The 62,751-nt window shown below is 48.1% G+C and overlaps 2 protein-coding genes across 2 annotated transcripts; one reads left to right on the top strand and one right to left on the bottom strand.

Moving 5' to 3' along the window:
* Positions 1-17,832: 17,832 nt before the first annotated feature.
* On the top strand, positions 17,833-19,400 carry LOC123040929 (uncharacterized). Its single transcript, XM_044463646.1, has 5 exons — positions 17,833-18,260; positions 18,373-18,459; positions 18,559-18,669; positions 18,773-18,973; positions 19,081-19,400. Exons 1-5 carry the CDS (start codon positions 17,970-17,972, stop codon positions 19,216-19,218), a joined length of 828 nt encoding a protein of 275 aa, XP_044319581.1. The 5' UTR covers positions 17,833-17,969; the 3' UTR covers positions 19,219-19,400.
* A 6,359-nt stretch (positions 19,401-25,759) lies between these two features.
* LOC123044096 (glucan endo-1,3-beta-glucosidase 4) lies at positions 25,760-28,886 on the bottom strand. The gene is made up of 5 exons (XM_044466737.1): positions 28,586-28,886; positions 27,216-27,340; positions 26,427-26,723; positions 26,288-26,315; positions 25,760-26,204 (listed from the first exon to the last, which is right to left on the bottom strand). Exons 2-5 carry the CDS (start codon positions 27,289-27,291, stop codon positions 26,069-26,071), a joined length of 537 nt encoding a protein of 178 aa, XP_044322672.1. The 5' UTR covers positions 27,292-27,340; positions 28,586-28,886; the 3' UTR covers positions 25,760-26,068.
* Between the last annotated feature and the right edge of the window lie 33,865 nt (positions 28,887-62,751).

Raw genomic sequence — 62,751 nt, 5'->3', positions numbered from 1 at the left:
TTGTTTAGACGGTATAGTTTATGTTATGCTTCACCTCTTGCCATGTTTAACAACAGTTAATATTGTTGGGTAGCTTAAACGAGAGATAACTAAATAATTGATGTGGTGTTCCGTCAACATGCACCTCGTTGCATATTGAGCTCCACTTAACTTGTAGTATTGTTTGTTGCACTTTGCCATGCCATGCCTCATTAAACCGGACATGCATCATACTTGTTTGCGCATCATGCCATGTTTATGTGATGTTTGTTTACTATGTTGTTTGTTTCTTTCCGGGTTGCTTCTCTCGTTAGCTTCGGTTTCGTTCCGGAGTTGTGAGGATTCGTTCGTCTACGACCGATTGTCTTCTTCTTGGACTCGTTCTTCTTCCTTGCGGGATTTCAGGCAAGATGATCATACCCTCGAAATCACTACTATCTTTGCTATGCTAGTTTGCTCGCTCTTGCCATGCCAATGCTGCGATGCCTACCATTTGCTTGTCAGCCTCCCAAATTGCCATGTCAAACCTCTAACCCACCATGTCCTAGCAAACCGTTGATTGGCTATGTTACCGCTTTGCTCAGCCCCTCTTATAGCATTGTTAGTTGCAGGTGAAGATTGAAGTTTGTTCCTTGTTGGAACATGGAGATGTTGTTCCTTGTTGGAACATGTTTACTTGTTGGGATATCACAATATATCTTATTTAATTAATGCATCTATATACTTGGTAAAGGGTGGAAGGCTCGGCCTTATGCCTGGTGTTTTGTTCCACTCTTGCCGCCCTAGTTTCCGTCATATCGGTGTTATGTTCCCGGATTTTGCGTCCCTTACGCGGTTGGGCTATAATGGGAACCCCTTGACAGTTCGCCTTAAGTAAAGCTCTTCTAGCAATGCCCAACCTTGGTTTTACCATTTGCCACCTAGCCTTTTCTCTCCCTTGGGTTCTGCAGACTCAAGGGTCATCTTATTTACCCCCCCCCCGGGCCAGTGCTCCTCTGAGTGTTGGTCCGAACTGGGCAGCCTGCGGGGCCACCTCGGGGAAACTTGAGGGTTGATTTTACTCGTAGCTTGACCTATCTGAGTGTGCCCTGAGAAAGAGATATGTGCAGCTCCTATCGGGATTTGTCGGCACATTCGGGCGGTGTTGCTGGTTTAGTTTTACCCTGTCGAAATGTCTTGTTGTACCGGGATACCGAGTCTGATCGGAGTGTCTCGGGTGGAGGTCTATTCCTTCGTTGACCGTGAGAGCTTGTCATGGGCTAAGTTGGGACACCCCTGCAGGGTATTATCTTTCGAAAGCCGTGCCCGCGGTTATGGGCAGATGGGAATTTGTTAACGTCCGGTTGTAGAAAACCCGAAGTTGACCTTAATTAAAATACATCAACCGCGTGTGTAACCGTGATGGTCTCTTCTCGGCGGAGTCCGGGAAGTGAACACGGTGTTGGAGGTATGCTTGACGTAGGTTGCTATAGGATCACTTCTTGATCATACTTTTATCGACCGTGCTTTGCCTTCTCTTCTCGCTCTCATTTGCGTATGTTAGCCACCATATATGCTAGTCGCTTGCTGCAGCTCCACCTCATTACTCCATCCTTCCTATAAGCTTAAATAGTCTTGATCTCGCGGGTGCGAGATTGCTGAGTCCCCGTGGCTCACAGATACTTCCAAAAACCAGTTTGCAGGTGCCTATGTTACCATGCAGATGACGCAACCAAGCTCAAGGAGGAGCTCGATGAAGATCTTGCCCTTTGTGTTGTTTCGTTCTAGTTGATCAGTAGTGGAGCCCAGTTGGGGTCGATCGGGGACCTTTGTCGCATTTGGGGTTCTTTCTTTTATTTTGGTTCCGTAGTCGGACCTTGATTGTATCTGGATGATGTAATGCTTTATTCATGTAATTGTGTGAAGTGGCGATTGTAAGCCAACTATGTATCTCTTTCCCTTATGTATTACATGGGTTGTGTGAAGATTACCTCACTTGCGACATTGCTTTCAATGCGGTTATGCCTCTAAGTCGTGCTTCGACACGTGGGAGATATAGCCGCATCGAGGGCGTTACACGGCACCTTCGAGTTCAGCACACGTTCAGCCCGATGACGTCCCTCGAACTCCGATCCAGCCGAGCTTTGAGGGGGAGTTCCGTCAGCACGACGGCGTGGTGACGATGATGATGTTCTACCGACGCAGGGCTTCGCCTAAGCACCGCCACGCTATTATCGAGGTGGATTATGGTGGAGGGGGGCACCGCACACGGCTAAGAGATCCAAGGGATCAATTGTTGTGTATATGGGGTGCCCCCCCTCCGTATATAAAGGGGGGAGGAGGAGAGGGCCGGCCAAGGGGAGGAGGCGCGCCCAAGGGGGGCAATCCTACTCCAAGTAGGATTCCCCCCTCTTTCCTAGTCCAAGTAGGAGAGGGGAAGGAAGGGAAGGAGAAGGAGAAGGAAGGAGAGGGAGGAAAAGGAGGAAAGGGGGGCCGGCCCCTTGTCCAATTCGGTTTGGGCTAGGGGGGCCGCGCGCCCTGCCTCCTCTCTTCCACCACTTGGCTCATGAGGCCCATTGCTTCTTCCTCGTATTCCCGTAACTCCCCGGTACCCCCGAAAATACCCGAATCACTCGGAACCTTTCCGATGTCCGAATATAGTCGTCCAATATATCGATCTATACGTCTCGACCATTTCGAGACTCCTCGTCATGTCCCCGATCTCATCCGGGACTCCTAACTACCTTCGGTACATCAAATCACATAAACTCATAATATAATCGTCATCGAACTTTAAGCGTGCGGACCCTACGGGTTTGAGAACTATGTAGACATGACCGAGACACGTCTCCGGTCAATAACCAATAGCGGAACCTGGATGCTCATATTGGCTCCCGCATATTCTATAAAGATCTTTATCGGTCAAACCGCATAACAACATACGTTGTTCCCTTTGTCATCGGTATGTTACTTGCCCGAGATTCGATCGTCGGTATCTCAATACCTAGTTCAATCTCGTTACCGGCAAGTCTCTTTACTCGTTCCGTAATACATCATCCCACAACTAACTCATTAGTTGCAATGCTTGCAAGGCTTAAGTGATGTGCATTACCGAGAGGGCCAGAGATACCTCTCCGTCAATCGGAGTGACAAATCCTAATGTCGAAATACGTCAACTAAACATGTACCTTCGGAGACACCTGTAGAGCTCCTTTATAATCACCCAATTACGTTGTGATGTTTGGTAGCACACAAAGTGTTCCTCCGGTAAACGGGAGTTGCATAATCTCATAGTCATAGGAACATGTATAAGTCATGAAGAAAGCAATAGCAACATACTAAACGATCAAGTGCTAAGCTAACGGAATGGGTCAAGTCAATCACATCATTCTCTAATGATGTGATCACGTTAATCAAATGACAACTTATGTCTATGGCTAGAAAACTTAACCATCTTTGATTCAACGAGCTAGTCAAGTAGAGGCATACTAGTGACATTATGTTTGTCTATGTATTCACACATGCACTAAGTTTCCGGTTAATATAATTCTAGCATGAATAATAAATATTTATCATGAAATAAGAAAATAAATAATAACTTTATTATTGCCTCTAGGGCATATTTCCTTCAATATCATCATCTCATCTCTCTCTCTCTCATCTCATCTCTCTCTCTCATCTCTCTCTCTCTATCTCTCTCTCTCTCTCTCTCTCTCTCTCTCTCTCCCTCCCCCATCTCCCTCTTCCAGCCGCACGTACGACGTGCTCTCAAGCGTCCCTCCCACTTTTGAGTTTCCCCCTCCTCCTAAGCAACATCGCTTCATGCGGGTCTCCTTCCTTGAGGCCTCTTCGTCTAAGCACCCATGGAGCCGTAATGGTGAATCAATCGGACATGCTTTAATAGGCTAGAGCCCGCCCTCCAGCGATGCAAAAGAAAATTTTAGTAGTTAATAGTACATGTTCCTAGTAGTATTCTAGCAAATATTAACCTTGTTTGCACAAAAGAGCTGGGAGTTAGCATCATTAACTTTGAGCCTGCCCTTATTTTTCTTACAAGATTCGCCACTGGTGAGCCGAATACATTGCCGATGATCCCATGTCTGAAAGAGGAGTCATTGCAGCAACGTCACCGTTAACGGTGTGCTTGCATCAATCGATGTTGGGTGTTGGTGACCTCGTCGAGAGAAAAACAGAAAGGCGAGGTAGAGTGGATAAGGATGACACCTTGGTGTCCATGTGGGGAGATATTTTAAGAGATGGGCGGTGGTTTTGTGGGGATCAGACGCAAGGGTGGAGCACAAATCAAGGCGCAATGAAACAGTTGCATAGATGATGAACAGAATGCTTCGACCAGCCACCCGATGACGATAAGCCTTTTCGCTCTTTTTGGCTGGGAAAACCTGGCAATCTCACTAGCTAAGTTGGGGGTCAACAAGGAATTCTCTAATTGTGTGTAGATATTGACATACTGATCATTGCTTTTTTAGGGAATGGTGTACTAATCATTGGTTGCTACAAGAACTCTACGATTTTTACCAGCTAAAATTTACCTCACCAATTGATTTAGTCATGACAGATCGCTTCTTTAGTTTGTTTGGTGGATCATTGCTAATTGTTTATTTTTCTTATTATCATTGGCCAAATTATGAGTAAATGAAAGGAAAATGATCCAATCCAACCAATCGGTTGAAGACACGCCTTCTCACATGTGAAAAGGGCCTCATATGATCCGCACGTACGACCGTGCTCTCAAGCGTCCCTCCCACTTCTGAGTTTCCCCCTCCTCCTAAGCAACATAGCTTTATGCGGGTCTCCTTCCTTGAGGCCTCTTCGTCTAAGCACCCATGGTGAGCGGGTGCATCGTCGATGATCCCGTGTCTGCAAGAGGTGTGGTGTCTCCATTGCTGACAGTTGGAGGTTAGTACTTTTGATGCGTTGCAACACGTACTTAGTTTGTTGCGTGCACAATATTGTCCTATTGTAATGCTTCTGGGGTGTATGCTTCAAGGTGATTTTTCTCACATTGCAAATGTGTTGTTGCATGTGTTGTTCACATAGGTTACATATATTGCGTTTTTCAGGTTGCGAGTATTGCAACATATATTCAACATTTGTGCCGCAACAAATGGGGTTTCGTTGCATATATATTTCTTCCGCATGAGTGCTTCAAAATGCTACAACACTTTTATCCTATTTTACATGCACTAAAGATGTTGCATGCACTAGAAAAGTGTTGCACGTGGAAGTTTGAAGCAGCGATAGCCAAAGGTCCTAAATTAATCTTCGTCTTGAAGTGGTTTTGACGGCTAGGGAAGTGATGAATCCGAAGGTCAGAGTGGTGGCTGATTTTCCCCATGTTTCACTTGACTAGCATCTAGCATTAGCCCAAGCATAATATTGGTGGGGTCTTTCCCAATTCTATATATCCGCCACCCAGGGTCTCATGCACGTCGCCGCCTTGGACCCCTCTTCTCTCCAGTCCAGCGGCTCCGTCGACGGTCAGAGGAGTGGGGACACCTCTTGTTTCGTTTTGGTTCCCTGGTGGCATCGGTAAGTTGGTGGATGCAATGACATGTCAGATTAGGTCTCTTCGGCCTCTCACTACCTCTACGACATCTAATCCATCATCAACAAAGGGTATGTGAGGGTAGATGTTGCCATATCCTTCTCTCTAAAAAAAAAGATGTTGCCATATCTGTTGGTTCTCTTCGAACCTTGGTAGCCGGTGTGTAAGTCAAGTGTGGCAACTGGCTAGGTCTTGGTGTGGCAACCTCGAGTTCTTCTTTCGACTTGTTTTGAGGCATGGACCGATTTCCCTAAACATGTTCTTTTAGCGGTTACTAGATCTTGTTTTCCAGCGTTGTTGCGATTGCAATCTTGAAAGCCGGGTACGTTCCATTGCAATTTTCAAGCTCGGACGACGACGCACAATCAAATGAAGAAGACTACCAATACGGTTTTTGAAGTAATTTTACGTTTTACTCGTCGTTTTGCATCTTTCCATTACACTGACTACAATTATTTTCTTTATAATTAAGATGTCTTTTGGTGGTCTTTATAGAAAGAAGTTCTAGAATATCGGCCCATAACTTGGTTAGCTATATGGCCAGCTATGCATGAGCTCAAAGAAACATTGTAAAGCCCTGGAGATACAAAGCCATGATAGGGATACCACGATGGAAGCAAAAGGTCGACCAAACCGAGCCGAGAATAGCACAAAAGCGGTTGTCGATGCTGATCCTGGGCGGCCCTATTGCACCCCATCTACGATCACAGCCTCGCCAGGAGCATGGCTACGTGAGATACCGGACGTCCACGCAACATGCTAGGCATTCATTCGTGCTTGCGAGGGCGTGAGCGTGATGTCTCTCCGGATGGAAAAGCGATTGCCATTTTCGCGCAAGGGATGGGATGCTCGTGCTTTGGGTAATACTACGAAGGTCCAATGGCATGCACGGTCTCTTCACTTCTGTTTCAATGTCTTGAATCTTGATAGAATAACTGCAAACACGAATCCCTTCACTTTTGCGTGTGTGGGGAATAAAGGTCAGGCAAAATATGCCAGTGAGCACGAGTGGAATGCATATGCCCAGCGTTTTGAAGAAACATGTGCACACTTTGAGTTTTTCCTTTTTGTGAACCACAAATGCTTGCAAATGTTTGATGCTTTATTAATTTATGAAGCCGAGCTCATGTGATCATTTTGTCTACAAAAACCACAGACTCGTACTTCATGTATGTATGTGGTCAAGCAAACTTTTGCTATACTCATTTGTGAATCAGCGAGAAAAATGCGATTATTTTGTACAAACAACAAACATGCATCTTGCCTTTATACCACACATGGGCGAGGTTGGGGAGCCCCGGCTCCATGTCTAGTGTTGTTAGGTCTACGCTTCGTGTTTCGGGCGACGAGGCTCGGACGGGATTTTTTGTCCAAAAAGACCCCCTGCCGAGATGAATTGCCAAAAAAGACTACCTCTGGATCAATTTGACAAAAAGGACCCCCTCAGCGGTGGCGGCAGGCGCGGCAGGCGACACGTGGCACCTGCCGCCACGCCAGGAGGCGGCGGGCCCAGCCGCCACCACCGGAGGCGGCCACCCAGCTAGAACGGATTTCCTGCAGTGCACCGCGCCGCGACGTAACGGGCGAGGCCAGGTGGGCCCTGCCGCCACCGGGCGAGGCGGCCTCTCGTGCCCATGCCGCGCCCAGGCCGACAGGCCAGCTGCACGCGCGACGAGACAGTGGGCCCGGCCGCCACCGGGTGAGGCGGCCGCGCTGCATTCGGCCCGACAGCCGGTCCTGTTGCAGATTATTCCTGGCGCTGATTCCGACGAAAACTTCCCTCATTCCCACGCGCGTAATGACGACGAATTTCACGCTGTTGCAAACTGGGCTGATTCCCACCCGCGGAGGACGACGAATTTCACGGGCGGGAACTGTTGTGCCGACACTACAGGGATGCTTCTCCTTTATATAGTATGCGTATGCTCCGTGCGCAAGCACACTCTGCCCTCCTCTTCTACTCTCTGTGTGCAAGAACAGAGAGAAAGCAAAACTCATTACATATTTCATTCGTGATTTAGGGTGATTTAGAGTTGGATTTTGAATATGCTGAAGTTGAAGAAAAGATAGGCGAAGGTAAGATCTATCCATTCTTGTTGGTTTGGTTCACATGCATGCAGTTTGTACTATTTTTGTTTAGTTCATAACTACGTGTTCTCTGTTGTGGTAGGTATTATTTCATCAATTTTTGGAGTCATTTAGTGCTTCAGGAGTAGGATTTGTGTAGCGAAGTGAACTACGAAGTTGAAGATCAAGGTATGAGCTTTGCAATACATTTATTTATTTGTGCATGCAAGGTGGTAATTAGTTCGTCCTTTAGCTCGTTATTAGCTATGTGATGATAGTGCTTAGAGGTTAGAAATAATTTCAGACGAGAGATGTAGCATTTAAACTATTTTTTGAAATAGTAGGTTGAAGATGTTGCATCAATGTTAGGTGCGTCCATTAGTATTGACATGCGGGAAATCTTAATACGGTAATTAAGAAAAAATTGTACTATAATTGTTTATTGCATGCGATATGTTATTTCATGTGGTATGTTATTTTATATGGTATGTTTATTAATAAGTCTATAGTTAGGAAACCGTAGGTCTACTTTGTTAATCGCAATAATCTAAATTTTATATGTTAAGATTAGGTGCTAATGTACTTAATGATGTATGTAATTAGGTAAAATAATTCATCTTAGTAGCAAACAAGGAGGAGAAGACGTGATTGAAGAAATTGTGTTTCCATTTTTGCTGTCCCATTTTGAGGTGATGAACACATACATGGAAGTGCTATTTTCATACTTTTGTTAGCAGAAAGAAAAATCCGTGTGTAATATTGTTGTTAATGTGATAATAGGTTGACGAGGTTCATATAGTACTGGCGACGGATATTTATTGGAACTATTTTGACGCTTAATTGCATTCGCAAGCACATTCATATTGGAGCTAAGGTGAAATATAAAAATGCACCAGTCAAGAACAATTTTTCCCACCTATATCTCCCGCCATACTATCCCGCTCCACTATTTTGCTTATGTTAGGCCGGAATGAATTTTTTTTTAATATTTTGGCTGATGAATACTGTGCAACCATTGCCCGTCTTAGACATTGAAAAAAATATATTTTCAGGCAACACTTTCCCCTCAATATTTCCCCGCAAACGCTTTTCCTCCATATGTTCCGCCACCCGTTTCCCGCCAATCCCTTCCCGCCATATCTTCCCGCCACTCGTTTCCCGCCATATGTTCCCGCCAACCCTTTCCCGCCATACTGCACTCGTTCTTTCCCGCCATTTTCTCCTCTCTACCTATAAAACCCCCTTCAGACGGAGGTGGATAAGCATTCGAGTGTAGTGTAGTCGAGATGTCCCATTATCCTTTCGATCGTAGTTTTCACACTGGGATGAGCAGGACTCTTCTGAGGCTAGCTACCGATTTCAGGATGGACAATAGGATAGTTCCATGGGACGAACTCATCGGTAGTGACATCATAATGAATGAGTTGGCTCACCAATTACGTAGGTCTGGGTGGCCTGAAAGGACCTATGAGAAGGTACGTAAAGAACTTCTTAGGTTGCGTGCAAGGTGGAAGAATGTAGTGGAGTCTAAGAGTGAAACTTTCAGAAGGACTGCAGAAAATCATCCATTTTTATGGACTGAGGAGAGCGAGGATGAAGATGATATCTTCATGCCGCCGCTTCCGGGTGCTGCATCATCAAAGTGCAAGAGTTCTGCATTGTCTAAGGGCAAGAGTACTGCATCCTCGAAGAGCAAGAGTTCTGCATCGTCCAAGGGTAAGAGTTCTACATCCTCGAAGGGCAAGAGTTCTGCATCGATGGAGGATGACGATGATGCCTTCATGTAGTTTTATTACAATTCTACCGTTTAATTCGGATGTACTTGCATTATTAGTTTGTACTCTCTTATTGTAGGGCATTATGTTCTATCTTAATTTTATTTTGTAGTTGTTGCACGATGTTCGATATTAGTGGAGGGAAAGAAAATGCCACTACTTTATTCTTAAACTATATTTTTTTCCATTACAACACGGCACAACTGAAAATAAGATACATTGTAGGAATAAACCTACATTTAACTCCTGAAATAAAGCTACATTAAAGTGCAGAAATAAAGATACAAATGATTGCGAAATTTAAAATACTACCACAGGAATCTACTGAGTCCAGCGTGGATATTTTCCTTTTCCATCGCCAGCTTCTTCTGCTGCCTTGGCCTCACGAGCCCTTTCTTTCTTTCTCTGCCTCTCAGCCTCACGAGCCTCCTTTCGCTGTCGTTCCTGCTCCTCCATGCGACGAGCCTCTTCCCTGTTTTTCTTTCCCATTTCCTGAAAAAAACGGTGTTGCTCCGCATAGTATTCTTTTGACTCTCTCTCTCTTGCTCTGCTTTCTCCTCAGCTTCCGCCTTCTCACGTCGCTCTTCCGCAAATAAACTATTCCACGCACGGCGACTTCTTTCACGAATCTCAGTCACTGCCCAAGCCGGCTTCTCCGTGTCAATCCAACGATAGTACATGCACAGAGGCGGAGGAGACTACAACAAGAAACAAGAATGTTACTAAAGAATCAATGAAAATATCAATAATATCTATTCGTGATGGTTAAAGCATACCGGAGGCTTGTCGTACTCTGAAATAGCTATGGGTGGATCCTCCTCATAATTGGCGCACATGAAAAACTTCATGCCCAACCAATCTGAAAAATCCGTAATCTCTTTCACCTTGCAAAGATCGCCACACCAACACCGCAGGACTGCCACCCCCGGAGGCAAACTTGCATTCTTCATTTTCCTCGGCCTAATGCTTTGATCCGAGCAAGGCAAACTCATACCGACTGAAAAAATGTGTTACACACTTTGCGCACTGCCGATTTCGAGGATGGCTGGACGAGAGCCTCGGTGTCTCCTTTTATAAGCTCAGACGATAAATGATGGCGAGAAAATTAAGCGGGGATATTTACGATCCCTGTAGTGTCGGCACAACAGCTTCCCGTAGCCTTGGATTCCCAGTGCCATCGCATCCGCTGAGGCAAAAGAAGCAAAGGCAGGATTGATTCCCGGGCGAAAGAACCAAAAGCGTCCATATTCCCGCGCGTCGGAGTCACAGCCGTCTGCGCCTCGAACGCCTCGAAATCAGCGCCGTCCGCGACTGTCGCGCGTGCAGCAGCACAGGACAGGCCGCCTCGGCTGGTGGCGGCGTGGCCCACCTGCTGGGCCCGCGCACAGCAGGCCTTGTCGGCCGGGTAGCGACAGCGGCAGCGGTGGCCGCCTCACCCGGTGGCGGCCGGGCCCACCTGGCGCGGCCCGTTCCGTCCCGGCACGCTGGCCTGTGCTGCCCTGTGCACATACCGTAATACACCGGGCTGCCGCCTCCTGTTGTGGCGGCCGGGCCCGCCGCCTCATGGCGTGGCGGCAGGTGACACGTGTCGCCTGCCGCGCCTGCCGCCACTTGTGAGGGGGTCTCTTTTGTCAATTTCGTCCGCAAGGGGTCTCTTTTGTCAATTTCAGTGGGCAGAGGGTCTCTTTCGACAAAAAATCGCTCGGACGGTGCCAACTTCGCCACCGTGAATAAGGTTTTCCGGGTCACCGTCCCGACGGCATTTAACGATGGTGTTGAAGAGCCACCGATTTGTGTCGTGACAAGGTCTTCAAGCGGTGGTGAAGATCTCACTACGGGTCTTATTTCTTCGGCTTCGTCTCCGTCGCACCGGTGATTTGTTTAGCGCCGGCGCGCGGAGCCAGAAGTGGTTGTATGGTCGTGTCCGAGTGATGGTACACTAGGTGGTTCTGTAGTGGAAGATGGCTAACATTTCTGGATCCCCTCGGCGGCGGTGCGACCTGTGGGCTTCAGAGTCGCGATCCAGTAGGGGTGAAGACGTGGAGTGCATCTCCGGCCGATGACCCACAACGACATGCACAGTGCCTTGAGCGGCATCGCGGCTCTTTTCACGCAGTTGCTTCTGTGGCCTTCTATTGGATCTTGGCTTGTCGGTGGCATATTCTTCTTCCCTCAGGTGGCCCCTCCGGCGACGATGATGGCTGAAGTTTTGTGCCGTTGTGACTTTCTGTTGGTGCTTGCAGGGACCCAAAAACCACACTGGTAAAGTTGCATGTCTCTTTCCAGAGCATCCGACCGAATTCTCCGATTCTGCACCCAGACAATTAGTATGTTATCACAGTCGAAGGATTCCATCTGCTGCATGCGCCTGGATTAGACCTTTTCTTTGGCTTTTGTGGACTCGGTCCATGCAGATCTCAACCTCTGCTTTCCGGCTCTCTCCCTTTTTTTTCGTTTTTTCATCTTCTTTCCCATTTGCGTCGCTGTGAGTGTGAAGGGCAATGACAGTGATATCGACATTACTTTTAGGAAGGACGTCAGATGTTTATATTGACTTGACTCATGTTTTGTTCTAGCGTGATCGACATGGTAAGTCTGCAGCACCACCCAGCGACAACTTCTCTATTTCATTTTTTTCCCATAGATGAACTTCTCTCTTGTGTATAATCTTTTCTCCCTCTTGTGTATTAATCTAAATTGAGTCCCTATCAAAATTACATCTGCGTAAAGTACTGCGACTCGTACTCCGGATGAGCATTAGGCCAGGGGTCAAGTGTTAAAAAATCAAACTAGATGGTGGCGGGTGAGACGGCCTAGCGATAAGGACACGGACTAGGTGACGAGGTGAATGAATGGCAAGCTAGGCTTCCGATTATGATTTAACCAAATGTTGCGAGTGACCCGGTTTCCATCCAAAGGAAGCGGAGAATGGCGAGCAAATTCTGCCCATTGACCCGTGTCATCCATCAAGATAGGTCTCACCTGCTAATCCATGAGACCTGGTCTCATAAAATTCTTTTCCGCAGTGGTTATAGCTGACCGCGCATTAACGCGTGCCGGCATCACCGGGATCTCCTCCGCCCCCTCCCTTCCCTCAAAATTCAAAAGATAAAGCCGGAGGGAGAATCTGGAGTTGGTTCCTTTCCTTCCGCCTCGTCGTAACACCACACCCTAAGCCAAAAGTCACGCGGCAGATCCAGCCCGCCGCAATGCCAGCGCCACCGTCGGGATCTCCTCCTCCTCCACCAACCTCGGAGTCGGCGGCCGCGACGGACAAAGCCGAACCGGATGAAGATCAGGACGACTATGTTGGGATCGAACCCGCCGCCGCCCTCAGGGGCCTCTACGCGATGATGATCTCGTGGTGCGACCAATTCGTCCCCAATCAGGAGCCATGGGATCACGACAGCCCCGTTCCTCCCTTGCTGATGATCCACTTCCCCCGCCTCTTCGAGCGTGCGTGGGGATCCGATCGCCTCTACCCTCAAGCTCTTCTGGACGACTGGTGCCCGTACCGCGCGTACCTCCAGAAGTTCTGCGGCCGCAATGCCGCTCTTCTCCGTCCCGGCCCCGACGCCTACTGGCGGTGCATGGAGCAGGAGATCAGCCTGAAGTCCCAGTGGCTGTCCCGGCGGTCCATCGTCTCCCCCGACGAGGTCAGGCTGAGCGACGACATCCACAGGTGCGCCTTGAACCTCATCCTTTCCGACGGCGGCGGTGAAGGTTCTTCCATCGCCATGATCGCCGCCGCGTGTGCCGCCAAGGAAACCGAACTGATCATCGAGAGGCTGGGCTGCGATCCCCGTCTTCTGGACCCGGAGGAATCCCCCCACGAGAGCACGCGGGTCCGGAAGCTCGCCTTGAGCTGCATGCAAGGTCCTCATCAGGATTGTTCTGATGCTGATCTTTTGGTTCGGAAGGCTGCCCTGCTGGGCATCACGATTGAAGCTGGCTTGATGGCTCAGGACCTGAGGGACAAGTATTATGACTGCAACAAGTCCTACACGAACAGATTGATCCGGGACTTTGCCCTGGAAGTTGTGACTCGAAAATTCGATGGATGTACTATTGCTCCTTCTGCTCATGATGATTTTAGGTACAGTTTCGTCGCTAAACTTGAGGAAGATGCCGAGGAAAAGCGTCGCAGGGACGACCTTGTAGGCTCTGATGATCCAGCTTCCGAGAAGGCATCTGGGGTTTGATGAAGATTCTGACACTTGGGAAAGGACATGATGCACCGTGTGCCTCCACACGGGGAGATGAAAGCTGAGAAATGGATGATGCCATGAAGGAGCATGGATGGATCGTGATTTTCATTTATGCTCCCTTCCGATCGAGTGGTGTACTGTACTGCATGAAGCGGACATGCTTTTCAAACTATCTGTTGGATCTATATTTTACTGTGTGAAACATACCTTTACCATTCTAGCTTATGTTTTTGGGCAATAAAAAACCGATTTTGCTATTTCCCAGCTACCTGATTTTTTTTCATCAATCACCTTCTTCCTTCCTTTCTTCTGGCACACTGGACCTCGCAGGAGAAGAAGAAACCTCATCAGAGAAGAACTAGCCTCATTATAGGGGAAAGCTGTAGCCTATCTTAGAAGTAACCCACAACCCCATTATCTATTTTAGGGGCGAGGGTAAGGGTTGCATGGAATCGCTGGAGGTTTTCATCGGTGGTGCCGGGCTTAGAGGAACGGCTGGGATGGTGGCCGGCAACGTCGATGGGGTGAGGTTCAGGGGAGGGCGGAGCCGCGAGGCAGTGCGCGGTAGCGCTCGCCGGCGCGAGTGGTGGAGGCCGACGGTTTAGGGTGTGGCAGACTGTGGGCGTCATGAGGAGGAAGAAGGAATGGAGAAGATGAACAATACGTAATCTATTTTGGGTTGTTGGATGAAGATCTGATGGTCCATATAAGAAGTGACTGATGCAACCTTTTTTTTCACGTACATGATAAATAGGGCTCCAAAAAACGCTTTACACAACCCCATTACTCATGTAGAACGAAAGATGAGAAATTTTTCGCAGTTGTCATACTAACAACTAGTATGAAATGAGCGTACAAAAAGGTATTATAATATAGTTGTTGTAATGGGTCGCAATCACCATAATTTATAAGGGCATGTACAATGGTTGATAAGATAGTCTAAGTCTTGCATGTAAATTAGAGATGACAAAAAAAAATGTCTACAATGGGTCATTTCTTAGCCTTATCTTCAATAATTAGTTGTTCCTAAAAACATGGTGAGACAAATTGTGCTAAAGAGATCATCTCTTGTCTTCTCTTAAATAAGAGAAGACAAGCCTTATCTTACGATTTCTCTCTCCTCCACCTCATCATTTATCCTACGTGACACTCTTAAGATAGAACCATTGTACATGTCCTAAAGCTCGCTCCAAAAAAGAGATTAGCCTTCAAATATGGATGATGGGAAGGCTCGTTTGTAGCATGCTCAATTGTCAACCCGTGTGGGAGAAAAGTTTCATCTTCTGTCTCCTCGCGCCACGATCGGGTTTCTGCCGCACCACCGGCACCAAGAATCACCGGTGAGGAGGAGACATGGCCGCTAACTGCTCGGTCATTAACCGTCAGTATATTTCCTCTCATACACGAGGCAGCCCGTCGATTGCCGTCACACAATATCATCTGACGCCGAGCCGCATGCCTCTCTATGCAATATAAGCCCGGGGGTGAGGCATCCCCATCACCCTAACCTTAGCCATCTCCTCCTCCTAGCCATCGTCGCCTTCTCGTCCTCACCTAGCTGTCGTTGATTCTTCCAAAATCTTGAGAATATGACATCCCTCGGATTCTGTCAGAATCTTGAACTCATATCCTATAACTTAAAAGATTCATCATCAATATCTTATTTATTTTGACATGCAGACTATCCACATCATCAAGTAGGTCCATCATGTAAAAATGCTTTTCGAGCAACTCTTCATGTGCGTGCTCCCACTAATTGTTCATGCGCATGCAGTCTACCACAAATAACCATTAACTAATTTTATTTTGTGCATTCTCAAGCAGGCACGTCACCCTAGATTTATTTTGTTATTTGTATATATCTTAACATCATCCGATCCACTCCGGACGTACAAAACGAGTCCCCGTCCAACTATTTGGTTAGACCTCATGTGTTGTTATTTGTGTTCTTCTGATTCTGAATACCAAAACGACTGTCTTTTCACATTCTCTTTCTCTTGCGCTTTCTGTCCATGTCTCTTTTACTCCCCACAGGTCAGAGAATCGTGTTAGATGCCTTCATTCCCTCGAACCTCCAGTGTTCCGAGCAACCCTTTGATCTCAGTTTGATTTCATTGTGTACAGAGAGGTAGCTCATCAAGTTTTTCTTTCAAAGAATACACTATTCTCATGCAACCTTTTAATCCCAATTTTATTTCACTTCATACATACAGGTAGTTAATCAGACTTTTTTTTATGACCAAACTATACTTCACCTAATGGGGAAATATGCATGGTTGCGCACGAGACAAGACAAACAAAAAGAATTATAGCTACCTAGGTGTATTGTGGTGAATGAGCTACCTGGGTAAGTGACCTTTATTTTAATAGAAAATCAAACTAAGAGTGAACACGCATTTTATTTTCTATGTAAGCTATTTTTTCTAATGAATGCACATATGTAGTTTATATTGTTGTTTTATGTTTAGCCAAGGGTTGAGATGTCTCCATTGTCTCGACGCAACATTGTTTTCATCTCATATTGCCTCGCTGATATATTTTCAAGGTAATAAATTAAAAGAACAAAAATCACACCTATTTTTCGTTTTCATCAAATTTGCTATAAATGCTTACTCTAGCCAATATTTCTTTCAAGGAAAATTCTTTACATCTACTTATACTAGGTTTCATATACTTTCTCATGTTTTTAAACATCAAATTATTTATTAAAAGTTCCGGCAGCAAGGCGCAGGGTATCATCTAGCTTTTTTAACAACCCTACCTAGTTTGGGTCTAAATAGCTATGATTATCAAAATATGTTTTCAAAATTATAGGAGAATCTAAGAGAAAGTCTGATTCTCAAGATTTCAAGAGAAACCGGCCAAAAGATTTGGGTCTATAACTATCTTCAGATCAATCTGATCAAGAGTCTCATCTATACCTCCCCTGTCCCACGATCCATCTTGGTCCTACTTTTTAACCATTAGGCATGACCCTTGCCAGCTAGCACCACTATGTTGTCATCATCGACACACGGACACTAACAAGATGGAAGAGCAAGCACAACTGTAAATCTGTCTCACGAAATAATTAACTAGCCAAGGCCATCTATATCCATGATTTTTCCTATATTAGCAAAATAAAAGCGAAAGTCTACCGATCATCCAAACAAGTGCTAAAACTTAATAACCAGGCTTAATAATGGATGCGAACTAAGAGCAACTCCAACAAATTCCATATATTTGTATCCTCGCAAAAAAAACTTCCATATACTTTTATAAAAAAACTAAGACTACAATATCTAACCAACGTTTGCTGGGAGGGATTGGTATTTGCGAACATTTTGGATGACAAGTTTAGTTATATGGAGTTGGCAATTTATTCAGAAACACATCACAATTTCTGAAAAAAAGAGAAATTTTACGGCAAAAAAGATAGGATTTGCCATCTCCTACCAGGTAAAGTTGCCAAAAAAACGTTGACTTGCTAGTTCTTCCCAGATGACATTCACCAGTTATCATTACCAAAAAAAAACTGTCGTTTACAGGGAGTTCAGGCAAAAATAGCTCTCCAATGGCTTTCGCAGACTCGTTTTCTATGTTTTTTGTATAATTTGTGCCAACTCCCCTCATGTTTACGGAAAGATGTCCCTTTCTGTATAATTTGGCAGACAAAAAACCGTCTGAACTTTCACGAGATGAGACCCTTGCACCGCCGCCATGTTGGGCCACCCCCACCACGCCACCGCCACACCGCCCCACGCCACACCACCCCAGCATGCCGCCACCACGCCGCCCCGCACCTTGCCGACCACTGTCGTACATGTCATTGACTTGCAGGTCCTAGGCCATTAGCTAGGTTTGTTTAATGAAAAAAGAAGAAGATGTTCACGAGAAATGAGAAAAATAGTCATTGGACAATCTTTCCTAAATATTTTTTTAGTGGTGGCGTGTCCATCAACTAAGAATCATCTACAACGACTTTAATGATCTCAAGATCTGCCGACTCAATCTTTCGGAGGTATTCATAGCGATAGAAACTAGGTGCGTGTGTATATGAATGCTCACGTTTGTATTGTGTTTCTAAAAAGAACTTAGAAATTGTAGACTGCATTTTTGAAAAAGATTCAAACCAAACACCTAGCAAAAACGTCCGAATGGAGAAAAAGTTTCCGTGCATACGGGTCTCCACGCTTGCTCCCAAAGCGACCCATGCACCACTGACCAGAACCGGATAGCCTCGGCCTCGGTGCCGCGGCGCGAATCCAAGGCCCGCCTCCGTAACCAGAGACCTGACAAGTGACACGCCGCGCAGCCCGCCGAGCAGCCACCGCTTGTCCCTAGTCCCCCTACCCCGTCACACGGGGAAAAGGAGTGGTCTCCGTTTGCCGCGTGCCCACCTCAGCAGCATTGGGCATGGGCATGGGCACGGCACTCCGGCCGGCCATGGCCGCCGCTGCCCCCAACACAGCCCACCGGCCGCGGCCGCTGCCTGCCGCGAATCGCAGCACCAGTCGCCCAACCGCCTCCACGCCGCCCGTGAGAACGCTGGTCTGCTCCGCTCCCCCGCAGTCGAGGCCGCCGCGGCGCGCCGTCACGACCACGGCCCGGGCAGCGGGGGCCGGGGCGCCGTCGTCCGCCTCGCCGGACGCCGTCACCTACTCCTCCAGCATCGACACCGACATGCCCCTCTACGAGCCCCCGGGGGTAAGCGCTGACATCGATCGATCTCCGCATTGGGGGTTTGGAATTCGATGAAATCGCGGGTCGAATTGATTGATTGATTCATCGCGCGTGCGCGGACGGGCTGTGCCTGCAGGTGTCGTTCGACGAGTACCTCCAGGACCGCCCCCGCGTGTTCCGCGCCATGTTCCCCGACGAGAGCCGGAGCCAGCAGCTCAGCGATGTAACTGAAATTACTGAATCTTCTATCTTCCCCCCGCAGGGAAGTGGGGGGAGGACGACGGTGGCGTTGCGGCTGATCGATCGATTATTTCTTGCGTAGGAGGAGTGGAGGATCCAGATGCTGCCGCTGGAGTTCCTCCTCATCACCGTGCGCCCCGTCGTCGTGATGCAGCTGCGCAACCGCGGCGCCGGCGGGCTCGACCTACGAATCGTGCGTCTACAGCCCTCCCTGCTCACGTATGCTGCCAATTTTGTCTCTATCCGCACGGCTGCAAGTTTACAATGTGCTGCTCTCGTCTGGGCTGTGAATGCAGACCGAGTGGGAGCTGAGGGGGCTGGACAGCGGCTACACGCCGGCGAGCTTCGACCTGGGCGTGCGGGGGTCGCTGTACGCGGACAGGGGCCAGCGGCGCGGCAGCCGGCTGAGGGGCCACCTCGAGATCTCCATCACCGTCGCCCTCCCGCCGCCCCTGCGGATCGTGCCGGAGGCCGTCCTCCGGGGCGTCGCCGAGTCGGTAAGCATCGAGCGCCAAGTCGTGGTGCTGCTGACATTGCTGTGTTGTGCCTAACAAAATCTCTGTTCTCGCCGAGAAATGTGGAACTGAAAGCTTGGAGCGTGCAGGTCCTGTCGACGCTTGCCGAGAGGATGAAGCGGGACGTGGACGTCGGCCTCGTCGCCGACTTCCGGAGGTTCCGGCTGGAGAAGGCGGCGTCCAAAGCGGCGGGAGCGGCGGTGGCGAGAGCAGACAGAAAAGCGTGAAAGGCTTGAGTTTTCTTCCTTCTGACCGTAGTTGGGGATTCGTTCCAAGGATTGTTTTTACAAGATCCTGTGATGTTGCGTGCGATACATACATATGCATTCCCGTGTATAGAGAATTTGATTCGAAATACCTGTAGACCCTTTTTCTGGTATCAAAAAACCTTGAAACCAAAGTTCATGATCCTTTATAGATGTATGACTTTCCCGGGCCGATGTGGACTAACATGACCCAAGCACGAATCACACCTAACGTCGCGCTTGGCATGGGGGTATTTTTATACACCTGTATTTATTTTACAGGTGTATAATACCGGCCACACTTGATTTTGAGCCGGAAAGAAAACCGACGATAGGTGTATTCCGTGGCGAAACGCCAATCCAAGCAGGGCCTAAGAATGTTGATGCCTGAAGGAGCAGCTTCATTGGTTCGCCCCGTTGAAATCGATGTTGTGGTAAGTAACGGCGAAATCGATGTCGTACTAAGTAACGGCGAAATCGACCCTACACCTTACCTAACAACCTGACGGTGGAGGGATGCATGGTGGTTATATGCTTCTTACTGTTATCTCCATGACGGCACAATCTCGCCTATGTCGACGACGAGGTGGAAGAGACGAAGGGGACGAGCAGCTCACGAAGGGGAGGACCACGTCTTGGTGCCGGAGATCTTGGTCTGCACCATTGGTAAGTCGGTGCTGCTGCCGATGCCGAGAACTATGGCTTGAGTTGTCTTCCGCTAGAGGTGAGCGAGTAAAAGGGGGTGTGGCTGCAGATTTCGTGCCATCCGACGCCTGCAAATTTCCATATCCCACCATCTCCATGCCTGCACACCCGCGTACCCCCCCCTAACAAGCCAGGACATGGAATGCTTTTTTTTTTGAAACGGAGGCAAAAGATTTGCCTCATCCATTAATTAAGCAGAAGAGAGTTGTCTGTTAATTAACGGAAAACCGGACTAAAACCGCCACAAACCGCCGAGCGGCACACATAAAAGATACTCCACACACACATCAACAAGGAGGGCCCCATCAAGATACACTCAGACGTCATCGTCATCACTTCTTCCCAAGAGGCGTCATCGCCCTCCCTAAACTCCGAGCAAGCGACTCCGACTTCGCCGAAGACGAACCTCGACCCCGCTGAGGGAGTCATGGACTAAGGGGTCCTCGGGCGTCTGGGCTATGTGATATGGACCGGACTAATGGGTCGTGAAGATAAGAGATTAAAAACCTTTCCCCGTGTTCGGATGGAACTCTCCTTTGCGTGGATGGCAAGCTTGGCGTTCAGATCATGCACCTTCCTTTCTCTGTAAACCGACTCTGTACAACCCTAGATCCCTCCGGTGTCTATATAAACCGAAGGGTTTAGTCCGTAGAGCAATAACAATCATACAGGCTAGACATCTGGGGTTTAGCCATTACGATCTCGAGATAGATCAACTCTTGTAACCCCTATACTCATCAAAGTCAATCAAGCAGGAAATAGGGTATTACCTCCATTAAGAGGGCCCGAACCTGGGTAAACATCGTGTCCCTGCCTCCTGTTACCTTCGATCCTTATACGCATAGTTCAGGACCCCATACCCGAAATCTGACTCGACCTTGTTTCGTTTGTTTCTACTTGTTTTGTTTGTTTTGGCCTTGGTCTTTGCAATGACCCTTCTCGTTCTTCTCGTGTGTTTTGTGTTGTGTGTCATAGATGGTGGCTCTAATGTCCATCGCTCGAATCCCAGCCGCGACACGAGCTCCAAGCGGCTTCGCAATCAACAAGCACCTGAGGGCTCCAATGCCCCTCAACGCAATGTCAAGAAGACCGCAACAAGTTCAAGGAGCCAACCGTTGGCATGGACGAGATGCCTCAAGCCGAGTTCATCATTCGAAGGAGGATTAACCCCTATGTGAACCCTCATGAGAATGTCAGAGGGAATGAGTTGTTCTGGACCAAGCAGCAGAATCTCATCTACATCAATGTGATCAAGTCCAAGCACAACATCTATGTTCCAATGCAGTGGATTGATATGAATCATCTGAGAAAGGACCGGGCATACTTTGGTGAGGCGTTGGACTTGGTGGAGCAGTTTGGCATTGAAGACTTTATCACGTTCCACATGGACTTTGACCCGGAGATCGTGTCTGAGTTCTTTGCTTCCGTCCACTTCCACACGGATGAGGGGCGGACTATGACTTGGATGACCAATGGGAAGAGGATGTCTGCTAAGTGGAAGGAATTCATGGAGATGTTGCATGTTCGTGATGAGGGGCTCAATGTGCCCGTTGGTATCCGCCCTCACGGCAACCCAGAGTCCGCCAACAAGAACAAGCTTCAACTGTTCCTTGTGGAGAAGAAGTTAGCCAATGGCACGCAGTCTTGGGTACTCAACCCTTTCCTTGACGTCATGCATCAAATCTTCCGCAACACTCTCTTTCCGCGCATTGGTGGCAAGGATAAGGTGCATGCTTATCTCGTGGATATGATGCTGCTTTGTGAGGAGGCACATCGTCAAGTTACCCAACCTCTGGACATCTCCCATATCATGTGGGTTGAGCTCCGGTTTGCAGTCTACAATCACAAAGTTCCCATCTATGGTCCATACCTGCACTTCTTGATCTCGAAGACTTGGGAGAAGCACTTTCCAGATGAAGACTTTTCTGCTCCAAACTGGGTTCGCCACGAGCCTATCAAGCTGCGTCAGAAGAACAAGTGGGCCAATACCACTACCCGGGCTAAGGCAGAGGCTACTAGGATGAATGTTGATGAGGACGAGATTGAGGAGGAGGCTGAGGACAGTTCTGCGGGGTACGCTCCTCCATCTGCGGAGCCCTCTTGGGCTAAGAAGCTAAAGGCAAAGATGAAGGCTCTGTTCTGCATGCAGGCCAAGGGGTAGTACAAGACAAATGTTTCTTAGAAGGAGAGTCGCCAGCGCGATAAGAGGGTCTTGAGGACGTTTAGCGAGATCGTGGAGAGCGGGTCAGAGAAGAACATCACTCCTGAGGCTGACTGGATGACGAAGAAGGGCTATCAGTGGACCGAGCAGAGGAGGAGTCCATTCCCGCTGCTGAGACCGATGAGGAGATTGTTGGGTTATCTCTACAGAGGAAGCTACCACTTGTGTTGTAGGTGTCCTCTCTGCCTTTTTGGTGTCTCGATGCCAAAGGGGGAGAGAGTGTAGGATTTGCGAGTCGTGTCTCTTTGTTTTCATTTCATTGGACCTTCGTTCGTGTTGCTTTGCTTTGTTGGTTTGCGTTTGTGTTCGTGTGAGTCCCCGAGACTATCATATGGTGTGAGACATATGCACTCAAGCTTATCTTATCGTATATTATGCTTAGTAGTTTGTGAGCTTATGTGATCTTGTGCCCTTTTCCTTTATGCTCATATACATTACCTTGCCTTCATGCTTAGTGTCAGTTATATTGTTGCAAGGAATGCCTTGTCTATAAAATATAGGGGGAGTGTTGATCCCAGTATGTGTGTCGTGCAGTCCAAAACATATCTATAGAGTGCACACATATACGGGGAGCCTGTCTATATTTTATAGATGTTGGGGTTGCTTATGTTCAGTTTTATATCCTTATGTGCAAATCCCGTATTGTCATCAATCCACCAAAAAGGGGGAGATTGTAAGGGCATATTTCTCCCTATGTTGTTTTGATGATTGATGACAATGCATTTGCGTACTAATCGTGTGCATTGAGCATTTCAGATATCTCATGTCTAGGCACAAGACGATTCAGTGCCCCTCGAAGCCTAGAGAAGACGACATTTCTCTACGTTTTTTTTGGTGGATTTGAGTCGTAGCAAAGCCATACTATTAAGAGGGGGTCCGCTTCGGAAAGGTTAGGGTGGAATCAACATGTACACGTTTGTCCCTGTGCACCACCTTTCCTTTGCTTCTTTGGAGCACCGACCGTTTATTCGTGTCTCTACAAAATGAAGGACTCCAAGTGCTATTGTGCTGCGGCATGCGGTAGTACTACTCAAGGGAGTAGTAGTACCACAGTGGCCCACGGTAGTACCGGCCAGGGAAGTGGTAGTACTGTGCTGTGCGGTAGTACCTCTCCTCAGGCGCGGTAGTACCGTGGCCTCTAGCCCAGCACAGTGACATGCGCGGAAGTAGGGATGGAAGTAATTTTTTACATCCGCACTCTATGCGGTAGTATCGCTCCTTGTGTGCGGTAGCACCGTGCCGGATTTTTGCATGGATCAAAACACAATGGAAGTAGCCACAGATGTAATTTTATTAGTCCGTGCCTTCCCAGCCTAGTCGAACCATGCCTGGCGGTAGTACTGCAAGGACGTGCGGTAGTACCGCTCGTTGCTTTAACGCAACATGGCCTCGTCTGGTCTCTGCCGCGGGAGCGGTAGTACCGCAAGTCGGTGCGGTAGTACCGCATGTCGCGGGCTGAGCTAGTGGGTAACGGTTGGATCTTTCCTCTCTCTATATAAGGGGGGTCTTCTTACCCAAGTTGACCACCTCTTCCCTCCCAAGCTCCATTGTTGCTCAAAGCTTCAATTTCACCCGATTTCTCTCCCTAGCCAATCAAACTTGTTGATTCTCTAGGGATTGGTTGAGAAGGCCCCGATTTACACTTCCACCAAGAGAAATTTGATTCCCCTACTAATCTCTCACGGATCTTGTTACTCCTGGGTGTTTGAGCACCCTAGACGGTTGAGGTCACCGCGGAGCCATATTCCATTGTGTGAAGCTTCGTGGTGTCGTTGGGAGCCTCCAATTAAGTTGTGGAGATTGTCCCAACCTTGTTTGTAAATGTTCGATCGCCGCCTCCAAGGGCACCAATAGTGGAATCACGACATCTCGCATTGTGTGAGGGCGTGATGAGAATACGGTGGCCCTAGTGGCTTCTTGGGGAGCATTGTGCCTCCACACCGCTCCAATGGAGACGTACTTCCTCTCAAAGGGAAGGAACTTCGGTAACACACCATCGTCTCCACCGGCTCCACTCTTAGTTATCTCTCACCTTTACTTGTGCAAGCTTATATTGTGCTGTATCCCTTGCTTGCTTGTGTGCTTGTTGTTGTTGCATCATATAGGTTGCTCACCTAGTTGCATATCTAGACAACCTACTTTGATGCAAAGTTTAATTTGGTAAAGAAAAGCTAAAAATTGTTAGTTGCCTATTCACCCCCCCCCTCTAGTCAACTATATCGATCCTTTCAATTCTCTCCGACATCAACGTGAGTGCTCGGGAGTACTGTTCATCGACCCCGAGCACCGACCTTATGTACTACCTCCGTTTAAGTTTACAAGTCCTGCGCGTATACCTAGGTTGCCAATTTTATCACCCAAATATAAACTATATAACACAAAAGTTATACCTTTTGAGAATAGAACATCTGAAGTTTATATTAATATATTTTTTGTAATATATGACTTGTATTACGTTGGTCAAATTGATGACCTAGGGATACGCACACGCCCTGTAAATTGAGAGAGAGGAAGTACTAGTGATTGACTATATAAAATGACTATTTCTATGCAATTATGGAAACCACCAGGCAAGACTCAAGACTCGTCGACCATTGCCGGCTTCATTCGACACCTTTGCATCCAGGCTAGGGTGCTCAAGTAGGGGAGCCATGGCCATGATGATTGATCGACACTTTCCTTCTTTGTGCGGTGTGTGCTTTGATTGTTGAGCCAAGGCCCGTGTTGAGTTTGCATCGCGTGTGTGTGGGCTGTTGAGCAGTTGGCCCTAGTGAGGGTCTATATTGTTCGTTGTATGTGGCGCGGAGCGTCTTGGACCTCCTTTCCCTGTTTGTTTTCGCTATTTCCATGAACATATATTAGAACCTTCTAAACCGTAAGGGTTTCAGTTGGCTAAAGTCGGGCAAGTGCCTAGGTTTTCAAAAGGAAAAAACATCCTTTTTTGTGCAACCACGAGTCTGCAATCGATCCCTCACACGGCCGCCTCCTCCTCTTCCAGAAAAAGGTAGGGTTCATGCCTCTCGCCGGCGCTACCGCAGGTCCACTTCGTCTCCAGTGGCCGTAGGGCGAAGGGGGCGCGGTGGATCTTGGCAAGAGCCAGTGAGAGGGCTCCGTTGTTAATCGTTCTTTTGAGTTTTATTAGGGTTTGTGTCCTGCTCAGGAAGACGAGACTCCCTGAAAATGGAATAAAAGTTTTCCCGCCTAGCCCTCATTTTGATGATGCGTTTAGCATCGTTGGTGGGTGTGTGTGGAGGTGTGTCCCCGGCGGATCTATCCTCGGTGGATTTGCTCGGATCTGATTGTTGTTCGTCTATGTTCGTGTGTCTTCGGTTGGATCATTTTGATCTACGTTATTCTTCATCGGCGGCTGTTGTTGTTCTGATGTGCTTGTCCTATGAGACCTTAGCACGACGACTTTCCGACTGTCCACTAACAAGTTGTGCCCGACTCCGGCGAGGGAGGGGCGATGACGGCGTCATGCCTTGGGCTCGCTTCAGTTCTTGTAGTCGTCGCTAGGTGGTCTATGGATCTGGATGTAATTTTCATTATTTCTGATGTTTGTTGTACTGTCATGATTGAAAATGAATAGATCGAAAGTTTTCTTGACAAAAAACATCCTTTATAGTATATAATATAGTTTGGTTTATAGAAGATCCGACCTGACATGTACACCCAGTGATGGTTCACTTGTGAAGAACAAAAACATGTAAAGATGATAACACTCTAGAGTCTAGAGCTCCTCCCTCTCATGTAACCTGATAGTAATATTCTCTAGTAGTAAAATGCAACGAATGCCATGCCATGGAGTAGAATTTACAGTGGAGCGGAGGCATGGATCAGAAGAAGAAGAGCGGCAGCAGGAGCAGCAGCACGCAGAGCGCCCGGCGAGCGCCGGCCATGACGCTGTCACGCGTCGTCCCCCAGAGGGGTCAAGGAGCTGGTGGGGCCCCCTCCGAAGCCCGGCGTGAAGGTCGACGGCGGGAAGAGGCTGGTAGGGGCGCTCGCCGCCGGCGTCGTGCCGTTGGAGCCTCCCGACATGGAGCTGCACGTGAACGTTTACACATGTCAGTTGTGAACTTCGATACAGTGGCGCGCCATGCATGCACATCGAAGATACACGCTCACCTTCCCGCGAAGACGCACTGCCCCGAGCCTGCAAACGAGGAGCCACAGGGAGGGAAGAATCAGAGCCCGCCGGGAACAACAAGAAGAAAAAGATCGTGCGTGGGTGTGGGAGGGGAGGGAGGAGTAGGGTGGTGCTTACTGGGGTCGTTTTGGGTGGTCATGGCGGTGCCGCTGAAGTTGCAGCTGGCGCCGGAGGCGGCGTTGCGCTGGTAGTAGTCGTTGTAGGCGTAGGAGGCGAGCCCCGGCAGGTCGTTGGCCTTGTAGCACTTGCCGCCGGGCTGGATCGGGCCGCAGTCGGCGTGGCCGGGGCCGCACGCGTAGTTGAGCCCAGTCTGCAGCGCCGTCGGGTCCGCGCCCTGCTTTGCCACGCAGAACTGCCCCGTCGCCAGCGACCGCCTCTTGCTCCCCTCAGCTTCTTGCTCTTCAGAGAAGGTGCCTGCAAATCGCAATGCAGAAATCGCAAAAATTGGTGCATGCATGCTGAAATATTTCGTTCACTTGTTAAGTAGTGGAGTACAAAGATAATTTTCAGCTTTATTACAGTCTCCGTGCAAAAATGCGGTTCTACGCTACACGAAAATGCAGTATGGCCATTTTCACAAGGGATCAAGGCCTGAAAATGATCGCGGAGCAACCGCAAGCCAGAATGCGTTTGTTCGCAGAATATATATAAAAGTTGTCCAGGACATCTACCCTACAGTCTACACTTTCATGGCGATGCATTTCAAGGTCACACTAGGAAGGAATCTGAATAATGGAAAGTACTCCCTCCGTTCGGAATTACTTGTCTCGGAAATGGATGTATCTAGAACTAAAATACGTCTGGATACATCCATTTTCGTGACAAGTAGTTCCGAACGGAGGGAGTAGAAAGCGAGCGACCACCGAACCAGCCGAAAGCAAACGCTAGACAATGCGCATGTACTACCTGACGCGTTGGCGACGAGGAGGAACGCGAGCAGAAGAGCGCTGCTGCATCCTTGCTGCAGTCTTCTGGTCAACATCTTCCCAGCGTCCGATCAATCGACTTGTATGATCCTCCTCCACGAACACCTGCCAAAATTCAGAGATGTAAGCATCAGTAGTTCAGCACTGTACTTCCGAACTGCGTATTCTCGACATAAATAAACGGATGTTTCAGCAGGAGACGTGTGGTGTGGAGGAGAAGGGGAGATAGCGAGGCGCGTCGCGGTCGGTCAGACGCGATGTTTCTGATAATCTGACACATTAATCGCTGTCCAATCGCAATGGTTTGTCGGCACAATTGACAAACAGAAAGGTATTGTCGGCACGAACTTAATTTGTGATGTATGTTTGAAAACATGGAGTGAAAACTAGCGATATAACTGCGAGATGCGTAGCTGCTAAATGATAATCGGTCGCTGCAAAAGAATAGGGCTAGGGATGATTGGTGAACCTGGACCATCTAGCTACAGGATACTCGAATTATTATTTCTAGAACGAAGTTCACCCTTTTCGGAAAAAAAAACCCGAAGCTGCCGAATTATTCATTGAATATCCACCCAAAGTCCTTAACTTTATGTGTGACGACTTGGATTGGATATCCTTCCAAAGTCCTTAAACTTTGTGTATGGTGAAGACTAGGATGACGGCATGGGGGCAACCATTCACCAACCGCTATCCTTGGCAAGAGCACAAGCATGATTGAAATTGCCGCAATTCAAAGCCTTACAAATTAACAAATACTCCCTCCGTTCGGAATTACTTGTCTCGGAAATGGATGTATCTAGAACTAGTTCTAGATACATCCATTTCCGAGACAAGTAATTCCGAACGGAGGGAGTAAGTTTATGCCATCTAATCTAATGAAAAAGATGATCGGTTTCCTTCATTCATTCAAAGGATTAAGGAATCAAACGGTGGCAGACAAGTACTATAAGTTGAAATTCGCTTAGCTGTGGGCTGAAACCTGAAGTGGAAAACAGAGAAAAACCAACAAGTGCCATGAAGCCTGAACCTAAATACTAAGCTGGATCATGTCGTTGAGAACACTTCACTGATACTTTTGGGGGAAATCAGCGACGGCCGTCAGAAGAAATCCGCACAAGGGGTGCAAGAACTCGAATTCGATGAGAGAGAGAGAGAGAGAGAGAGAGAGAGAGAGACTCCAATCGGAGGAAAGAAGGCACTGACGCCACGCGCCCTAGAGGTATCATCTACAGCGAACAAGAGAAAAATCATGTTTTTGTTCAGAGGGCGGAGCAGGGAAACCTAATCCGAAGAACAGGAACATGAGAGCATCTACGAGAAGCAGGGGAAATCGTGGAGAGAGCGTACCTTGATCGGCCACCGAATCGCCGGTTTGGTGGCGAGAGCGGTGAATTCCTGCTCCTCGCTCTTCCTGGGGGACGACGGAAGCTCTGGACCCTCCTGAGTCTGAACTCTGAAGGACGCAAGCACGGCCTAAAAAGGAAAAGTCGTAGACTGCCTTTTTATTTGGTAGAGTACAAAGTATTTACGGAGAGGGGTAATTGGGATTTATCTCGCTCCAATCAATCGGATATTACGGGACGAAATCGGATGGAGCCCCTTGGAAGAGAATCTCAGCACGAAAAGCTCCCATGATATGCAAAGCTGTGCGTAATCTCAGTACTTGACATGCATAATTAAATTATTTATGTGTTTTTTCCTTGAAAAAATATTTCATTTTTATGATACGTGGGTGAAGATTTTCGTGCTGCCATGCTCGCCACGCCTCTTGTGTCGTCTAATTTATTTATCTCTCGTGGTACGGAGCTCGTGGGTGGAGATTGTAGCACCAAAAGCAGGCGGAGCTTTTCGGTCTACAAAGTTCGTCACGCCTGTTGCATCTTGTCAATTATCTCTCGTACTGTTCGGCGTGTCAATGGAGTGTTTGTTTGAGATGTGGAGGGAAGGTAGTGGCAGGGGTCGTTGGTACTACCACATCGACCACGAACGGCGTCCCGATCGAGTGCGGCATTCTGTGGACTGTCGCGGGGATCGGAGTGGGCACACGCCATTCTGGAGCTTTCCATCTCCATCGCTTGAGTCGCTACAGGATGTAGTGTTCCTAACCTACCTCAGTTTATTTAGGCTAACTCCAACGTGACGACGCATTTGGTGCACTTCTGTCTGTTTGGGTCCAAGCGGCCAAAAATCACGGCCTAACGCGTCGACCCAATATTTTCGCCTCGTGTCCGTCTGGATGCATCTCTATCTTAAATTCGTACCCGATTTACATCCACACGAACACGAGACGAGCGTGCACATGTCTGATTGGTGTCCGTCTCGGTGCGTGCATTTGTCACCAAACCAACCATTACCTATTCTATTAAATTCAAAGAGTGCGCTCGGGCCCGCCATCAATCATAGAAAGCAGTCCACGCCCATTCTTTTTAATGGCAAGCATGTTGTTGCCTGTTGAGGATCGCCTCATCACTTCATTCCTAGTCCACTTCTTCCTCTTGCCCGCCAGGCAGGCCGACACCAACCCTAGCCACCGCCACCATTGGTTTCTTCAAGCGTGGCAAGCATGACACGAGGCCGCAGATATGGCAACTCTGCCAGTAAAGTCACTATGAGAGAGCTTTCATGAAGCTTCCGCTCACTGGTAACATTTCTCATGTTCGCATGAAGGAATTTTCTCACAAGCTACAATCCTGGGCACTTGGATATCCATCGATTCCACCACGCCTAATCACATCAAGCAGTTTTTGATAGCCTACTTTTCTCTCTCCGCCAAACTCCAAACTGGATCGACAGTCACAATTTAATTAAATTTCACATCAGTTTCAGCAGTAAAAACTATATTTCGACAATATATTGGTGAAAAGGAGCATGAGAATTAGTAACATGGAATGTTCCACGTAAGCAACAACTCAGCACCTGGTCACCAGGTCACGATTGCACAACTAGAGGCTACTTGGTTTGTTGTCAATATTTGGCATGCCAACATTTGACAGACCTAACAAATTAACTACCAATTGGTTGTCTACCAATTTCTCTTGCCAATCTCATAAAAGTCTCTAAGTTTAGACAACTATCCAAGTAGACCCCTAGTGTAGGTGGTAGATCCTACTTCTATCTTTTGTGGGAGTTCCTTGTGGATGTGTATAGAAATTAGATTCTTTTTTTAGGAGAAGAAGAGGTTTTAGATCGTTTAGCCATATGGCAGCGACAGTTAATCTTTTGCCTTATTTATTGCCCAAGCAAGTACATTCAAGACACAAAACATGAAGTACGTGATTACACCACAACGCAAAGATCAACCTCCTAAAGATCAAAAGCTTATTCTAGGATGGATGGATGATGCATCACAGGTTCCATGGCTACTAAACAAGGCTTCACAAGCAAAGAAGGGGAGGTTATCAAGTAGTTGCGGGGCTTGATAGAGGTTATTGAGGGGGCAAAGCAGAGTTGAAGGGGCCAAAAGGACAAAGCCTGCTTAAACTTTGTTAATCTTCTAAAATATAACTTAAAAATTAATGGTATTTCACATAATTACTACAAGATATTGGGGGGGGGGGCATAGCCCCCCTTTGCCCTAGTGAAGCTGCGCCATTGTTGTCAAGCGTGACACATACTTCAAGAGATAACAGAGAGGCAAAACTCCAAAGGTGAGCAACTCACAATATGAGGGCTTCAACGGAAGCAACTGAAACCACCAACATGACAAAACTGAGAAACCCCCAACTTTTGTTTTCATAGATATTCATTTGAAGGAAGGTTGCACTTGCAAGCAATCACAAAATACAGAAAGACGTCAAAGGGAAATTAGCAATTCTGTGTGGCACTTGTGATTTCACAACTGCATTGGACAGTTTGATAATCAATATTGAATAAAAATCATAGTCAAGTACTTATATAATTTGTTTGCGTCACATTCTTAGTGTCCCTCTCGACTTTTGTGCAATAAGCACTCAGCTGCTTCAAAAATTTCCCAACTTGATTTCTCTCCTAATATGCTCGCTTCATGTGTTCATGTATTTGTGGTTTTTTAGTCAGTTTGGCTTCATGAATTTTCGCCTTGCTAAATCAAAAAATGCTATTGTACTCCACAAACAATAAATGCAAACAATCATTGCTTAATTGTAGTACTTAAACACAAACACAAGGCATTCATCACGCACAGGCGTAGGCACAATACCATTATTTTTATTGAAGCACTTGGTGATCATCTCTCGGGGGTGCAGTGCACCAAAACTAGATCGACTAAGTTCACGCATACTACATGATGGGGAGAGGAGGGGCCGATGGTGTTGGCCAGACAGGGAGCTCAAACTCGAGCGCAAAGCTTGCAGAAGCAGAACAATGTCGTTGCTTGCGTCAGAAATAGAGAGCAGTGATGACGATGATGACGACGGCTGTGGCTGCCCTGATGGCGATGTCGGTGATGGCTCCACCCGACATACGGCGGTGCTGCTGCGGTGGCTTTTAGTCATTGACATTGAGAGGGAGTTGGAGAAGACGGGTTGCGGTAGCGATGTGATGTGACTGCTCCGACCAACATACGATGGTGTTGGTGCGGCGACTGTTGGTCCTTGACGTCGAGAAGGGGGTTGGAGAAGAGGGGTTGGGGCAGCGGTGCGACAGCGATGGCGATGGCGCAGGTGCAAAAGCAGCAGGATGCAACGGAGCACGAGCATTTTCATGATAGGAAGAGGAGGAATTTATACATGGGGTTTTATCCCTTGGCTCATTTTTCCAGAAACACTGGAGTTTATGTGGGGAGGAAATCACAAAGATGGAGCTCAACATTCTTCGGGAAGTGGATAGTGTGGAGGCAAGCCTATGAAGGAATTACTCACTCCCGGCGGTGACGATCATGAAATTGGTGATGGAGGATGGTTGATGATGACGAATACGGAAGATCCCCCTCTCCGGAGCCCCGAACGGACTCCAGATATGGCCTCGCGATGAAGAATAGGAGGTGACGGCGGCTCTGTATCATAAAATGCGATGAAACTTCCTATATTATTGATACATCTCCGTCATATCTACTTTTCCAAACGCTTTTGCTCTTGTTTTGGACTCTAATTTGCATGATGTGAATGAAACTAACCCGGACTGACGCGATTTTCAGCAGAATTGCCATGGTGTTGTTTTTGTGCAGAAATCGGATTGACCTGAAAATTTACGGGATATTTTTTTATGGAATATATAAAAAGTAAGGATATACCAGAGGGGGGCCACCCAGGAGCCACAAGCTCAGGGGGCGCGCCTACCCCCAGGGCAATAGGAGCACTTTTATTAGCAACCAATTTCGTAAGAGCATCAAATTTTTCACTCAAAGTAGAGATTTCTTCAACCGAATTAACTTTCTTATTAGTAGGTGCTCTTTCGGTGTGCCATTGTGAATAATTTGCCATAATATTATCAGGCAATTTAGTAGCTTCACCCAAAGTAATTTCCATAAAAATACCACCCGCGGCGGAATCTAAAAGATTTCTAGAAACAAAATTCAATCCGGCATAAAATTTTGGTATGATCGTCCAAAGATTTAAACCATGAGTAGGACAATTTCTTAGCATCAATTTCATTCTTTACCAAGATTGCGCAACATGTTCATGCTCAAGTTGATTAAAATTCATGATCTAGGTTCTAAGGGAAATATTTTTTGCGGGCGGAAAATACTTAGTAATAAAAGCATCTTTGCACTTGTCCCAAGAATCAATACTATTGCGAGGCAAAGAACAAAAACCAAATTTTTGCAGGATCTCGCAAAGAAAACAAAAATAATTCCAACTTCACAATAGCCTTGTCCACATCTTTTTTCTTTTGAATATCGCATAATTCTACAAATGTGTTATGATGGGATGCAACATCCTCATTAGGAGTACCGGAAAACTGATCTTTCATAATGAGATTCAACAAAGCGGCATTAATATCACAAGATTCCGCACTAGTGGTGGTAGTAGCAATCGGAGTGCTAATAAAATCATTATTATTGGTGTTAGAAATATCACACAACTTGGTGTTTTCTTGAGTCATCGTGACTACGCAAACAAGATTGCACACAAAAACAGATCTGACGAGAAAACGGCGAACGAAAAAGATGGCGAATAAAACGACAAATTTTTGTGAAGTGGGAGATGAAAACGAGAGGCAAATGGCAAATAATGTAAATTGCTAGGAGATGAAATTTGTGATTAGGAACCTGATAGATGTTGATGATGTCTCCCCGTCAACGGGACTAGAAATCCTTTCTTGATGGCTCGTGTCCGCGTCAGTTTTTCCCCGAAGAGGAAGGGATGATGCAGCACAGCTACGGTAGGCATTTCCCTTAGTGATGAAACCAAGGTCATTGAACCAGTAGGAGAACCAAGCAACACTATGTAAACGGTATCTAACACAAAGAACAAATACTTGCAACTTGACGCGTAAGAGGGGTTGTCAATCCCTCGCGGGTAAAAGATTGGTAAAGATATAATTTGATAGATGCAAATAGTGTTGGGTAACGTAGCATGCAATTAAAAAAATTCCTATGTTCACGCAAGATCTATCTAGGGGATGCATAGCAACAAGGAGGAGAGTATGTCTACGTACCCTCGTAGACCGTAAGAAGAAGCGTTTGACAACGCGGTTGATGTAGTCGGACTTCTTCTAGCTCTGAACGATCAAGTACCGAATGTATGGCACCTCTAAGTTCTGCACACGTTCAACTCGGTGACGTCCCTTGCCTTCTTGATCCAGCAAGACGTTGAGGTAGTATATGAGTTCCTCAGCACGATGGTGTGGTGACGGTGAAGTGATCCGCGTAGGGTTTTGCCTAAGCACTACGAAGATATGACCGTGGGAGTAAACGGTGGAGGGGCCGCCGCACATGGCTAACAATTGTCTGTTGTGTGCTAGGGGCGCCCCCCACACATATATAGGTGGGGGAGAGGGGAGGCAGCCAGGGGCGCCCCACATATATAAGTAATCATGCATACAAGAGATCAAACGAAGACTCAAATAACTTTCATGGATAAAAATATAGATCTGATCATAAACTCAAAGTTCATCGGATCCCAACAAATTAACACACCGCAAAAAGAGTTACATCAAATAGATCTCCAAGAGACCATTGTATTGAGAATCGAGAGAGAGAGAGAGAGAGAGAGAGAGAGAGAGAGAGTAAGCCATCTAGCTACTGCCTACGGACTCGTAGGTCTACAATGAACTACTCACGCATCATCGGAGAGGCACCAATGAGGATGATGAACCCCTTCGTGATGTTGTCAAGATTCGATCTTGTGGTTCTAGAACTTGCAGCGGCTTGAATTGTGTTTCGTCGACTCCCCTAGGGTTTTTGGATTTTCGGGGTATTTATAGAGCAAAGAGGCGGTGCGAGAGGCGGCCGAGGTGGGCACAACCCACCTGGGCGCGCCTGGGCCCAGGCGCGTCCTTGTGAGTTGTGCTCCCCTCGGAGCCCCCCTCTGGTACTTCTTTGGCCCAACATGTGTCTTCTGGTCCAGAAAAATTCTCCAAAAAGTTTCGCTGCGTTTGGACTCCGTTCGGTACTGATATTCTGCGTAGTAAAAAACAAGCAAAAAAATTAGCAATTGGCACTGGGCACTATGTCAATAGGTTAGTCCCAAAAATGATATAAAGTTGCTATAAAATGATTGTGAAACATCCAAGAATGATAATATAACAGCATCGAATAATAAAAAAATTATAGATACGTTGGAGACGTATCATGATGCAATTCTAATGCCATTTATCTCTTAAAATGCAAGTTACACCAAGAGAGGGGGATTACCGGTAGCTGGAATCTAACCTGGAAAATCAATAGAAAAAGGCAATTCTCTAGAGCTCAAAATGAGGCATAGTTTTTGGCAAATTATTTTGGAATTAAAAAATATTGGAGCGAAGAAGTGCTAGAGGGGGCCACATGCCAACCATGTGGACAGGTGGCGCGACCACCCCCTGGTCGCGCCATGTGTACATGTGGGGCCCTGGTAGCTCGTCTCCCGATGCGCTTTGGCCATAAATTCTCATTTTCCCTTGAAAAAATAAAGATCAAAGTTCAGCACTTTCCGCCATCGTCTCGTGGTGACACCAGGGCAGGAGCACTTTATTCTGCAGGGAAACTTCCCTCCAGGAGGGGAAAATCAAAGCCTTCATCATCACCAACACTCCCATCATTGTGGGGATCGTCATCTTCATCAACACCATCTCATCTCCAAACCCTAGTTCATCTCTTGTGTTTAATCTTAGTATCAAACCTCATATTCGTACTTGGGGTGCTAGTAGTGTTGATTACATCTTGTAGTTGATGCTTGTTGTTTAATTGGTGGAGGATTATTATGCTCAGATTGTTAATAATATATTTATACCCACTGATCATGATCATTATGATGATTTGTGAGTAGTTCTATTTGTTCTTGAGGGCATGGGAGAAGTCTTGCGATTAGTAATCATGTGAAGTTGGTCATCGTTCAATGTTTTGATATTATGTTTTGTTGTTCTTCCTTTAGTGGTGTTATGTGAACATCGACTACGTGAAACTTTACCATGCTTGGGCCTAGGGGAGGCATCGTGGACTTAGTTTGTAGCTGATGAGTTGCGAGAGTGATAGAAACCTAAACTCCAGTTTATGAGTTATTCTGTGAGGGGTTGTTTTTATCCACATGTCTAATGTTATGGTTAGATTTATCTTAATTACTTCTCTTGTATTTGTGGATTCTTGCATGGAGGGTATAATCATAAGTAGGTATTTGTTCAAGAAATAACAATACCTTAGCTCCGGTCCACCCGCATAGCACTTATCAAGGCAATGAACGGTAAATCAATGAATCGTGGTGAAAGTAACTTGGCGATATTCCTATGTGTCCTCAAGAGCATTTTAATCACTATAAGAAGTACCACCGGCTTATTGATGACCCACAAGTGTAGGGAATCTATCGTAGTCCTTTTGATAAGTAAGAGTGTCGAACCCAACGAGGAACAGAAGGAAATGATAAGCGGTTTTCAGTAAGGTTTTCTCTGCAAGCACTGAAATTGTAGGTGATAGGTAGTTTTGTGATAAGATAAACAGTAACAAGTAACAAGTAAGTAAAGTAAACAAAGTGCAGCAAGGTGTCCCAATCCTTTATGTAGCAAAGGATAAGCCTGGACAATTTCTAATAATGATAAAGGAGCTCCCGAGGACACATTGGGAATTATCGTCAAGCTAGTTTTCACCACGTTCATATGATTCGCGTTCGGTACTTTGATAATTTGATATGTGGGTGGACCGGTACTTGGGTACTGGCCTAACTTGGACAAGCATCCCACTTATGATTAACCCCTATTGCAAGCATCCACAACTACAAAAGAAGTATTAAGGTAAACCTAACCACAGCATTAAACATATGGATCCATATCAGCCCCTAATGAAGCAACGCATAAACTAGGGTTTAAGCTTTTGTCACTCTAGCAACCCATCATCTACTTATTACTTCCACATGCCTTCCTCTAGGCCCAAATAATGGTGAAGTTTCATGTAGTCGACATTCACATAACACCACTAGAGGAAAAGACAACATACATCTCATCAAAATATCGAACGAATACCAAATTCACATGACTACTAATAGCAAGACTTCACCCATGTCCTCAGGAACAAACGCAACTACTCACAAAGCATATTCATGTTCATAATCAGAGGAGTAATAATATGCATAAAGGATTTGAACATATGATATTCCACCAAGTAAACCAATTAGCATCAACTACAAGGAGTAATCAACACTACTAGCAACCCACAGGTACCAATTTGTGGTTTTGATACAAGACTGGATACAAGAGATGAACTAGGGTTTTGAGAGGAGACGGTGCTGGTGAAGATGTTGATGGAGATTGACCCCCTCCCGATGAGAGGATCGTTGGTGATGACGTTGGTGATGATTTTGTTGGGGAACATAGTAATTTCAAAAAAATTCCTACGCACACGCAAGATCATGGTGATGCATAGCAACGAGAGGGGAGAGTGTTGTCCATGTACCCTAGTAGACCGAAAGCGGAAGCATTAGAACAACGCGGTTGATGTAGTCGTACGTCTTCACGGCCTGACCGATCAAGCACCGAAACTACGGCACCTCCGAGTTCTAGCACACGTTCAGCTCGATGACATCCCTCGAACTCCGATCCAGCCGAGTGTCGAGGGAGAGTTCTGTCAGCACGACGGCGTGGTGACGATCTTGATGTTCTACCGACACAGGGCTTCGCCTAAGCACCGCTACGATATTATCGAGGTGGATTATGGTGGAGGGGGGCACCGCACACGGCTAAGAGATCCAAGGGATCAATTGTTGTTTTTATGGGGTGCCCCCTCCTCCGTATATAAAGGGGGGAGGAGGAGGGGGCCGGCCAAGGAGGTGGTGCGCCCTAGGAGGGGGAAACCTACTCCAAGTAGGTTTGCCCCTCCCTTTCCTAGTCCAAGGAGGAGGGGAAAGGAAGGAGTGGGAGAGGGGAAAGGCAAGGGGAGTGCCACCCCCCCTTCCTTGTCCTATTCGGACTCAAGGGGAGGGGGCATGCCTCTTGCCCTGGCCGGACCCTCTCTCTCTCCACCAGGGCCCAACAAGGCCCATTAGTTCCCGGGGGGGGGGGGGGGGGTTCCGGTAACCCCCGGTACTCCGATATATATCCGATAACCCTCGGAACTATTCCGGTGTTCGAATATAGTCATCCAATATATCAATCTTTATGTCTCGACCATTTCGAGACTCCTCGTCATGTCCGTGATCACATCCGAAACTCCGAACAACCTTCGGTACATCAAAACATATAAACTCATAATATAAATGTCATCGTAACATTAAGCGTGCGGACCCTACGGGTCCGAGAACTATGTAGACATGACCTAGAACTGTTTCCGGTCAATAACCAATAGCGGAACCTGGATGCTCATATTGGCTCCTACATATTCTATGAAGATCTTCATCGGTCAAACCGCATAACAACATACGTTGTTCCCTTTGTCATCGGTATGTTACTTGCCCAAGATTCGATCGTCGGTATCAAATACCTAGTTCAATCTCGTTACCGGCAAGTCTCTTTACTCGTTGCGTAATGCATCATTTCGTAACCAACTCATTGGCCACATTACTTGCAAGGCTTATAGTGATGTGCATTACCGAGAGGGCCCAGAGATACCTCTCCGACAATCGGAGTGACAAAACCTAATCTCGAAATACGCCAACTCAACATGTACCTTTGGAGACACCTGTGGAGCTCCTTTATAATCACCCAGTTACGTTGTGACGTTTGGTAGCACACAAAGTGTTCCTCCGGTAAACGGGAGCTACATAATCTCATAGTTATAGGAACTTTGTATAAGTCATGAAGAAAGCAATAGCAACATACTAAACGATCAAGTGCTAAGCTAACGTAGTGGGTCAAGTCAATCACATCATTCTCCTAATGATGTGATCCCGTTAATCAAATGACAACACATGTCTATGGCTAGGAAACATAGCCATCTTTGATTAATGAGCTAGTCAAGTAGAGGCATACTAGTGACATCAAGTTTGTCTATGTATGCACACATGTATCATGTTTCCGGTTAATACAATTATAGCATGAATAATAAACATTTATCATGATATGAGGAAATAAATAATAACTTTATTATTGCCTCTAGGGCATATTTCCTTCAGTCTCCCACTTGCACTAGAGTCAATAATCTAGTTCACATCACCATGTGATTTAACACTAATGTTCACATCTGCATGTGATTAACACCCATAGTTCACATCGTCATGTGACCAACACCCAAAAGGTTTACTAGAGTCAATATCTAGTTCACATTGCTACGTGATTAACACCCAAAGAGTACTAAGGTGTGATCATGCTTTGCTCGTGAAAGAAGCTTAGTCAACGGGTCTGTCACATTCAGAGCCGTATGTATTTTGCAAATATTCTATGTCTACAATGCTCTGCACGGAGCTACTCTAGCTAATTGCTCCCACTTTCAATATGTATCCAGATTGAGACTTAGAGTCATCTGGATCGGTGTGAAAGCTTGCACCGATGTAACTCTTTACGACGGGCTCTTTTATCACCTCCATAACCGAGAAATATTTCCTTAGTCCTCACTAAGGATATTCTTGACCAATGTCCAGTGATCTACTCCTAGATCACTATTGTACTCCCTTGCCAAATTCAGAGCAAGGTATACAATAGGTCTGGTACATAGCATAGCATACTTTATAGAACCTATGACTGAGGCATAGGGAATGACTTTCATTCTCTTTTCTATTTTCTGTCGTGGTCGGGATTTGAGTCTTACTCAATTTCACACCTTTGCAACACAGGCAAGAACTCTTTCTTTGACTGTTCCATTTTGAACTATTTCAAAATATTGACAAGGTATGTACTTATTGAAAAACTTATCAAGCGTCTTGATCTATCTCAATAGATCTTGATGCTCAATATGTAAGTAGATTTACTGAGATCTTTCTTTTAAAGAACTCCTTTCAAATACTCCTTTATGCTTTCCAGAAAAATTCTACATCATTTCTGATCAACAATATGTTACTCACATATATTTATCAGAAAGGCGGTAGTGCTCCCACTCACTTTATTGTAAATACAGGCTTCACCGCAAATCTGTATAAAACTATATGCTTTGATCAACTTATCAAAGCGTATATTCCAACTCTGAGATACTTGCACCAGTCCATAGATGGATCGCTGGAGCTTGCACATTTTGTTAGCACCTTTAGGATTGACAAAACCTTCTGGTTGCATCATATACAACTTTTCTTTAAGAAAACCATTAAGGAATGCAGTTTTGACATCCATTTGCCATATTTCATAAAATGTGGCAATTGCTAACATGATTCGGACAGACTTGAGCATCACTACAGTTGAGAAAATCTCATTGTAGTCAACACTTTGAACTTGTCGAAAACCTTTTTGCGACAAGTCGAGCTTTGTAGATAGTAACACTACTATCATCGTCTGTCTTCCTCTTGAAGATCCATTTATTTTCTATGGCTTGCCGATCATCAGGCAATTCCACCAAAGTCCATACTTTGTTCTTATACATGGATCCCATCTCAGATTTCATGGCCTCAAGCCATTTTGCGGAATCTGGGCTCATCATCACTTCCTCATAGCTCGTAGGTTCGCCATGGTCAAGTAACATGACTTCCAGAATCGGATTACCGTACCACTCTGGTGTAGATCTTACTCTGGTTGACCTACGAGGTTCGGTAGTAACTTGATCTGAAGTTTCATGATCAATATCATTAGCTTCCTCACTAGTTGGTGTAGTTGTGACAGGAACCGGTTTCTGTGATGAACTACTTTCCAATAAGCGAGCAGGTACAGTTACCTCATCAAGTTCTACTTTCCTCCCACTCACTTCTTTCGAGAGAAACTCCTTCTCTAAAAAGGATCCATTCTTAGCAACGAATGTTTTTGCCTTCAGATCTGTGATAGAAGGTGTACCCAACAGTTTCCTTTGGGTATTCTATGAAGACGCACTTCTCCGATTTGGGTTCGAGCTTATCAGGTTGAAACTTTTTCACATAAGCATCGCAACTCCAAATTTTAAGAAACGACAACTTTGGTTTCTTGCCAAACCATAGTTCATAAAGCGTCGTCTCAATGGATTTTCACGGTGCCCTATTTAAAGTGAATGCAGCTGTCTCTAATGCATAACCCCAAAACGATATTGGTAAATCGGTAAGAGACATCATTGATCGCACCATATCAAATAAAGTGCGGTTTATGATGTTCGGACACACCGTTACGCTGTGGTGAAACTATTCCACATTATTCTAACTGAAGGCCAAACTCGTAAACCAAATATTCATCTCCACGATCATATTGTAGAAACTTTATTTTCTTATTACGATGATTTTCCACTTCACTCTGAAATTCTTTGAACCTTCAAACTGTTTCAGACTTATGTTTCATCAAGTAGATATAACCATATCTGCTCAAATCATCTGTGAAGGTCAGAAAATAACGATACCCGCCACGAGCCTTAATACTCATTGGTCTGCATACATCAGTATGTATTATTTCCAACAAGTCAGTAGCTCATTCCATTGTTCCGGAGAACGGAGTTTTAGTCATCTTGCCCAAAAGGCACGGTTCGTAAGCATCAAATGATTCATAACCAAGTGATTCCGAAAATCCATCTTTATGGAGTTTCTTCATGCGCTTTACACCGATATGACCCAAACGGCAGTGCCACAAATAAGTTGCACTATCATTATTAACTTTGCATCTTTTGGCATCAATATTAAGAAAATGTGTATCACTACGATCGAGATCCAACAAACTATTTTCATTGGGTGTATGACCATTGAAGGTTTTATTCATGTAAATAGAACAACAATTATTCTCTGACTTTAAATGAATAACTGTATTGCAATAAACATGATCAAATCATATTCATGCTCAACGCAAACGCCAAATAACATTTATTTAGGTTTAACACTAATCCCGAAAGTATAGGGAGTGTGTGATGATGATCATATCAATCTTGGAACTACTTCCGACACTCATCGTCACTTCCCCCTCAACTAGTCTCTGTTTATTTTGTAACTCCTGTTTCGAGTTACTAATGTTTAGCAACCGAACAAGTATCAAATACTCAGGGGCTACTATAAACACTAGTAAGGTACACACCAATATCAAATATACCCTTGTTCACTTTGCCATCCTTCTTATCCACCAAATATTCAGGGCATTTCCGCTTCCAGTGACCATTTCCTTTGCAGTGTAAGCACTCAGTTTCAGGCTTTGGTCCAGCTTTGGGCTTCTTCGCAGGAGTGACAACTTGCTTGTCATTCTACTTGAAGTTCCCTTTCTTTCCCTTTGCCCTTCTCTTGAAACTAGTGGTCTTGTCAATCATCAACACTTGATGCTCTTTCTTGATTTCTACCTTCGTTGATTTCAACATCACGAAGAGCCCGGGAATCGTTTTCGTCATCCCTTGCATACTATAGTTCATCACGAAGTTCTAGTAACTTGGTGATGGTGACTAGAGAATTCTATCAATCGCTATCTTATCTGGAAGATTAACTTCCACTTGATTCAAGCGATTGTAGTACCCAGACAATCTGAGCACATGCTCACTAGTGAGCGATTCTCCTCCATCTTTTAGCTATTGAACTTGTTGGAGACTTCATATCTCTCAGCTCGGGTATTTGCTTGAAATATTAACTTCAATTCCTGGAACATCTCATATGGTCCATGGCGTTCAGAACGTCTTTGAAGTCCTGATTCTAAGCCGTTAAACATGGTGCACTAAACTATCAAGTAGTCATCATATTGTGCTAGCCAAACGTTCATAACGTCTGCATCTGCTCCTACAATAGGTCCATCACCTAGCGGTGCATCAAGAACATAATTCTTCTGTGCAGCAATGAGGACAATCCTCAGATCATGGATCCAATCCGCATCATTGCTACTATCTTCTTTCAACACAGTTTTCTCTAGGAACATTTCAAAATAAACATATGAAAGCAACAATGCGAGCTATTGATCTACAACATAATTTGCAAAATACTAACAGGACTAAGTTCATGATAAATTTAAGTTCAATTAATCATATTACTTAAGAACTCCCAGTTAGACAGACATCTCTCTAGTCATCTAAGTGATCACGTGATCCAAATCAACTAAACCATGTCCGATCATCACGTGAGACGGAGTAGTTTTCAATGGTGAACATCACTATGTTGATCATATCTACTATATGATTCACGCTCGACTTTTCGGTCTCCGTGTTCCGAGGCCATATCTGTATATGCTAGGCTCGTCAAGTTTAACCTGAGTATTCCGCGTGTGCAACTGTTTTGCACCCGTTGTATTTGAACGTAGAGCCTATCACACCCAATCATCACGTGGTGTCTCAGCACGAAGAACTTTCGCAATGGTGCATACTCAGGGAGAACACTTCTTGATAATTAGTGAGAGATCATCTTAAAATGCTACCGTCAATCAAAGCAAGATAAGATGCATAAAGGATAAACATCACATGCAATCAATATAAGTGATATGATATGGCCATCATCATCTTGTGCTTGTGATCTCCATCTCCGAAGCACCGTCGTGATCACCATCGTCACCGGTGTAAGTGCATCTAGTGCCCCTTAGTGATTTTGGTGTATTGAAGACTTATAGGTTAAGGGACTGATGCATTTGTAAGTGTACACAGGTCTATATGTGTATGAGGAGTTTGATATTTACAGAGAAAGTTGACCCCTAAAAATGAAGTTCTTCGACTAAAGACTTTGACTTTCTGAAGACTTTCTGAAGACTTTGAAAGTGAAGAAATTGGTGTGACCTTGAAGACTTGGTATTCATTTGAGGAACATGAAGCGTGAAGACTTTTGTTTTCGTAGTTTCATTTTCTCTTTCTTGAGTCATAGGAAACACCGTACAGTTAAGGGGGGTCGAGGAAATACTAAGGAAAAATTTCCATGTGATGCTCAACTCAAAATCCTACACCTACCAATCCCTTCGAGTGAAGCCATTGGAAATCTCATATAGTTCAGTCAATCTCTTCAGTGACAGAGACGCAGTTCTTCTGATCACTGAGGACTTTGCTCTGACTAAGGAGTTAGGAATTCGCCAGTGCGAATTGCCTACACAGTGAGGAACATGATAGCCCTGAGGAATTTGAAAGTCAAATTTCCGACCGTTGCTGTGCTGCGCGCCGGCTGTCCCAAAATATCTTATCCACCTAACGGTCATATCATTAAAGGGCATTTATGTCTTATCATGTCGGGCTGCTCCCTAGGCTATAAATAGCCGCCCCCTACAACCACTAGTTGGTTGGCTGCTCCGAGAGAACTTGACACTTGTCATTTGAGAGCAACCCATCCTCCGAGGACTTCGAGCGATGTCGGTGTACTAAAGTAGGGGTACCTTAGTATCCCGAACTTGTGCACGAGCAGTCGTAGCGCCCCGCGGCAAGGCTTGCCGGGTGCCCGCCAAGATCCTCCGTAGTTCCCATTAAAGCCATTCAAGAACAAAGTGTTTTAACTAAGAAGACAAGGCCCCGGCAAGAGGAGCTTGCCGGGAAGGCCAACCAAGGCTTTTTCAAGGAGCTTGCCGCGACGCACCGCGCGTCCTGGCAAGACCCGGCAAGCGACAAGCTTCCGGGCGCGACAAGACAACGACCGCGGCAAGGCGCTTGCCGCGGCGAAGCCACCACTCTGTGCCCACACTCCAGCGCATCCGTCGACGTGTCGCCGCAGGACCGTTCCAGGCGCACATGGCAGGAAGTTGTGCAGCCAAGCGGTGCGAGGTGGCGAGTGGAGATGACGGGAAGGCCATCGTGGCAAACGGTGGCGCCCCTAACGGTCGCTTTTCTGCACTGTTGGGCGACGCGGACGGGCATTAAATGCTCTTGTCCCCTGCCGTCAGAGTTAGGTAGGGTGCACTGTAGAGGCAGTTGTACCAACCCCTCTTTTTACATTTGTACCCCTGTCTGTGTTGCCACCTGTCGGTGACCCCTTTAGCCTATAAAAGGAGGCCCATGCACAACGTAGAGGGGGTTCGACTCATTCGAAACTACAGAACGCTCACGCTCTCGAGCAAGAACATAATACCACCACAAAGCAGCAGTAGGAGTTTTATCTCTCCGGAGAGCTCCGAAGCTGGGTAAAATCCCTCGCGTGCCTCACCTCGATCTGCTCTTCGTGCATCCTCCGCTCCCCGCCGGACCGAGAAGGGGCCCTGCCCCATAGGTGTTCGTTTCCCACGACATCTTTGGCGCGCCAGGTAGGGGGCGTCGAGGTTGCGTGAACCTGATCCAGCGTTCACGCGAGCCAGATCTTCGTCATCTTCATCGACATGCCACCGAAGAGGAAGGCTTCGGAGGTGGCTGGTCCGTCCGTGTCGATCCCGCCGCCACCGGAGCAAACGGGTGGTGGTGTAGACGCCGGTGAAGGAACGGGCGCTGACGAGGGAGCTCACGATGCTGCCAAGTCCAATGACAAGGCTGCACAGACCTCGGCGTCTGTACATGCACCGCGCCCCTCTCAGGACGCGCGGGACCGACAACGTCATGGTACGCGTGGCACCATACGTTCGTTGGGTCAAGGCCAAGCTGGTGGATCTCGGGACGCTCAAGATCAGCATGCACGTCAACATGCTGGCACGAGCGTGGCGCGGTCGCTTGGGCAAGATGCTTCTCCTTGTAACATTGTTAGAAGTGCGAGCATATCTCGCTCCTCGCGCCGTTCGCCGCCGCCACCCAAGACTCCAGAAGAAGTGTTGGCCCGAGCCCAACTGCTCCTGGACTACCCTCCAGCGCCGGACAAGATCGACGACTGGAGGGCCACCATTCAGAGCCTCATCAGCTTCGCCAACGGCGACACTCCCCGGCAACCGACCACTTCGAAGCCGCGGCAAGACGCCCAGGCGCGGGCCGATGGCGACAAGACCGGTGGGGGAGCAACCACCGTGCACTCCCCGCCCCGAAGGCCAAGGTCACCAACTCGCCAGGTCAACCTCGACACTGACTCCACAGCGTCATCAGATCCGCGAGTTCGTCGTGATCAGCGCCAAGTTCTTCAAGAACGACAGCAAGAGGACGCTCGTACTCGAATCGAGCGTCCAAGAGAAGCGCGACGTCAATCAGACCAGCGCGCTGGGCCCACTGTCGACATGCATGCGCCAGGGGAACCAGGCGACTTGCCGTACGCGGTAGGTTGCCCTGCGTTTACTCGTGAGCTGCGGCAAGTCCAGTGGCCCAGTACCAAGAACTTCAAGCCGGATGTACCCGAGAAGTACGACGGCAGGATACATCCATCGGAGTTCCTCAGCATCTACACCATTGCGGTCGCTTGGGCGCGATGAGAAGATCCTCGCCAACTACTTCCCGCTGGTGCTCAAGCCCAATGTCAGATCCTGGCTCATGCACTTGCCGGACAACTCCATCTCCTCATGGGCAGATCTGTGCCATCAGTTTGTCGGCGCCTTTACAGGCGGCCACAAGCCCCATGGCCAGGAGAGCGATCTTCATCTGCTCGCCCAGAAGGAAGGAGAGCCCCTGCGCAAGTACATTCAGAGATTCAGCCAAGTGCAGCGCAACATCCCAGACGTCCACCCTGCCGCGGTCATCAGCGCGTTCCATCAGAACGTGCGAAACCGCAGGATGAGGGAGGAGATGGCGATGTGCAAAATCAGGGACGTCAGCGAGCTATATGCCCTGGCCGACAAGTGTGCACGTGCTGAGGAAGGGAGGAAACTCCCTGGAGAGAACACAGGAGCAGAAGGATCTGACAGTGAGGATGCCGCCCCGGCAAGGAAAAACCGGCGGCGAACAACAGAAAAAGGAAAGCAAAAGATGTGCTAGTCGTCGAGCAGTCCGGCAACGGAGGTGGCGCCGAGAAGGCCAAAGCTAGTAACTCCGGCGAGGCCGTAGTGGCCGCCGACAAGCAGGATGGCTCCGGCAAGCAGTACTGCAAGATCCACCGCACCAAGGGCCATGATCTCCAGACCTGCAAGAAAGTTGAGCAGCTTGTTGAACTGCAGAAAGCTGAATACGAGCGACGCGACAAGGAGAAGGCCCAAGAAGGTTGTGGAGGATCCGGCAAGAAGCGTACCGTCCGGGGAGGGCGCCGCGGCAAGGCCAAGCAGCGACAAGGAGACATGCCTCCCCGCGGCCGCGACAAGGATGAAGATGAAGACGAAGATGAGGATATGGACGATGATGAGGCCGACGAGCAGGAGTTTCAGAAAGCAACAGAGGTTTTGTGCGTCGGCGGCGGTGCTTCTCTGCATACTTCGCACCGCCAGCTCAAACAGTGAGTGCGGGAAGTTAATGCAGCAGAACCATCAGTTGAGTCGCGCAAGCCTCTGAAGTGGTCCAGCACGCCTATCATCTTTGATGTTGAGGATCACCCTAATCGCATAACTGCGGTCGGGTGCTTGCCGATGTTGGTTTCACCAACTATCCGCAACCTTAAGGTCACAAAGATGCTGGTTGACGGCGGGGCCGGCTTGAATCTGATCTCCTCCGCGGTACTCAAGAAGTTCCAGATCCCCGACAGCGAGCTCGAAGAGACCGACACTTTCCAAGGAATCAACCCGGGAAGGAGCAAGCCGAAGGGGAAGATCACGTTGCCGGTAACATTCGGCAGCGAGCTAAACTTCAGGACTGAGAGGGTCACTTTTGACGTTGCCGATTTTCCATTACCCTACAATGGAATACTTGGTCGTCCAGTGCTCGCCAAGTTCATGGCAGCCTCTCACTATGCCTACAACGTGCTCAAGATGCCCGGTCCGATAAGTGTCATTTATGTCCCTGGCGACAAGAAGGATGCCCTTATCTGTACCGACAAGATCTACCGGGAAGCAGCAGCCGCAGCAGAGCGCAAACCACTTGCCGCTGAAGCTCCCGGGGGGAAGAAGAAGACCAAGTCCGGCAAGAGCTCTGATGCCCGCTCTGGCAAGCGCACCTCTTCGGAGTGCTGCGCTACCGTCGAGGACGCACCATCGAGCTCCACCGGCAAGTGTAAGAAGGCAAAGAAAGCATCACTAGAGACCAAGAAAGTGGCCGCCAAGGGGGACGGCACTGGTGGTACCTTCACCATCAGTGCCACGCTTGACCCTAAATAGGAAAGTGCGCTCATTGCTTTCCTGCGGGCGAATGTCGATGTGTTTGCATGGCAACCATCTGACATCCCCGGTGTTCCCAGGAAAGTGATTGAGCACCACCTTGCCGTCTGTCCTCACGCACGGCCCGTCAAGCAGAAAGTCAGAAAACAAGCAGTGGAACGTCAAGAATTCATTACAGAAGAGATCAAGAAATTGGAAGCAGCAGGCCTTGTCAGAGGAGTGCTCCATCCAACGTGGCTGGCCAATCCTGTAGTCGTGCGCAAGGCGAACGGAAAATGGAGGCTTTGTATTGACTTCACTGATGTTAATAAAGCTTGTCCCAAAGATCCATTTCCCTTGCCGCGCATTGACCAGATTGTCGACTCCACGGCAGGATGTGATTTGCTTTCATTTCTTGATGCATATTCAGGATATCATCAGATCTTCATGGCAGAAGAGGATCAGGAGAAAACTGCATTCATTACTCCATGTGGCACATACTGCTTTGTACGAATGCCTTTCGGACTAAAGAATGATGGTTCAACATTTGCAAGGGTAGTCCATGAAGCTTTTGAGCCACAGTTGCACAGAAATGTAGAAGCTTACATGGATGACATAGTGGTCAAGAGCAAAGACAGAGCAACTCTGATCCAGGATTTGGACGAAACCTTTGCAAATCTGCGCAAGATCAATCTCAAGTTGAACCCCGAGAAGTGTGTGTTTGGAGTCCCCTCTGGCAAGCTTCTCGGGTTCTTTGTATCTCGGCAGGGGATTGAAGCCAATCCCGACAAGATCAAGGCCATTGAGCAGATCGAAGCACCGAAGCGCGTCAAGGATGTGCGAAGGCTTGCCGGCTGCGTAGCTGCTCTCAGCAGGTTCATCTCTAAGTCCGCGGAGCGCGCCCTGCCATTTTTCAAAATATTGAAAAAGGCAGGTCCAATGAAATGGACTCCGGAAGCGGAGGCTGCGCTCCAGGACTTGAAGAGATACATGTCCTCCACTCCAATACTTGTCGCACCTAAGCCACAAGAGAAGTTGCTGCTGTATCTAGCGGCAACCAATCAAGTGGTTAGTGCTGCGTTAGTAGCAGAAAGAGAGGCGGATGATGAGCCAACAACCACGGCAAGCGCATCCAGCGACAAGCAGGGGGCTTCCCCGACAAGCTCTGGTCCCAACAAGGATGGATCTGTACAGCCACAAGAAGAGAAACAGAAGAAAATGGTGCAGCGCCCAGTTTACTTTGTCAGTTCCCTTCTGCAGGGGGCTAGATCAAGGTACTCTGGTGTGCAGAAATTGCTTTTCGGCCTTCTCATGGCCTCGAGGAAGCTGCGCCATTACTTTCAAGCACATGAGATCACAGTTGTCACTCGATTTCCGTTGAAGAGGATATTGCAAAATCCAGAAGCAACAAGCAGGATTGTCGAGTGGGCACTGGAATTGTCAAGCTTTGGCCTCAAATTTGAGAGTACTTCAACTATCCAGAGCAGAGCATTGGCAGAATTCATAGCAGAATGGACGCCAACACTTGATGAAGAAACTCCAGAGACGAGCATCCCCGTCAAGGAAGCAAGCAAAGAATGGGTCATGTACTTTGATGGTGCCTTTTCGCTCCAAGGCGCCGGTGCGGGCGTGTTACTTGTCGCACCCACCGGAGAGCACCTCAAGTATGTGGTCCAGATGCACTTTCCCAAGGAGCAAGCAACAAACAATACTGCAGAGTATGAAGGTTTGCTTGCCGGACTCAGGATCGCTGCAGACCTTGGGATCAAGAAGCTCATTGTCAGGGGTGACTCGCAGCTTGTCGTCCGCCAAGTGAACAAAGATTATCAGAGTCCGTTGATGGAAGCTTACATTGATGAAGTGAGAAAGTTGGAAGAACACTTTGACGGCCTGCAGATGGAACATGTTCCGAGAGCTCAGAACAACATTGCAGATGGCCTGTCAAAGTGGGCCGCACTTAAGTTACCTGTGGAACCAGGGATCTTTGTGCTCAAGCTAACTCAACCATCTGTAACACCATCAACTGGACAGGGCAAGAAAAGGAAGTTGATTTCCGGTGACTATTTTCCGGCAGAGCTCCCCGAAGCCGCCGCCAAGAAAGTCTCCAAGATCAACACCAAGAGTGCTGAGGAGCAGTCTGCTCCGACAAGCCCTAAGGTTTGTTCCGTTGAAGCAGACGCTCCCGACAAGTTTTGCTCCGGAAAGCTTGTCGAGGAACATCACGCTCCGGCTGAGCCGCAGGTTCTTGCCGTAGAAGCGGATGTTCCCGCAGCAGCATATGTGCCTTTAGTCCTTGTTGTCGAGCCGCAAGCTCCAGCATGGGCACAGCAGATTGTCCATTTCCTTCAAACAGGAGAACTTCCCGAAGAGCAAGAAGAAGCGGAGAAAGTAGCCCGGCAATCAAGTATGTACCAGTTTGTCGATGACATACTGTACAGAAGAAGATTCAATGGAGTGAAGTTGAAGTGCATTCCCCGGGAAGATGGACAGGAGCTGTTGGCGGAGATACATGGAGGCATATGTGGCCACCACATTGGCGCAAGAGCACTTGCCGGCAAAGCATTCCGGCAAGGTTTCTTTTGGCCAACAGCCCTCCAAGATGCAACTGCACAAGTAACCAAGTGTGAAGCGTGCCAGTTCCATTCCAAACAGATACACCAGCCAGCTCAAGCTCTCCAGACGATCCCTTTATCCTGGCCATTTTCGGTCTGGGGGCTCGATATCCTCGGCCCCTTCCCCCGAGCTGTCGGGGGCTTTGAGTACTTGTACGTTGCAATCGACAAGTTCACAAAGTGGCCGGAAGTGGAAGCAGTGAGGAAGGTGACAGCACAGTCAGCAGTCAAGTTCTTCAAGTCGATTGTTTGCCATTTCGGAGTCCCTAACAGGATCATCACCGACAACGGCACGCAATTCACGAGCCGCACCTTCATGCAGTACGTCCAAGATCTTGGCGCCAAGGTCTGCTTCGCTTCTGTTGCTCACCCGAGAAGCAACGGTCAAGCGGAGAGGGCAAATGCTGAAGTGCTGCGTGGGCTCAAGACCAGAACTTTCGACAGGCTGCACAAGTGCGGAATGAACTGGATCGAGGAGCTGCCGGTGGTTCTTTGGTCGATCAGGACAACGCCAAATCGAGCCACTGGCCAGACACCTTTTGCTCTCGTCTACGGAGCAGAGACAGTTCTCCCCACGGAACTCGTATATGGATCGCCTCGAGTGCTCGCTTATGATGAGCTTGAGCAAGAGCAGCTGCGCAAGATGACGCGCTGCTCCTTGAGGAAGATCGTCTTCAGGCTGCTGTACGAGCTGCTCGATACCAGCAAGCTTTGCGCCGCTACCATAGCCGCAAAGTCAAGGCCAGAAGTCTCGAGGAAGGCGACCTTGTTCTTCGGCGCGTTCAATCCGCCAAGAATTCCAACAAGTTGACGCCGAAGTGGGAAGGCCCTTATCGGGTGAAAGCGAGTCACTAGGCCTGGCGCTGTCCGCCTTGAGACCGAAGATGGCTTTCCGGTGAGCAACTCCTGGAACATTGAGCATCTTCGTAAGTTTTACCCATAAGGCGCGGTTGCCGGAACCTGTTCCGGCAACCACCTTTTGTACAAGCCTTGCCGCTGTTGCATGTAACCCTTTACACAAAGCCAGGCGCAGATCCCGTGCATAAATAAAGATCATATGCTCCGCACATCTTGTCAAAATTCATGCTTTTTTCTTTTTTGCATGTATTATCTGACACTTTGTGCAGCACTTACCCCCGGTAAGCAATAACGAGCCTTAAGGCTCCATATCTTTATTTTCTCTTCTTTCTTTTTCTCAAGAAAAGAAGGTTCCTTCGCCCACAAGTTCACCTGGGGGAGAGGAGAAGATAATGGTGTGGACTAGGCGTCGTTCAAGGAAGTATCGCCTTGCCGGGACGCAAACGACAGAAAAGCTAAGTCGCCAAAGTTTGAGCACGATCAATTTTAAAAAATTTAAGTTATCTTCCTTGAATGACCGCGCTTTGTATGGAAAACCTGTGCGCGGAGGAACCAACTCGTAGCTAGTTGCGCCCTTACTTTGCTTCGAGTCCGCTCAACAACTTAAGTGTGCTGCAACTAGTTGCAACAAGGTTTCTTGCCGGAAACAACACCGCCTGCAAGCTGCTGATGTTCCGCACTCAGCGCTCGTGGCAAGGGTGCCTGCGCCGGCAAGTTCCCTGAAAGCGTAGGGTAGAAAAACATACAAAGGGAGGAATCAAGTAAAGGGAATAACATAGCAAATACTGCCCAAAATAAAGTTATATTACAATGATAACTTGCCGCGCTCTAATAGATTGTTCCCGTAACATGTTTGGCAGCGGCAAGAAAAAGGAGAAAACACGCGGCCTAATCTACGCGGCCGCCATCAACCCTCCTGACCTCATTCACCTTGTCCACAATGGGTGCGACAAGGGCCTTGAGATCTTCGAGATCGGCACTCGCCGGCAGCTTCTTAAGGACGTTGGTGAGGTTGAGGCCCGGATTGCGGAAGAGCACCTTCACCAACACCTTCTCCAGAACTCTGGCGCAGATTGCGCGCGACTCGTCAGCCAGCTGCTTTGGGATCCTTTCCCGGAGTTGCTGGAGAGCCGTCGCCACGCCCTTGAAGAACAGAGTGAGCTTGGCGCTGGGCTGGAGATTCTCGTCGGAGGAGTACCCGAAGCCCGCCAAGTCCAGTTGCGCCAGCTCCTCGTCGATGACTGTAGCAATGTTGACGAGGCCCTCTGTCCAGAGCTCCACCGTAGCCCTGAAGGTGTTTTGAGTCTCGGCGGCCCTCGTTAGCAGCTCCTCGTTGGCCTTGATCGCTCCCTTCAAGTCCTCCTCTCGCTTCTTGGTGCCGTCCAGCGTCTCAGTCAGTGTGGCCAGCTTCAGCTCCAGATCAGCATTTGAGTCTTTGGCGGTGTTCAGTTCCTTGCCCTTATCGGCGAGTTGAACTTGCATATCACCATGAGCGAGGGCGTCCTTCTCGCGCTCGCGCTGGATCGCGGCAAGCTCCTCATCCTTCCCTTTCAGATCAGCCTCCAGCTGCGTCATCTTCACCTCCAGTTCCTTCTTGGCGGCCTCGGCAGCTGCGGCAGCATCCTTCGCTTCCTTGAGTGCCCCGCCAAGTGATTGCTCGCGCGCGGCAAGCTCCTCCTCGTAGCTGTCCAGATTAACTTTCCACTGTGTCAGTTCACCTTCCCGGGTGGACAGCTCCTCGGCGGCAAGCCGCTGCTGCTCTTCGGCTTCAGCCTTCTCGAGGAGGAAGGCCTTCCGCGCCTCGGCAAGCTGCGCCCTCTCCTCCGCGATGGACCGGAGGGCCTCTTGGTTGCGGCTCTGGAGCTCTTCCGCATACTTCTCTATGTCCACTCCTGCCTGCGCGACAAGCGCTTCCCGAGACTCCAGCTTCGCTTGTCGGGCGTGGTAGAGCGACACCAACTTCCGAAGCAGCTGCTCCTCCTCAGACTCGCTGCTGCTGCTGCTTGGCGTGTCAACCACTGTCAGCCCAGCAGAGGCAAGCACTTCCCCGTCAAATGCCTCTCCTTCAACCGGCGCCCTGGAGCTCGACGCCCAGGGAAGCTTGATGAAGACACCCTCGCCGGCCTTCAAGTAGGCGCCGGGCTGGGGCTCTTCGGAGCCCGGCGCTGCATCAGCGGCGGAGGGATCGGCGGTCGGCGTAGCGCCTTGCGCTCCTGTGGCCCCCGGGTCGTCAGTGCGATCGCCGGACCCCTCGCCAGCTCCTGCGCCAGCAGCCTTGGCGGCCTCTTCGCCGGCGGGATCGTCAGCGCCGCCCTCTTCTTCGGTAGCAGCGGCATCGTCAGTGTTGCCGCGCACGTTCTCCTCGCCGGTGGCATCGGTCTCCATCGGCTCCATGGAGGAAGGATATGAAGACAGGAAGAGGGAGAAAAAGTCAAGCAAATATCCAAAAAAAGAAGATCAGAAGAAGAAAAACTCAAGGGAAGTTTTCTAACAAGAAGGATTACGTGTGCTGGGCTCTGTAATCATGGGCTCCACCGCCGGGGGATCACTGGTCCCATCCCTTGCCAGAGAACTACCCCTTGCCGGGGACCTCTCCCTTGCCGGAGAGCGTTCCCTTGCCGGGGAATCGTCCCTTGGCGGTGTAGTTGAAGCAGATAGCACCTCAGGAGCGGCTTCTGGTTGTTCCTGATGGGCCTGTTCTGCTCCTACACAAGCAAACCAACAATCAAGATATCAACAAGGAAAGAGCACCCATGCGTGCCCCGCAATAGGAAGTGAACAAATACTTACGCTGGGGGCTGCGCTGGGGGCTGCTTCGAGGGGAGATTGCCAGGTCCGACAAGGTGGTCTCGGACGCGCCCTCTGTTGTCACAGTGGGATCGTCCTCGATGACAACCACGGGGACCTTGGCCCTCTTCGCCGCTCTCTCGGCCAGAGTCCTGAAAAGGAACAAGGTTCAGAGGGAAGCAGATCAGATACAAGACAAGAAACAGCAAGAATCGAAGAAATATAAGTACAACAAGAAGAAAGTCTTACTCCTCCTCCTCTTCTTCCTCCTCATCGGAGCTCAGCGCGGAGAGGTCAAAGTCCGGTACTCTTTCAGCACGACGAGGCGGAGGAGTAGGCTCCCTTGGACGCTTGGCGGGAGCTGCGGCAGGATCAGAAGCGACGGCTCGAGAGGACCCTGCTCCAGTCGCCGGCACGGCGTGAGATGCTCCCGCGGCAATGGTGCTTGTCGCGGTGGAGCATGTCCCGCGGCGCGGCGGCTGTTGGCCTGCCTGCCGCCCTGCTATGTCTCCGGCCCTGCGGAGGCACCTTCTTGGTTGAGCTGGGGGCTGCGCTGGGGGCTCCGCCTGCGGCAAGCTGCTCGAAGACGGCCGGCTGCTTGCACCCTCGGCGGGCTCGCTCAGTTCGGCTTCAGGCTCTCCCTCGCCGACGACTTCCACGACAAGCTCTTCTCGATCGGCAAGGCTTGCCGCCTCGGCCGCCTCTGCCTCCTCCACAGTGAACCCAAATTCACCCGCGACAGCGGCCGCCGCCGCCTCTTCCACCCTGGTAGCGATGCGCCGCATCTCATCATCGATGGTGTCGCGGGTGAGGAGCCTCTGCTCATCTGCACGGACCGCTACCTCCACCAGGTCGTCGAAGAATTGATGCACGACATCGTCGGCGGGCTCCTGCCAAGTTGGGATGATCCCATGCGAGTCGCACTCTGGCATTATTGCGCGGATGCGATCGAGCTGGGAGTTGTTGCACAATGGGACGACGCCCTGCGGCAGCCTGAACCACTCGGGATGGTTGGGGTCGTGTTTGAACAGCTCCTTGAGCGTCCCATCCAACTCCAAGACAGTAAAATTAAAATTGAGGCCTGGGCGCAGCCTCATGATATCCGCCGGACCCCCGAATAGCCAGGCGGGTCTCCCCCTCTCCTGCAGAGGGGCGATGCGGCGGCGAAGAAAGTCCGCGCCAACAGCCCCTACAGTGAGCCCGGCAAGCCTGAACCGCAAGATCCGGGTGGTGGCGATCTTCAGCCTAGCATCGTCCGCCGCCAGGGCGCTCCAATCGCCGCCGCGCACTACTCGGGCTTGGCGCAAGTTGGTGAACGGCTGCGGATCCTCATCAACAATCCAACACCATTCCGCTCTCCACTCCTCCCATTTGCTACGGAGCTCCCCCTCCAGATAGACCTCCTTCATACCGGCTCTCGAGATCCAGGCGATCCCGCCAGATAAGGGCTCTCCTTTCTCGACCCGGGGCATGAAGTAGTGGCGGAAAAGGGCTACGTTTGGGTGGATTCCGACGAAGTTCTCGCAAGATGTGCGAAAACCGCCATGGTCAGAACGGCGTTGGGGGTGAAATCGAGGAGATGGAGCCCGTATGTGTTCATGATGTCACAGAAGAAATCGGAAAAGGGCGGGCAGAGCCCGCAATAGAAGAACAATGGGAAGAAGGGTATCCTTTTGGACACCGTTTCGAAGTAGAAGCTTCGGCGGAGAGTACCTGCGTGCGCGGATGCGCCCGCGTCTCCGTCGACCAGAAAGAGTAGAACCATTCCCTCAGCTCCTTCGCGGAGAGCTCAGGGGGGGAAGAGTGCCCGCTCCTTCCGCAGCGCCTCAAGCCGCAGCGCCTCGGCCGACTTCGCACCCTTCCCGGTCTTCGGAGCCATGACGGAGGGGTGGGGGAGGGCGAGGGCGTTGGCGGCGACGGCGGCGACAGGGGGGGCGGAGCGCTGCTCTCTTTCGGCTTGGGAAGCGGAGGGGAGCGGCGGAGATTTCTGAGGAAAGAACCGCAAGTGGCGAAGGTGGGGGAACGGCCCCTGTTTCCCCTGCTTATAAAGAGGAGGAGGCGAACGTTACGCCTTTTTCGATTAAAGAATCACCCACAATCTCTCCCACGACGCCGCGTTTGACGCGTGCCATTACGGGAGGGCGCGGTGGATACGGAGTTAGATATGGTGTGGACCCAGGCCGCGTGTGCCCGTGCCCTGTTTTGGGCCTGGCCCAACAGCGCTCGGCACCATGTGTGGCCCAGGCCCAGGGGCTCCTGTCGGTGTACTAAAGTAGGGGTACCTTAGTATCCCGAACTTGTGCACGGGCAGTCGCAGCGCCCCGCGGCAAGGCTTGCCGGGTGCCCGCCAAGATCCTCCGTAGTTCCCATTAAAGCCATTCGAGAACAAAGTGTTTTAACTAAGAAGACAAGGCCCCGGCAAGAGGAGCTTGCCGGGAAGGACAAGGCCCCGGCAAGAGGAGCTTGCCGGGAAGGCCAACCAAGGCTTTTTCAAGGAGCTTGCCGCGACGCACCGCGCGTCCCGGCAAGACCCGGCAAGCGACAAGCTTCCGGGCACGACAAGACAACGACCGCGGCAAGGCGCTTGCCGCGGCGAAGCCACCACTCTGTGCCCACGCTCCAGCGCATCCGTCGACGTGTCGCCGCAGGACCGTTCCAGGCGCACGTGGCAGGAAGTTGTGCAGCCAAGCGGTGCGAGGTGGCGAGTGGAGAGGACAAGAAGGCCATCGTGGCGAACGGTGGCGCCCCTAACGGTCGCTTTTCTGCACTGTTGGGCGACGCGGACGGGCATTAAATGCTCTTGTCCCCTGCCGTCAGAGTTAGGTAGGGTGCACTGTAGAGGCAGTTGTACAACCCCTCTTTTTACATTTGTACCCCTGTCTGCGTTGCCACCTGTCGGTAACCCCTTTAGCCTATAAAAGGAGGCCCATGCGCAACGTAGAGGGGGTTCGACTCATTCGAAACTACAGAACACTCACGCTCTCGAGCAAGAACATAATACCACCACAAAGCAGCAGTAGGAGTTTTATCTCTCCGGAGAGCTCCGAAGCTGGGTAAAATCCCTCGCATGCCTCGCCTCGATCTGCTCTTCGTGCGTCCTCCGCTCCCCGCCGGACCGAGAAGGGGCCCTGCCCCATAGGTGTTCGTTTCCCATGACAAGCGAAAATCATCAAGTGAGGAAAACCCAAACCAAACCCCTAAAAACCCAAAGTGATTGAGCATCATTGAAGAAATTGATCCTGCATGGATCCGATGCTTGTTACCTTTGAAGACTGTGCTTCTTCCAGACGGTTAGGCGTCACGGTCCAGAGAATCCAAGAGGAATTGTGGATTGCCGAGTGACCAAGTCTGTGAAGGTTTGGAAGTCACCTGAAGACTTACCACGAGTGATTGGACGAGGTCTGTGTGGCCTTAGTTCAAGGAGAATACGGTGAGGACTGGGTGTCCTGAGCTTCGGCTCAGCGACTGGGTGTCAATTCACGATGCAGGATTACTGAATTTCTGCACTGACATTTGCGATTGGAATGAAGAACTCATTCTTCAGTTCTACGCCACACTGCATATCACTGGAGACGCTGAAGATGTCAATTCATGGGTGTTGGATTGGATGACAGAAAACACTCACTACAAGGCACCGGCAACTAAATTGCTTTGTGTCCTTCCTCTAGATCCTCCCCATGACAGTGCACGTTGCATCTACAGTGACCCTGAACTGACAAATCACTATATGCAAGTGCTTATGAAGCCTTTGAAGCCAGGGCAGGCCCCACGAACCAAATTCCTTGTCAAGGAATTACTCTATGTGCCAAGGACTGTCTATCGCATTCTGACGAAGACAATGAGTCCTATCAAAGGCCATGACTCAAATGATGAAGAAGTCGTTGGCATCATGAAGAATATGCTTTTCAACATCATTCATGGCGTTCCCGTCAACTTCCATGATTTCTTCATGAGGACTCTGGCAAATGTTGCTATGTCACCATTTGAGCTGAAGCCCTATGCGCCTTGGATTATGAGATTCATAAGGGCAAGATCTTCACTAAATTACAAAGCTGACACTCTGAACCACGGTAGCTACTTGCCTCCCATTGAAGTCCTCAAACGACCAGTTTCATCATCTGATGATAAAGGCAAGGCAGCTGCTGTGATCGATGAAGGCATTCGTCCATTGGATGGTCAATTTCGCCTGGCTACATCTTACTCTACCAATGACGACTCTGCCACACATGACACTGCCGCAAATACCTCAGCTAAGCAAAATCCTCAAGCCACAGCACCCAGGGTGATGACTGACCGTGAGTTACTCCTCAGCCTTCATCAGAAGGTTGATCGCAATCACAAATGGGTAAAGCGTCAGTTTGGTGCAATTCTTCACAATATGACCTCAACACACAATGCAGTGAAGAAGAACCATTACTACCTTCATGAAACCCTCAACCGCACCTGGGCTGTCCTCACTCATGTATATAGCGCTGAAGAACTGAAGACTATGGGTCTCAAGGAAGAATTTGACTGGTCTGCACCTCCTCCGAAGAAATTCAAGAGGGTCAAAGTTCCTCCACTGGTGGCCAGCTCTTATTCTTCATCGCGTGCCACTGATGAGTATGAAGATTTGGACGACACTGCAGCATGCCCTGCTACAACGAACAACCCCGACAACACTGGCGCTCCTTCATCAACTTGAAATTCTTCAGGGGCGTTAGTCCTCAGTTTCAATCCTTTTGGTCATTTGATGACAAAGGGGGAGAAATCTGAGTTAGTCTTCAAGCGGGTCTATATAAAGGGCGTTTTCTTTAAGTTACAACTCTCGTTCTTCTAAAACTTTTATTTGGATCGAGTTGTAATCTTAAACCCGATGGTGCTCTGATACTTTTGATGCACTATGCTCCGATACTTTTGATGCCTTCAGCATGCTCATTCCTCGTTAATATTATTGCACGCATGCTGAATTTCATCAGGCACCATATTTCATCATGCATTTCAAATTCTTCATATTATACATTAAATGCGTGTATGAATTACAAGATATAGGGGGAGATCTCCATGATTCAACTCTTCAAATGTGCATTGCCTCAAAAGCAAATTCCTCACTATGCACATCTTCAGGGGGAGTTCTTCTATATCTTGCAATCAAATTCCTCAATATCAGTATTTACACTTCATATGTTTATCCCCGTTGAAAACTTAACCTATATTGTCATCAATCACCAAAAAGGGGGAGATTGTAAGTGCATCTAGTGCCCCTTAGTGATTTTGGTGTATTGAAGACTTATAGGTTAAGGGACTGCTGCGTTTGTAAGTGTACACATGTCTATAAGTCTATGAGGAGTTTGATATTTACAGAGAAAGTTGACCCCTAAAAATGAAGTTCTTCGACTGAAGACTTTGACTTTCTGAAGACTTTCTGAAGACTTTGAAAGTGAAGAAATTGGTGTGACCTTGAAGACTTGGTATTCATTTGAGGAACATGAAGCGTGAAGACTTTTGTTTTCGTAGTTTCATTTTCTCTTTCTTGAGTCATAGGAAACACCGTACTGTTAAAGGGGGTCGAGGAAATACTAAGGAAAAATTTCCATGTGATGCTCAACTCAAAATCCTACACCTACCAATCCCTTCGAGTGAAGCCATTGGAAATCTCATACAGTTCAGTCAATCTCTTCAGTGACAGAGACGCAGTTCTTCTGATCACTGAGGACTTTGCTCTGACTGAGGAGTTTGGAATTCGCCAGTGCGAATTGCCTACACAGTGAGGAACATGATAGCCCTGAGGAATTTGAAAGTCAAATTTCTGACCGTTGTTGTGCGGCGCGCCGGCTGTCCCAAAATATCTTATCCACCTAACGATCATATCATTAAAGGGCATTTATGTCTTATCATGTCGGGCTGCTCCCTAGGCTATAAATAGCCGCCCCCTACAACCACTAGTTGGTTGGCTGCTCCGAGAGAACTTGACACTTGTCATTTGAGAGCAACCCATCCTCCGAGGACTTTGAGCGAAAATCATCAAGTGAGGAAAACCCAAACCAAACCCCTACAAACCCAAAGTGATTGAGCATCACTGAAGAAATTGATCCTGCGTGGATCCGACGCTTGTTACCTTTGAAGACTGTGCTTCTTCCAGACGGTTAGGCGTCACGGTCTAGAGCATCCAAGAGGAATTGTGGATTGCCGAGTGACCAAGTCTGTGAAGGTTTGGAAGTCACCTGAAGACTTACCACGAGTGATTGGACAAGGTCTGCATGGCCTTAGTTCAAGGAGAATACGGTGAGGACTGGGTGTCCTGAGCTGCGGCTCAGTGACTGGGTGTCCGGGACTGCGTGTCCTCGAGTTTAAATACTCAGCCGCTCCAACCAGATGTACAACTGAGACAGCAGTTGGAACAGGTCAACCAAATCATTGTCTTCACCAACCTAACTGGTTCTATCTCCTCTACCCTTTCATTTCCTCATTACTTTGTTGAGTGTTGTTCATATCTGTGTTTGAAGACTTTGACTGAAGACTTTCTCAATTTCCTCAGTTCAATTTCTTTAGTCTGTTTGTCTTCGTCTTGTGTTATCCTGTGATTACGCTTTCTGTACTCTGTGCTAGTCTTCATTTCATAATGATGACCATGCTTGTATTCTGCTATGCTTACTTCTGAGTACTTATTCCGCTGCAAGTAGTTCTTCGCTAAGGAATTTCCTCACCAGCAAATTCCTCAGTGCAGAATTCGTAAAAATCGCCTATTCACCCCCCCTCTAGTCGATATAACGCACTTTCAATTGGTATCAGAGCAAGGTACTCCCTTGTTCTGTGTGATTTTGGTTTAACTGCCTGGAGTTTTAGTTATGTCGACCGCAGGTATGATCAAGGTCTCGGCTGGGTGTCCTACCTTTGATGGGACGGACTACCCCTACTAGAAAAACAAGATGCGAATGCATCTTGAGGCAATTGACAACGATCTCTGGTATGTTGTGGAAAATGGTGTTCCCTCTGTCTCACCCTCACTAAACGCTACCGATATGAAGAGATTTAAGCAACTCGATTCTCAAGCGAAGCATATCATATGTGGCCATCTGAGCAAAGGACAGTATGGAAGAGTGACTGCTTTGGAAACTGCTAAGCTTATCTGGGATAGGCTGTCCAAAGTGAATGAAGGAGTCTCAACTCAGCGTGACTCTCGAGTTGATGTTCTTCGGAATCTCTTCAACCGCTTCAAAAGACTCGACAATGAAAATGTCCAACAAACCTTTGACCGCCTCACTGACATCTCAAATGAGCTTCAAGCCCTCGGTGCCACTGACATCACTGACCATGAAGTGGTGAAGAAACTGTTGAGATCGCCTGATTCCTCATTTGATACTCTGGGACTGATGATACAAGAACGTGCTGACTACAAGTCTCTTGATCCTGCCGATATCCTCAAAAGGCTAAATACTCACGAGTTCCAGCTTGCTGAAAAGAGAGATCTATATGGTTCGAGCTATGGCAAACCACGTGCCCTGAAGGCCAAGGCTGTGTCTGACTCTGAATGTGAGGATTCTGGTAGCAGCCTTGGTGATCCTGAAGAATTGAGCCAGGAGCTAGCACTGCTCGTGAAGAAATTCCAGAAGTTCTCAAGACGTGGTCGCTTTGGAAAATCCTCAAGAAGCAGTGATTCCTCAACCAGTGACTATAAGAGAAGGCTGTGCCACAAATGCAAGAAACCTGGTCACTATATTCAAGATTGTCCTCAGTGGGAAAAGGAAATGAAGAAGAAGAAATACAAGGATTACAGTTCTGATGATGCGAAGAAGAAGAAAAAATCGTCAAAATCTTCGTCATCAAAATCCTCGAAGTCTTCATCTCACAAGAAGAGCAGCTCCAAGAAGGCTCGGGCATTCATTGGCAAGGAAATGGACTCTGAAGCTGAATCTGAGGAAAATGATGAAGAGGAGGCATCTGAAGAATCTGAATCTGGTGTGGCGAGTCTGGCCTTCGCTACTGCTTTCGTCAGCAAGTCCATCTTCAACACTGAAGAAACTGACCCCACCGACAAGCCTGATGAAGATAATGATGGCTACGCTCCCACCTATTGCTTCATGGCGAAAGGTGCAAAGGTACTCAAATACAACTCCTCTGAATCTAGTGAAAATGAATCTGATGAGGATCACTTGCTAAGATTGTTGTAAAACAACAACGGGCTTTTGAAAAGGTTCAAAACATGCTAGATAAAAGTGATGATATGTTGGGTGAAGAAATGGATCGCACTAAAGCCCTGACTGAAAATCTTCAGAGACTTCAATCTAGGTTTGATAACCTTCAAAGTCATCATAACACTCTCTTATCTGATCATGAGAAACTTTCTTATGAATTTCTTCAAGAAAAGCAAGATCACGCGAAGCTTTCTTCTGAATCTCTTCAAAGAAAGGAAGATCTTGAAAAGCTAAGAGTGTGTTATGAAGATCTTCAGAAGGAGCGCGATTCATTACTAGCTCAACAAATCTGCGCTTCTCAGGAAGAATTTGTTCCTCCATGCTTAAATTGCATTGAACGTGAATCTGCTAATTCTTCACCTGAATGTTCAAATGCTTCAACTGTTACAAATTCTTCATCTGCCTCTGCTATCACTAATTCCTTATCTGAGGACATTGCTAGTATCACTGACAATGCAGGGCTGAAGGAATTGTACATGACAGGCATGTACAAAAGCCTCAAAGGGCATCA

This window comes from Triticum aestivum, chromosome 2B (genome assembly GCF_018294505.1).
Source record: "Triticum aestivum cultivar Chinese Spring chromosome 2B, IWGSC CS RefSeq v2.1, whole genome shotgun sequence".
In the NCBI taxonomy this organism is placed as follows: Eukaryota; Viridiplantae; Streptophyta; class Magnoliopsida; order Poales; family Poaceae; genus Triticum; species Triticum aestivum.
The sequence above is the reverse complement of the archived record's forward strand: the minus strand, read 5'-3'. Positions and strand labels throughout refer to the sequence as shown.

Excerpts from the sequence above, each read along its gene's own strand:
- LOC123040929 (XM_044463646.1), top strand. The coding sequence starts at position 17,970 with ATGGGCATGGGCACGGCACTCCGGCCGGCCATGGCCGCCGCTGCCCCC. Across the intron at positions 18,460-18,558 it reads GGAGCCAGCAGCTCAGCGAT|GAGGAGTGGAGGATCCAGAT; the intron begins GTAACTGAAATT and ends TTTCTTGCGTAG. Across the intron at positions 18,974-19,080 it reads TCCGGGGCGTCGCCGAGTCG|GTCCTGTCGACGCTTGCCGA; the intron begins GTAAGCATCGAG and ends TGGAGCGTGCAG.
- LOC123044096 (XM_044466737.1), bottom strand. The coding sequence starts at position 27,291 with ATGTTGACCAGAAGACTGCAGCAAGGATGCAGCAGCGCTCTTCTGCTC. Across the intron at positions 26,316-26,426 it reads GACCACCCAAAACGACCCCA|GCTCGGGGCAGTGCGTCTTC; the intron begins GTAAGCACCACC and ends CCTCGTTTGCAG. Across the intron at positions 26,205-26,287 it reads CAGTGCGTCTTCGCGGGAAG|CTCCATGTCGGGAGGCTCCA; the intron begins GTGAGCGTGTAT and ends GTTCACGTGCAG.